Genomic DNA, 72089 nt, shown 5'->3' with positions numbered 1-72089 from the left:
GCCATAGCTGAATGACAGCTACAGCACGGTCATATACCTCTGGGAGGGCGTACTATGACGTCTTCCCTCACATGGGAGTGTGCCTGCTTGTCGGGTTCTCAGACACTGGCGCATCACGAATCGGGGTAGGGCCAATCGCAGCGGCCCTTTACCACGTGATCGCTCCATCCAATGATGGAGCTATCACTGACAACAAACCGGAGCCAAGTCCGGTTCTCGCCGCTGCACCGAGAAGAGGAGGGAGAAGCTGCAGCATGAGGCTGTGTGAGTTTTTTCTTTCCTATTCCAAGTGCCGATCTGTGCCCCAGAAGTGCACATCTGTGCCACAGCAGTACTCTACAGTACCCCATCAGTGGACATCAGTACCCAGCAGTGCCACATATGTTCCCCATCAGTGCTCTACAGTGCCCATCATGCTCTACAGTGCCATGAAAGTGCCCAGCAATGCCCCATCAGTGCACATCTGTGCCTCATCAGTGTCCAGCAATGCCCCATCAGTGCCATATCTGTGCTTTACAATGCCCAACAGTGCCATATGTGTGCTACATCAGTGCCACATCTGTGCTCTACAGTGCCCAATCAGTGTATCCTCATCAGCGCCCATCAGTGTTGTAAAAAATGCGTTTTAATTTTCTTTCCACATTTTCCCAAGAATTGTGGGATTTTTTTTTTCAAAAGACTCATACAGCCTCATAGAATATACGTTAGGGTGTTTGTTTTCCAAAATTGGGTCATTTTGTGGGCATTTTCATTGTGCTGGTGCTCAAGGGCCTTCAAAAGTGTGATATGTCGTCAGGAAAGTATATGTGTAATTTATGCTCATAGAACACCGGATGGTGCTCCCTGCATGTTGGGGTATGTGGTTAGGCTGTGTAAAAGTCTCACACATGTGGTATGGCCATACTCAGGATTAGTAGCATAATGTATTTTGGGGTGTAAATGTGAGCGAAATAACCTGCTAATATGACAATTTTGTAAAAAAAAAATCTTAATTTTGCAAAGAATTGTGGGAATAAATTACAACTTCAAAAAACTCACCATGAGTCTTACTAAATACATTGGAATGTCTACTTTCCAAAAAGGGGTAAGTTGGGGGGTGTTTGTACTTTCCTGGCTTGTTAGGGTCTTAAGAAATGAGATAGTCCGTGGTCAATTTTCAATGATTGGCACCATAGCTTGTAGACTCTCTAGCTTTCACAAAGACCAAATAATATACACTGATATAAATCGTATATAATAATAATAATTTTGGTTATTTTTACCAAAGATATGTAGCAGTATAAATATTGGCCAAAATGTACAAAGAAAAAATACTAATTTGCAAAATTTTATAAATATATTTAGAAACTAAGAAAAATTTGATTTTTTTTTTTTTACAAAATGTTTGGTCTTTTTTTATTTATGGCGCAAAAAATAAAAAACCCAGTGGTGATTAAATACCACCAAAAGAAAGCTCTATATGTCTGAAAAAAAGGACGAAAATGTCATATGAGTACAGTGTTGCATGACTGGGTAAACGCCATTCAAAGTGTGAGAGCACTGAAAGCTGAAAATTGGCCTGATTAACCGCTTAAAGCGGTTAATCAGGCCCTCAAAATGAAGTTTTCAGCATTGCTAGCTTTAACCCTATTTACAGATGATAGTGTTGAATTTTTTTTTTAAAAATGCTCCCTTACCTCTTATCTCCTCTACTTTCTGGTTTTCAGCCCAGCGGGGAGTGGGCGTGTCACTATATTCCCCGACGGCTCTTTGCATTCTGGGAGCTGACTGTGTGTTCTCCTGTGAGTGACGTGCAGGCCATGTCAAATAGCTAGGCACCGTAGTCTCACGCTAGCTAGGCTGTCATGTGACGCGGGAAGCGGGTCACATGACTCGCAAAGCGTGTCATATGATGAGGGAGGGCGGATACATCTTCCCCTATTATAATTAACACAGCGGGGCGTGTCCTTTTCAGGACGCCGCCGGCCGTTGTGATAGCAATAGCAGTGTTGATGGCGCAGCTCGCCGTCGACACTGCGCATGCGCGGGATTACGCAGTGAATGCTGAAAGAACAGCATTCGCCGCATCCCGGAAGAAGGAACAGGAAGGCTTCAGAGTGCCCACAATTAAGATGGCAATGTCCATCACTATATTTTATAAAATATTATTTTATGGGAAAAGAGGATCCTGGCGGCTGCTAAAACGGGACATGTGAGTAAAATAAATACTATAGTAAAAAGCAGCAGATTAGTGTTTAAAAAAAAAAAAACGTTTTCCCACAGAACCTCCGCTTTAAGGAGAGCCTCCTGCAGATATACGTCGGCAGAATGGCACGGCTGGGCACAAGCACGTACAGGTACGTCCTCTTTAATTGCCCAGCCGTGGGTTCAAAGCTCAGTGACCGTGACCGCGGGACCCGTGGACCTGATCGCCGCTGGAGTCCCGCGATCGGTCCCCGAAAACTGAAGAACGGGGAGAGCTGCAATTGTCATTTTCACAGTAAACAATGCATTTTAAATGCATTTTTTTGCAGTGAAAATGACAAGGGTCCCAAAAATGTGTCAAAATTGGCCGAAGTGTCCGCCATAATGTCGCAGTCACGAAAAAAAACGCTGATCGCCGCCATTAGTAGTAAAAAAAAAAAATAATAATAAAAATGCAATAAAACTATCCCCTATTTTGTAAACGCTATAAATTTTCCACAAACCAATCAATAAACGCTTATTGCGATTTTTTTTTACGAAAAATATGTAGAAGAAAACGTATCGGCCTAAACTGAGGAAAAAAATGTTTTTTTATATATTTTTGGGGGATATTTATTATAGCAAAATGTAAAAAATATTCATTTTTTTCAAAATTGTCGCTCTATTTTTGTTTATAGCGCAAAAACTAAAAACCGCAGAGGTGATCAAATACCACCAAAAGAAAGCTCTATTTGTGGGAAAAAAAGGATGCCAATTTTGTTTGGGAGCCACGTCGCACGACCGCGCAATTGTCAGTTAAAGCGACGCAGTGCCGAATCGCCGGGTCCAGGTCTTAAGTGGTTAAGAAGGGGGTTTAAGTGCCCAATTGGCAAGTGGTTAAATATGCTGGGTGATTTATCAGCTTCAATAATTTCTATGGTGGTCTTTTAGTAATGAACAGTCACAAGCTAAAGCAATTCCAATTTCTGAACTGATTATTGGCTTTTATTGACATACTCTTCTAGTGAATACCAAGCGATAGATTTTTCCCAGCTGTCCCATTCCATACCGTATAAAACACCTTGCTGTAATTGTTACCATTGAGATTATAGATTTCCTGGGCTACACTGATGTCAGTGAGAATCCAATCTCCTTTTGCCATAAAGTAGTCCTTTGTATGGTTAAAGAACTCTGTGGAATTATGTAAAGGCATCATTTGTATGTCATCAGCTAAAAAAATAAAATGAAATTGTTTATTTCATAAGGCACATAGCAAGGTATATTGATTTGTAAATGCAAAAGAAATGCAAATTACGATGTGCAATAAGTGCAGAACCATAGTAACCAATTAGAGTTTAGGTTAGGTTAACACCGGTGTCTGCAATATCCAGTGTTTTATTTTTATTTTTTGATTCATGTTTTTTCATGCATTTTTCATGAGAAATGGGACCAAAACAGTACCTGTATTATCTTGCCCAACACATGGCAGCACAGCACACTGGTGTGAACGGGCATCGTAGTAAACAATGATGATCCTTTTGTGCATTACCACGAGTTGGGCATTGTACAACAGATCTCTCAGATGTGAACAAGGCTTTATTCTTCAATAATCTAACTAGAATGTACTGTAATCTTTCTGGCTTGTATGGGTTGCTTATTTTTAGTCAATACTTTTTCTTATATAAAGGCATAATACGTAATAGTCAAAAATAAAAATATATAACCTGCACTAAGATTTAAGGGCCAGATTCACGTAGCTTGGGCGCAGCGTAACGTAACCCGTTTACGTTACACCGCTGCAAGTTTTCAGATTTAGTGCCCGATCCACAAAGCACTTACCTGGAAATTTGCGGCGGTGTATCGTAAACACGTCTGGCGCAAGGCGGCCCAATTCAAATAGGACGGGTACCATTTAAATTAGGCGCGCTCCCGCGCCGGACGTACTGCGCACGCTCCCGTCGCAAATTTCCCGACGTTCTTTGCGCGAAATTACGACGCGCCGACGTTTTAAGAATCACGACGTCATCAAAGCACTTACGCCGGGAAAAAGAAAAAATTCAAAAAAAATTCAAAATCGACGCGGGAAAGACGGGCATACTTTAACATGGTGGAGTACTTTTCCTTCATGTTAAAGGTGCACTATCTTTGCGACGGAAATCTAACACTTGCGACGACGTAACAACGGGAAAAACCTTTGTGGATCGCCGTAACTCCTAATTTGCATACCCGATGCTGGTTTACGACGCAAACTCCCCCCAGCGGCGGCCGCGGTATTGCATCCTAAGATCCGACAGTGTAAGTCCATTACACCTGCCGGATCTAAGGGATATCTATGCGTAACTGATTCTATGAATCAGTCGCATAGATACTCTGAGAGATACGACGGAGTATCTGAGATACTCCGTCGTATCTCCGCTGTGAATCTGGCCCTTAATCGGTAGCAGCACCTGGTGTATATACCTGAATACTCTGCTTGAAATAAAATATTGAAAAACAAGTGTGCTTACCCCTAAAATAAAATTATTACTTTCATATGCATAAAAAGGTCAATAATACATGTCACAAGAACAATATGATGAATAATATGCAACCCTCTCCCCAAAATAAAATAAATGAATTAAAAAATCTGTGCAACACAATCATAAAGAAACAAAGTGCAAAGAATTAGGTATACATAACTTATTTTTTAAAAATGCAAATGTAAATGATAATATACTGTATATATGCAACTAAATCCCCAATTGAAACTGAGATTGGAAAGCCTGCCTTTACACACACACATGAACTTTAATGGCATCCCAGTCTTAGTCTGTAGGGTTCAATATTGGGTTGGCCCACCAATTGCAGCTATAACAGATTCAACTCTTCTGGGAAGGCTGTCCACGAAGTTTAGGAATGTTTGACCATTCTTCCAGAAGCGCATTTGTGAGGTCAGGCACTGATGTTGGACCCAAAGGAGTTCTATCGGGTTGAGGTCAGGACTCTGTGCAGGCCAGTTAAGTTCCTCCACCCCAAACTCACTCATCCATGTCTTTATGGACACATGCAGTAAAATCAAACAACAGTTAAAGTGGAAGTAAAGCATTTTTTGGCACTTGTATCGACCTAAGGCTTACCTGTAGAGATGAGCTTGATGTTTGAGTCGAACGTAGGTTCGACTCAAACATCGGGTGTAAGCCTGTTCACCGAACAGCGAATATTATCGAGCGTTCGTGGCAAATTCAAGCGCCCATAATGCACTGCGAGATTGCAGTGCATTGATGTCTAATGATCGGCACCTGACCTGCATGCTTTGGCCAATCATAGCACATGTATGTGTGTAGTGTGTATGTGTGAGTATACGGCTGTTATATAGGCAAGGGCGGGGTCATCCGTTTACGTCACTGGGTGGCCCTGCCCTTGCCTATATAACAGCTGTCACAGCCAAGAGACACCAGTCCCATCGAGGCAGAGTATTTTTTTTCTATTTTTCTGGTCCATCTGTGCTGACCCACATAGGGGGGCTGGGATCTGGGGCCCCCTTGTTAAAGGGGGCTTCCAGATTCCGATAAGCCCCGCCCGCAGATCCCCACAACCACCGGGCAAGGGTTGTGGGGATGAGGCCCTTGTCCCTATCAACTTGGGTACAAGGTGCCTTGAGAGGGACCACAAAGCACCCTCCCCATGTTGAGGGCAAGTGGCCTGGTATGGTTCATTGAAGTCAATGCACAACTGATTATTTTCGTTTCCATTGACTTCAATGGGGAAACTCGCTTTGATATGCAAGTACTTTGGATTACGAGCATTCTCCTGGAACGGATTATGCTCGTAATCCAAGATTCCACTGTATTTGCCTTTAGCGAAACATCTCCAAGGACTCTGGCTAAGCAACTCTCTAACATTAAAGGTGCCACAGGTGAACATAGTGAGATATAAGGAGATACATAGATTTCAGCAATTGTATTACATTACAATCGGTATTCAGTACAACTAATTCAGAAGAGTAAATAAATGATAACATTAGCATACTTTACATGTTTGAAATCAGATGTATGGTGGTAGACAAGGTAGGAGTCGACCCTCACTCAAGGGAAGATGATGTAGGTGTAGATCAGCTTTAAATAGATATAGGATAATTTTAAACACATACATACCTTGATAAATATAAGAGCCAAATGAAAGGTTACAGACTTGTGTGTCGAAGGGAAAATTGAAAATATCTAATTTACAAGCAGCAACAGTCTGTAAGCTTCTAATATCAGTTATATTTCCATCATAATAGACAATGTAGAATGGATTTTTTTGAGATTTATCATCATAGGTAATCCTGTATAAATACATGTTATATTGTAAAGCCTTAGAATCATACATATCTAACTTAAACCACAATGTGTGGCCTAAAAAGTAACATTGCATGGATTTTAACTTAAAGGAACACTAAAGTAAAAAAAAATTTAGATCAGTGATACGCCGGCATAACTCACACTTTGCGCCGGCTTATCTGTTTTCTGTATGCCGAAAACAAGATAAGCCGGTTTTCAGCAAAGATCTGACAGGCGTAATTGTATTACACCGTCGGATCTTAACTGCAATTTTAAAATGGCCGCTGGGGGCGTTCTCGTTGATTTACACCGAGAATATGTAAATCAGCGAGATACGCCAATTCACGAACGTACGCGGGCCCGACGCAGTCACTTTACGCCGTTTACGTAAGGGTTTTCCTGGCGTAAAGATAAAGCTGTCCAAAGCAGGCGCATCCTATGTTAAGCATGGACGTCGTGACCGCGGGAAATTTGAAAATGTTTACGTCGTTTGCGTAACTCGTCCGTGAATGGGGATTTACGTCGATTACGTTCACGTCAAAAACACCGTCATAATTCGGAGCATGCGCACTGGGATTTTTCTAAGGCCGGCACATGCGCAGTACGTTCGGCGCGTGGACGAGCCTAATTTAAATAGGAGACGCCCCCTACCCGCCCAATTTTTAGGCCGCCCAATTTACGCTACGCTGCCGCAACTTAACGCGCAAGTGCTTTGTGAATACAGCACTTGCGTGTTAAGTTGCGGCGGCTTAACGTAAATAAGAAAAGTTACGCCGTCGCAACTTTATGAATCTGGTCCAGTGTGTTTATTCTGGTTTGAAATAGCCCATAGAAATTATTGGTTTGGCATTAACAATTTGTTAAAAATGTCATAGTTAGTCATTTTTGCTTTTCTGTCCCTTTTTGTTACATAGCATAGAATGTTGTAGATAACTAGACAAATGATCTAATTATTGAACATTATTGTGACTTAAAGTGGAGGTTCACCCGTACATAACATTTTTTAGCCTTAGATTCCTGCTTATTTTGTCTAGGGGAATCGGCTAGTTTTTTTTTAATCGAAGCAGTACTTACCGTTTACGAGATGCATCTTCTCCGCCGCTTCCGGGTATGGGCTGCGGGACTGGGCGTTCCTATTTTGATTGACAGTCTTCCGAGAGGCTTCCGACGTTCGCATCCATCGCGTCACGATTTTCCGAAAGAAGCCGAACGTCGGTGCGCAGGCGCAGTATAGAGCCGCACCGACGTTCGGCTTCTTTCGGCTACTCGTGACGCGATGGATGCGACCGTCCGAAGCCTCTCGGAAGACTGTCAATCAAGAAGGAACGCCCGCTCCCGAAGACCCATACCCGGGAAGCGACGGAGAAGATCACTCTCTACAACGGTAAGTACTGCTCGGATTTTAAAACAACTAGCTGATTCCCCAAGACAAAATGAACATCAATCTACAGGTAAAAAATATTTTTAGGGTGAACTCCCTCTTTAAGCCTCGTACACACGCTCAGTTTTCTCGGCAAGAACCAGAAAGAAAACTACTGACAAAGCTTTCTCGCCGAGTAAACAGAGCGTGTGTACGAGGCTTTCAGGTTTCTCGTCTGGAAATCTGTCCAGAATCTTGACGAGAAAAATAGAGATCCTGCTCTCTATTTTCTCATCGAGATTCTTGTCGGCCTGTTTCCCAACGAGAAACCCGAAAGTGTGTATACTTACCTGTCGCCGTGGAAACCCGCGCATGCTCGAAAATTAATTTGACGCATGTGCGGTAGCTTCCAGGGCATAGGTAGGGTGAAGCAAGATGGCGGCGACGGCATTGAATGTGACGAGCGCATGCTCATCGTACGCGATGACGTCACCGCGTTCTTGCCTTTCAAGAGAACCGCGGTTCTTTTGAAAGGTCTGTCTGTACATTCTTGCCAAGAATCTCGTCTGGAAAAATTACGTTTGACGAGATTCTTGCCCATGTGTATGAGGCTTAACTGTTAAGCACTCTTGCCTTGCAACCCTTAGATCTTGCATATTAACTTAATGGGCTTCGTATGTGCTCTACAAGTTTGGGAGAACTTACTCCCAATATCCAGCATGCTGGGGGTAGCTTAGCTTCTGTCCAAACTGAGTGCATCGACTGTGGTATAGACATTGGATTACTTTTATGTATCTTCCATACCACATTTTAAATGCTCTTCATGTCAGATCATTAAATTAAAAAAAAGTGTAGAAAGTGCTATGTAACACTTTGAGTGTTTTGTACTCACTTGCAAGGCATATTTGCCGTTTTCCATTCTGCTCCAGCAATCATCAAAGTGGGTTTTTCTAGCAGAAAGATATTTCTTTAGATGGTAAAGGGTCTAGTGACAAACATTTGGCCCTGTAGCTAGCTATTCAAATATAAAAAGGTTGCTATTGTTGAACTTCTGATAACGCTAGTGACTGATCTGACCCCTTTTGACTTCAATGTGTTCTGGGTTGCTGGTGTAGCGCCCTCCTGGATAGGTGCTAGGGATTAGGTAAATCTAGCTTTGGCTCAGAGCTGCTATTTTGATTTCAGGCAAATTTAGTGTTGAAAATTGTAATCAATTCTGTTGAAAATTCTGGCCTGTTCAGCATTTCTATTGCTGCAAGTTTGATTGCTCTCTCTGGTTTCTAGAGAACTGTGGATCTCTCTGGAACATGTGGAACAAGGCAAATAGACAGCATGAATATTTATACAGCACTAACCAATCCTGGGGAGAGTGGCCCAGATGGCTGCTGGTAGTCTGTACAAATACTTTGAGACACAGAGCTTCCAGGTTTTTTTTTTGTAGGAGAGGAACACAGCCTAAGGGAGGCTGCTTGCCCCCTTAGGTTATCTTGCCATGTGCTTGTGGAATGCTGAGGCCTCAGGTGGATGACCCATGGACCTGCTTTGCTGCAGTTACAGAGAGCTGACTGAGGGTGACTGAAGCTGTTGTGTGAAGATCTAGTCTGGTGTCACAGGAAAAAAAGTTGTCGTATGGCTGTTGAAAGGAGACAGCCAACTTTCCAAGGACATTTTGTGAGTACAGGTTGCTGTGAGAGATGTTAGAAACTGTGGGGTGCTGCCACTAGACATGTGCAATTAGTTTAGGTCTGAATACAAATACATGTGATGTCAGAAGGGGCCGGCGCCTTCGGTTGATGTAGACGGGTGGCCCCGCCCTTTGCTGATGTAAGAACTGCCAAAGCCCAGAGCGGGCAGGAGGCCTCCCAGGAGGCGAGAGTGTTTTTATTTTTTTCGGTTCTGGCGGGCGTCGTCAAAAACAGTTTCTTGTGGTTATTACCTTTTGACATGTTTTTGGTGAATGTATACCTATTCAGATAGGGGGAGCCGGGATCTGGGGGCCCCCTTGTCCCCATCAACATGGGAAAAAGGTGCTTTGGGGTGGAGGGCACAGAGCCCTCCCCTGCCCCAAAGCACCCACCCCCCATGTTGAGGACATGGGGCCTGGTATGGTTCAGGAGGGGACACTCACTCCCTCCCCTTTCCTGACTTGCCGGGCTGCATGCTCAGATAAGAGTCTGGTATGGATTTTGGGGGGGACCCTACACCTTTAAAAAAAAAAAAATTCTATTGCCAGCATTGTTTTCTTTACATTCTACTCTCAGTGGGTAAGTCTACTGACAAATGATGACTCATGACTGTTAAGGACATGGGCAGCCAGCTTCCTGGCCCATTGCTGATCAACCAGCTATTTCTTCACACAGAATTTGGATCGGTCGATCATTTTTCGACCGATCTGAATTCTAATCGTTCTGAAAAGTTGGAATTCATTAGAGAATTAATAAATGAAATACATTGTAACTAAAATTATACTAAATTTTACGAAAACAAAACAAAACTAAACTAATTCAGAAAGCAAACTAAATGCCTGCTGTTGGTGAGGCTCAACACTCATTTCCCAAAAAGGTTTAATCCCTTGGGACAGATCAAATTTCTTTGATTGATCCTCCCTGGGTATATATGTCATTCTCAGACACTGAGTCAGGCATAGGTGGCAAAGTGAAATAAAGGAAATGCTCAGAGGGTACAAGCACCTTGAAGTATGCTGGTAATGGATGAAGTCCGTTTATGGGGAAAGATTAAATATTGATCGATCGATTTGCCAAAACTTCTTGAAATAAAAGGTGTAGCTATAGGGCAACTTTTTTCCTTTTACTCTTGTGGCACAGACGTCCCCCCATTAGACCTCTTGGTGGGTCTTGGGGAGTATCCGGAATCGTGACCATTCATTGGGTGGTAATGTTTTAAAAAAAAGGTCCCACAAAAGCTCAAGGATCAGCCACATTTGTGGTGAAACATGTAGAGGCAACCATTTGTTTGTAATATGACCATTGGGCTATCTATAGCCCTAATTGTATAAGTAGTTTTATATTGTTTATGTATCAATACATTTTGTATTCTTTGTATAATAGATTTTTAGATTTTTTGCACCTTAACCTTCCTGGCGGTATGATTCTTTCAGATTTTTGATGCTGAAAGTGGTACCATTATTTTGCATGGAAATTTTGGCGTTTTATATTGTAGGCCTGTAATTCTTAGGAATAACTTACTCAAATCTGTCCAAACAAGAGTCTAGTAGACAAAATCATAAATTATAATATAATAAATAACTATAAATAATTATAACAAATAATAATGTAATTATAATAAAAAATATTCAATAATATAATCAAATCAAAAACACTGAAATTTTCTCAGTTGCAGAATTGTCGCTGTCATTGCTTTCAGTGTTTGATGACGAATTTCCCCACAAATCGCTAATACTCAATTCTGCAAGTGATTCTAATTTATTATTGCTGTTTTCTAGCTGGTCTAAAACCACTTTTGACGTAAACGGACACTTTTTGGTTGCTATGGACAATCACCAGTTTCCAGGCAGAAAGAACAGTTTTTATAATAATATATAACTGCATGCAGGACACTGGACAAACCACTAGGGACAAATGGGATATGTAATTATTTGATACAGTACTGTAATCTGTAAGATTACAGTATACTGTATCTATACTGTGTTTTTTACTTTTTAAATTTGGCACTGAACTCTGCCCCCGTGCGTCGCAACGCTCGGGAACGGAGCTCGGCACTCGGCACTGTGAATGGAGTGGCTTCCAAACACAGCGGGGAGACATCGCAGGATCCAGGGACAAGGTAAGTAACTTTCCCTGTATCCTGCAATACAATCCCGAGTCTGGCTCGGGGTTACCGCTTTTGGTATGAAAAATTCACCCTGAGCCAGACTCGGGAATACCGCCAGTCTGGCGGTATTCTCTTGGGGCATATACACTTTTCTGTTATACTCTATAGGAGGTGGTGCATTTATTGAAATCTCTGGGCTTCATGAATAATTTGATAAACTACTTGAACCCGGTCTTTCCACCCACGGGACGTGCACACCAGCTCCAGACGGTGCCTTGGGTCCTGATTGGAAAGAATGATAGCAGTGCAGCTATTGGCTCCCGCTGCTGTCAATCAAATCCAATGACGTGGGGGGCAGGGCCCTGCTGTCTGTGTCAATGGACGCAACAGCAGGACATAGGAGTGCACCCGCACGAGTACCCCGAGGGAGATCGGCTCTCCAACGGGGCATTCAAGAAGAGTAGGATCCAGCAGCACCACTGAGGGACCCCAGAAGAGGAGGATCGGGGACACTCTGTGCAATTCCAACTGCACAGAGGAGGCAAGCATAACATGTTTGTTTGTTTTTGTTTTTAAAAACGAACCTTTAGTTATCCTTCAAGATCTGAAATAGCTGTAGCTTCATTACTTCAAACTGTTTTCCTCTGCCCCTGTTACTATACAATTCCTCATTTGTTAGTGTGTCTTAATTAAAAAAATAAAATAGTTTTTTCTGATCAGAAACTCATAAAATATGGTTATATTGTTAAGCTTACATTTCATAGATATAGAGGTCTGGCTGCCAAAAATTATCACGTTTTATGTACATTTCCTTGATCCCGCAATACGAATCTGGGTTCCATGAAATGAATTCATTCTTCCACTGCTGTGGAAAGAAGTTGAGAATAATGCACTTGAAATTTGCAAATACAGAACGTGCAAAGTATGCTATATCTAATTGGCTGTAATCCTTCATGATTTCTTACATTGACATTGTTCATTGCACACTAGACACAATTTCTAGTTCAGTTTAGAAATGAAGTTCTGGTCCAGTGCTCTAGCATGGGTTCGCAGTGAATCTCCAGGATTTGTGAAGTTTGTATATCGCAAACTTTTGGCCAAAAAGGATCTCAGGTTTTCAGCTAGAAATATGAAACAACCTATAATGCAGCACATAACCTGCCAATGGCCAACCAAGTTACCAGAGCCAACAGTTTTAAAAAATGAATAACCCAGTCCCCCTTTTTTTATGGGGTTGGCTAACAGCAGCCATATTGTCAGTATATGTTGGAACTGTTTAGAAAAAATGTCAATTCTGTGTAATATGTAAATGGCATATCTGAGAGGGTGTGGGAATGTATGTAAATTGCATTTCTTTCCGCACCCGCAGCAAAAAACACACTGCTGTTTAGCAGAGGCGTTGGTGTGCCATTATTCCTAATGACACCCCCATACACATGCTGGGAACCGCACAACACTATGTGGTTTCCCTATGGCTGTGTTTTTGGGAAAAGGTGCAGGGACCCTTTCCCTTCATTTTTCATAGGTACAGCAGTCCATTTAAATTAATGGTGGCCGTGTTGCGCAAACATGGCCGCCGGGAAGGCGTGAAAAAAACAGTGTACGCCCTCCCTCCTGTCCTTGCCAGGCCCTTAGGGTCTGCTATTGATTTTAAGGCGAACTCAATGCCAAGAAAATAAAAAAATAAAAATGCTCTTGCCTCCTGGGAGGCCTTCCGTCAACTGCTGCTCTGCGCTTTTACAGTTCTTATATAGGCAAGAGGCTATAAACATGGGCATAAAGTACTTTGGGGCAGGAGGGGCAGAGCCCCTTGCTACAGAGCACCCACCCATGTTGAGGGTATGGGGTCTAGTATAGTTCAAGAGGGGGGTCGCTCACTCATCCCCCCTTTCAGGCTGCATGCTCGGATAAGAGTCTGGCATTGATCTTGGGGGGACCCCCATGCCATTTTTTTATTTTGGGGGGTGGCTTCCCCTCAAAATCCATACCAGACCTAAGGGTCTAGTATGGATTTACGGGGGGGGGGGGCGCCATTTTTGTTTTCAAATTTTCTATTGCCAGCAAATTAGGCAATATTTTTTTTTCATTAAGCTGTCAGGGGTCTTACAACTCATTGGTTGTAAGGATGCAGTGGCTGGCTTCTCGGCCCAGCACCATAACAACCTATTGACTGTGCGCTCGGCAGGCAAACATGCCACCGAGCACACAGAAAATGTGGGCGATCGGGGAACACCCAAATGGGCAATGTTCAGGCTGCACTTGCTCGGCACGTACCGCTCACACATCCCTAACTACAAAGATATCCTACGTAATAATGCCACCATCCTATCGTTATAATTACTTTGGAACATTACTTACCATAGAAAAATAACCAACGGTAGTAATTGCTTGCATGCTCATATCCTGTAAAAAAGAAAAAAGAAAAATGTAAACATTGGCTATTCTATAGGGAAATATCAAAATGTTCATTGTAAATAAGCAGTACCCTTAAAAAAAAAAAAAAAAATTTCTACATACTTACCTGTAAAATCAATTTTTTTAAGTACATCACGGGACACAGAGCAGGCTATAATCCTGACAATGTGGGTTATATGCCACCTATAGGTGAATGGACACTGGAAAATCAATCAAACAGGAAGTCCTCCCCTTTATAACCCCTCCTACACAGGAAGTACTTCAGTTTTGTAGAAAGCAATGAAATTCCAAAAAGAAGGGAGGGAGAAATCCAAGAAATTGATTTTATAGGTAAGTATGTGGAAAAAATCTAATTTTCTTTATCGTACATCGTGGGACACAGAGCAGGCTATAATCATGACTATGTGGGATATCCCAATGAAATAAACTCTGAGGGGTGGGAGACACTACAATAATCACTGCCATAAATCCAAAAAGAATCTACTCTGCCATTTGTGAGACACTGCGGCAAAAAGCAGTATCCTCTTTAGGTCTGGTAAATCCTTGTGAATGCATACACCAAAAACACTGTAGCGGCCTTGCAAATCTGAGCCGCTGATGCCTGATGGCGGATAGCCCCACAGGACCTTACCCTTTAAACCATAGGTATGAATGATTAACTGGCGGATTCAATGTGAAATAGTTGACTAGGATGCCGCCTGCCCTTCCTATACCCTACTGGCAGCAAAAAAACAGGATTCCTGATCTGTGCCGACAAACGCAAGTAAATCCTGACCACCCAAACTACATCCAGAGTATGCAGGGGTCCTTCCCCTGCTGACTGGAATAGGAAAACTGAAAGGCAAGACACTGTCCTGATTCAAGTAAAAGCTAGAAGCCACTAAAAGCAAGAAGATGGATGAGTCCGGAACATTACCTCATAATGCAAGATCAGGAACGGCTCTACCACTCCTCCTCCCGAATAGATAGTAACCAAAGAAGCCTTCTAGTCAAAGGACTAACTGAGTCTCTTGAATTAGTTGAAAATTGAGCCTCTGTCAGAACAACCATAACCAAGTTCAGGTCCCAAGAACACAAAGGTGGCCTAATAGGCGGGAGTGTCCTTGATATCAAGACACAAAATACGAATAGAGGCGTAAGAAAGAAATGGTCTCTGGAAATAGATAGAGTCGAATAAGATTCCCAGGCCCTGTGATGGAAGTTCTCTGAAGTCAGCTTCCTGGCACTCAACAGTGTGAAGATAACAGGAACCCGGACCCCACAATAGCCAGGTCTCATTTTCCCTTGCCCTGGGATTTTTTTTATATATTTTAGATATGTAACTAAAATCCATGAATAAAATAATAATAGTCTTACCAAACTGACGACTGATACCAGAGAAAAATCAACCGTTACTATAGTAGGCATGGTCCAATTTTTCACCGGGCGCACCTTTTGTTTTGGATAATTCAGTTTAATATCATTGTAAGAACAATTCTCACAGTACAGTACATCTAAAGTAGGAGAAGAAGATAAGGATAACACTTAATAAACTTTATAGTATCTATAAACTGAGTAAACAAGGTAGAAAGCACATTTACACAGCAATGATGAAAATAAAATATTTACTTAAAGGGGTTGTAAAAAATTGTATTTATTTTTTTAAATAACAAGCATGTTATACTTACCTCCACTGTGCAGCTCGTTTTGCACAGAGTGGCCCCCAACTTGGTCTTCTGGGGTCCCTCGGCAGCTGTCTCTGGTCCTCCCCACAAGAACTCCACATATTCATGCGAGCAAGCTTGCATTGTGTGGAGTCCTTGTGGGCGCGCTCCAGTGATACAGCGAGCGGCCATAGCCGCTCACTGTATCACTCGGTCCCGCCCCTCGGCGCGCCACATCATTTGATGTGATTGACTGCAGCACCAGCCAATGGTTGCGCTGCTTTTAATCCATCCGCTCTAGCCAATAAACGGCCAGGCTGAGCGGCAAAGAGGATGTCGGGGCCGAGCGCGAGACTTTCGAGGGGTCAAGTAAGTATAACGGGGGCCGATATAGTCGGCCCCATGTTGAGGGCATGTGGCCTGGTATGGTTCAGGAGGGGGGGAGGGCCTGGTAATGGACTGGGGGGGGACCTCTGCCGTTTTTTTCAATGACTTAGATCTGTATTCCCGGGACCGACAATTCATTAATAGCCGTGAGTAATTTAAATTACCTTTTTCCTTTAGAAATTACATTTTGTGCAGGGACAGTTCTAAACACGGGAAATACGTGCCACTTTACAGGCATACACACCTCCCAGGTACGAAATTTAAAGGAATATTTCACTTTAAGCATTATTAAAATCACTGCTCCTGAAAAAATGGCAGTTTTTAAAACTTTTTTTTGCATTGATACATGTTCCCTGTGGCAGGACCCGGGTCCCCAAACACTTTTTATGACAATAACTTGCATATTAACCTTTAAAATGAACACTTTTTTATTTCTCCCATAGACTTTTAAAGGGTGTTCCGCGGCTTTTCGAACAGCACCGCCCGGCCAGCCATACTGTCCTCGGGCCTTTCTGTGCATTTCCGAACAGCGCTGATTGCTGTGATCGGCGATGTTCAGCTCTATTCGGCTTCGACGCCCCCCCTCCACCTAAGGCCAAAAGCGGTACTGCACGCCTCTTTGGCCTGAATCTTGCTCGTTTTTCGAGACAACCCTCGCAAACCGAGTCACGATTTTTTAAAATACAGTGCTCGTATTGCGAAATGCTCGATAACTGTGTTACTCGCAATCCGAGGTTCCACTGTATTTTTTGGCCTAAATTGAGGAAGAAATTTGATTTTGTAAAAAATGTTATTGGATATATTTGATAGCAGAAAGTAAAAAACGCAGCGCTGTATCGCAAAAAATGGCATGGACATGAAGGGGGTAAACCTTCTGAAGCTGAAGTAGTTAATGAAGGTTTCTGCACCTTGCCTCATTTTATAGCCCCAACTTCAATATTTTCATGAAATGCAAATATGTGTTTTAGTGCCATTCAGATTTAGAACTAAAGTAGCTATGATGTGCAAAGGATTACAAACTAGCATTATACAGTTTAAAACAGTCAGAACTTGAAAATGGTTGCAGATTTGTTGCTTTGGTCTACTACAATTTGTACATTTCTATGACATTCCTTTGAATGTAATACAATGGAATCAATCGTATTATAAGTTATATAAGATTTGACTTACCGAAAAAAAGCAGAACAGTGAGATACAACCACCAGCCGTATGGAGACATGGTCCTGAACAAGAACACCTTCAATTCTCTATGACATGTTTGAAGAGATGTGGGGGAGATATTAGATTGTGGGAATGGAACTGAACCTGTTTTGTACACGCCTGTTTAATCTCATATGGACTAAAAATGTGTAACAGAAAAAATACCCAGAGCAACCTGAATTTTGTGCATTGTTTCTTAGATAAAGGATATAAGAATAGAAAATGTCACAGAAGTGAGATATTGATCTCTTATTTCCAGTATGTCCTGTTTCTCAAGTAGTCCATACAGCACAAAGGCTGCTTGCGCTGGTTCTGTTATCATCTTAATAACCCTTTATAAATTTTGTGGTGAATTTTAGATATTTCTATCAATAACAATGCACAAAATTCAGGTTGCTTTGGGTATTTTTTCTGTTACACATTTCTTTTGAAAAATGATTGTTGACTTTTTTTTTATTTTTTATCAAATAGTCATACATTACTAGGTTACATATTTTGGAGCCACATCTGATAGGGGAAGATGGGTGCAGTGGAAAGGGGGGGTGCAATGCAGAGGTCAGAGTTAAAGATGGGTGGAAGTGAAATGTGGATGGGGGACGCAGAGGTAAGCAGCTGTGGTAAAAGGCTAAACTCTGCACTCTGTGTGTAGTGCACCCCTAAACTCGGCAGTATGTATGTAGTGCGCCCCCAAACTCTGTGTGTAACCCCACACCCTTCACTCAGTATGTCATGCACTCCAGGTATTTAATGCCCCTTTAAGACCCTTCCCCTGTTAGTAAAATTTGACCACACACACTATTTGATGCGGTAATTAAAATGTTCTGAAATAGCGAAATTAGATCAATTATGTCACCCTGTCACCTGGATCCCAAGTGAGACCCAGTGGCGGCTGGTGCTCAACATTTTTGGGGGGGCGCAAACAAACGAAAAAACAAAACAAAAAACAATTGCAGCCTCACTGTGCCCATCAAACGCAGTTATTGTGCCCATCAAACGCAGCCACTGTGCCCATCAAACGCAGCCACTGTGCCCATCAAATGCAGCCACTGTGCCATCAATTGTTGCCACTGTGCCATGCCATCAATTGTCGCCACTGTGCCATCAATTGTCGCCACTGTGCCATGCCATCAATTGTCGCCACTGTGCCATCAATTGTCGCCACTGTGCCATGCCATCAAATGCAGCCACTGTCGCCCGGTCTATGGTCAGTTTTGAACTTTATTTACAACAAATGAATAATAATGTCTATGGTCTGAAGTTTTCTGCTGAATGCAGTGATGCATCTGTTAACTACTGTATTTAGATTTTACTATAACTAAAACAAATGGGTCATTTGAAACTAAAACATTTTTTAAGGCCACGAACAGAAATGGTTTTGTGCCAACTGGAAGCTGCCACCATCTACAGTGGATAGGGGCAGTCCTCAAAGGACAATACATGAGATACATGAGACTAATGCCGCGTACACACGGTCGTTTTATGTGATGGAAAAAAATGACGTTTTTAAAAACGTCACTTTAATTGACCGTGTGTGGGGGAAAACGTCGTTTTATGTCTTCTAAAAAACGACCAAAAAAAATTGAAGCATGCTTCAATTTTATGTGTCGTTTTTTCAAAACGTCAACTTTTACTTCACAGAAATTGACCGTGTGTAGCAAAAACGTCGTTTAAAACGACGTTTTTTCATCCGCGCATGCCCAGAAGCTACTTATGAAGCGAGCTTCAATGGAAAAACGTGGTGGAACGTAACCTCGCTTTGCTAGAACATTGTGAGAAAAACGATGGTGTGTAGGCAACTTCGTCTTTGAAAATTGAAGTTTCAAAAACGTCATTTTTTACTTCACAGAAAATGACGTTTTTTTTCATCACATAAAGTGATGGTGTGTATGCGGCATTAGGCCCCGTACACACGATAGAATCCATCCGCTGAAAAATCCCAGCAAATGGGTTTCAGCGGATAGATCCTATGGTGTGTACACTCCAGCGGATCTGTTTCTCCCCTGGGATGGATTCCAGCAGATCGAATATTTGCTGACATGCCAAACAAATCCATCTGCTGGAATCCATCCCAACGGATGGATCCGCTGGTCTGTATAGACTCACCGGATCCATCCGTCCGAAGGGATCCCCCGCATGTGTCGTAATGATTCGACGCATGCGTGGAATTCCTTATATGACAGTGTCGCACACGTCGCCGCATCATAATCGCGGCGACGGCGCGACACGTCATCGCCAGAGGATTTCGGCGCGGATTTCAATGCGATGGTGAGTACACTCCATCGAATTAAAATCTGCTGAAATCCTCGAGAGTATTTATCCGCGGAAACGGTCCGCTGGACCGTATCCGCGGATAAATCCTCCCGTGTGTATGGGGCCTAAGGCGTAATTGTGATAATGACAATGAGTTCCTCAATCAGGCTGAGGTGCTTACTGGAAGATTTACAGAAAAAGGCTATCCGTTGGAGACACTTACCAAAGTTTTGTCACAGGTGTCCTCAATGGATAGGCAATCCCTCTTGATTACCAAACCAAAAACAGAATACAAGGGAGAACTTGCTTTTGTGTCTGGTTTTCATAGACAATTTAGACAGGTTGAAGCCATTTTTAAAAAACATTGGCCCATTTTGCTTAAGGATAAATATCTTGGCCCAGATTCACAAAGAATTACGCCGGCGTATCTCCAGATACGCCGTCGTAAGTCCGAATGAGCGCCGTCGTATGTATGCGCCTGATTCATAGAATCAGTTACGCATACATTCTGCCAAGATACGAGCGGCGTAAGTCTCCTACGCCGTCGTATCTTGGTTGCATATTTACGCTGGCCGCTAGGTGGCGCTTCCATTGATTTCCGCGTCAAATATGCAAATGAGCTAGATACGCCGATTCACAAACGTACGTGCGCCCGTCGCATTTAGTTACGCCGTTTACTTAAGACATACGCCGGCGTAAAGATAAAGCAGGTCTCTAGGTGGTGCAGCCCATGCAAAGTATGGACATCGGAACAAGCGTATCTTTTTACGTCGTTTGCGTAAGTCGTACGCGAATAGGGCTGTGCGTAAGTTACGTTCACGTCGTAGGCAGTGTTCGACGTTTCTTAGACATTCTATCCGACGCATGCGCACTGGGATACGTCCACAGACGGCGCATGCGCCGTTTGTTCAAAACGTCAATCACGTCGGGTCACGATTCATTAGCATAAAACACGCCCACCTCTTCACAATTTGAATTAGGCGCGCTTACGCCGGCACATTTACGCTACGCCGCCGTAACTTAGGATGCAAGTGCTTTGTGAATACAGCACTTGCCTCTCTAAGTTGTGGCGGCGTAGCGTAAATACGATACGCTACGCCTGCCAACACTTACGCCGCCCTACGTGAATCTAGGCCCTTATATCCTCAATCCCATCTAAACCTAGATTTATTCATAGGAGAGCTCCGGGACTGAGGATCAAAATAGCAAAAAATGTGCCGGACCCCCTCAAAAAAACATCTACTTTTCTGGATGGCTCTGGATTCCATTTCTGAACGAGGTGCAATGCATGCAGAATTACTAGGAGATAAGGGGACTCCAAGAAAATCAGCCAGTTTCAATCCAAGGTGACACAAGAGACCTTCAAAATAAAACCATTTATAACATGTGATTCGGACCATGTGACATATGTGTTGGAGTCTCCCTGTTCCCTTTAGTACGTAGGACGGACCACGAGGAAACTGAAAATTAGGATAAACCTTAGAAATATAAGGAAAAGTTTTCCTAATCACAGCATCTTGAGTCATTTCAAACCGTACCATAATAGCGATCCCTCACTTTGCCATCTTTATGGAATTGATTGATTTTAATGTTATGCATTGGCAATGCCGATTGCCGGGACTGCGGATGCGTATGTAAATTTTTCCCATTCATTTCCTATTTAAATCTTGACCCCGAGTGACCAGGTACGCTTCCTGAGGACGTTATTATGAAACGTACGTCGAGGCGGTACCTGGTCACGCTACGTATGTCATTTCCGGCCCTGCTGTTTGTTGGTTCCTGTGAGGTGGAACACACGCCACGGACAGAGTGCGTGGGAGGCGGTGGGAGCACGGCAGATCCCCAGACTACTGATCCAGCAGCCCCAGTGTCGGGATAGGCACTTTTAAATGTGAGTAGCCATTTGGCTAAGTTTTATCTTTGCAAATTTTTTAATAAACGAAATTACGCTATGGATGTTTCCATTGTTATTTCATATCCGGCCGAGACCTTTAAGGAGGAAGTCGCCTAATATCTCCATTTCAGCCTATGTGAGCAGGCATTATCCTGCATAAGCTCTCATTGACTCTCTTTTTGAGTAAAGGAGTCAATGTGCTCTGGTAAGCAGATATCACAGCAAGCACGGAATGGACGTTTGGTGTTTAATGGACTTTGATTTATTATCATAATATTTTTTTGTGCTTAAGATTGGGACTGAATATTATTTGCACTAAATGATATTTCACAATATTTTTAAATCATATGTTGTTTGATAATGTTTTGTGCACATTTGTTTATTTGATAAGGATTAGTGACTTCAGGAGTGCAGTTCTATGATTTTCATTGTTATTTTTATTAATTATTAGCACCCCCTATCTTTTACCCATATCACTAGGAGCATTCACTCTGAGGGGAGCAGCTTATTTTATTTACTATTATATATTTATTCACTTGGTGCAGAGTTTTCACTATTTAATACATGGATTAATTCAATGCATGAATCTATATATTGTTGATCAGTGGCGGTGCAGGGGAGAGAGAGGGGGCGGCACTCATGCGCCCTCTATGGATGCACCGCCACTGGTGAGACCACTACTCATCCATCTCCTTAACCACTTGCTTACTGGGCACATATACCCCCTTCCTGCCCAGGCGAATTTTTAGCTTTCGGCACTGTCACACTTTAATTAAAAATTGTGTGGTCGTGCGACGTGGCTCCCAAACAAAATTCACCCTATCCCCACAGAGAGAGCAGAAGATGAGAGATTAGAGGGGAGGAGGGATAAATAGCCCTCTGACTCCTCCTACAAATACAGGCTAGCCTGCGGCTAGCCTTCTCACTTGCTGGCAAATTATATGAAATGATATTCACTGCCAGCTTCTTAAATAACAAAAGCTGTGCACAAACCCCTCCAGTGCCCCCCCCCCAAATACCTTGGAGGTGTCTTTGCGGGGTTCTTTTTTTGTTTTTTGGGGGGAGTAACAGAAGGTGTCAGTGATGTAATTTTCAGGAATTTTAAAAAATTTTTCCTTCAAAGACAGGAATAGGAATATAAAGAAATTGAACAATGTTTATGTTTCACTGAACAATATTGCTCCTGGCTGAATAGATTTGTATTTATTTATTTATTTTGCATTGGTACATATTTCCCAGGGCAGTATCAACCCCCGTGCTACTTTTTTTTACACCCTCTTGCCAATTAGCTCAGAAAAAAAATAATTTTTAATTTGACAGATTCAGCTTTTTGAAGTTTGCAGAACCCTACTCAAATCGAACCCAGGACAGCTTGACACATCACTAGTGATCACCCTTTCTTATTGAATGAGTATTCCTCTGTCTAGTTTACATCTTTTAGTTAGTCCCCAGCTGTTGAATTAGAACATACCCACCAACATAAGCTTCAATGGGGTAAATGGGCAGCAACATGTTTCAGGGTCCCCTCCCTCTTTGTCAAGCTGGGCAGCAACATGTTTTAGGGGCTCCTCCTCTTTATCAAGCTTGACAACTAAGGAGGGGTGTTTGAAACATGTTGCTGCCCATTTACTCATACTTAAGTGTATTTTGCTGTGGGACGAGGTGCATGTAGGAGTAGGATGGCCGTAGACGCTGACAGTACCGTTTGGTGGGTCTGGCACACCACGGAGGCTGATTGATCTTGGCCCTGATACCATCTTCAGTGTTCCCACTTGGCTTCCATCTGCACTTCTTGCCAATCACAGTCGTCTTTGATGCAAGTGTGCTATGCTTTGACGAAAAAACGAATCCTTGTGCACTGCTTCTTCTGCTTTCTGAAAATTATTTTGTAAACATTCTCTACTATAATTAGTAAATCAACCCTATTGGGTTTGTCAGTGTAAAGTTTCTGTGTAAATGAGTTGGAAAGCCACTGTATGTTAACTTTTGAGAATCTTGTATATTGACTTATGTAGCCTAGTCAACAGAAAGTTAGTTAAAGCGGATGTCCGCTGAAAAAAAAATATTAAAAGCCAGCAGCTACAAATACTGCAGCTGCTTATTTTTAATATTAGGACACTTATCTGTCCTGGAGTCCAGCGCCGTCCGCAGCAGAGGACGGGCGATCGCTCATCACTCTGCTGCCCCCCCGCCATCCTCGGTGAGGGAACCAGGAAGTGAAGCGCTCCGGCTTCACTGCCCGGTTCCCTACGGCGCATGCTTGAGTCGCGCTACACTTGCTGATTGGCTCCCGCTGTGTACTGGGAGCCGAGTGTTCCCAGAACACAACGGGGGGGGGAGAGGTGACGTCATGCCGCAGTCTACCCGAGACTGTGTGGCCGGAAGTGGGTGCAAATACCTGTCTTTAGACAGGTATCTGCACCCCCCTCCCCCCTGAAAGGTGTCAAATGTGACACCGGATCGGTTCCGATCAGCGGGAGTTCCACTTTAGGGTGGAGCTCGCTTTAATGTATAGATTTTACTCCAGGGCCAAAGTTCTACATACTGTAATGGCGCGTACACACGACCAGTTTTCCCGACGGGAAAACTGTCATTTTTTCTCTTGGTCGGGAAAACTGGCCGTGTGTATGCTCTCCAGCAGTTTCCCCGACGGGAAAACCGCCGAGAATCATGACGGGAAAATTTAGAACATGTTCTAAATTTTCCCGCTGCGTTTTTTTGCTCGCCAGTTTTCCCATAGGGAAACACTGCGGTGGAGCTTACAGACGGCCGGTTTTCTCGACCAAGAGAAAACCTGTCGGGAAAACCGGCCGTGTGTAGGGGGAACAAGATGCTGAGTAGGAGCTCGGTGTCCCACCTCGGTTTTCTCGCCAGTCTTTTGAACAACGAGAAAACGGATCGTGTGTACTCTTTTTCTAGCAGGAATAAACATTTTAGAAATCAAGGGTGAAGGCATAGAAAATGATATGTTTTAGGCAGACACTTCATCCTTTAACTGCTGCCTGTCACCCATGTTAGGACAATTAGTACTGGAAGCTATAAACACTGTTTGAAACGATCAGCTGCATGTAGTGTATATTAGGCAGTGCAATGGAGAAATTGCTGGGATGACAATGTATACCTTTTTAGGATTTTTTGGAATGAGTGAGCAGAACTGGTTGTACAATACTTTATTTCCACATGTAATTAAAGAATACAGAGGTTTTTACCATATAATTTACACAACACACTTAACATTTTGAAGGTGCAGAATATTTTTTATTGTGCCAAAAAGTTGAATAATCAAAAAAGAATATTTGTTATTTGTATAGGTGTTAACCCCAAGTCACAGAACACCTATGAATACAAACACAGTCACCAATCTTTTCCCCCATTCTCCCTACCAAAATGTAAGGTTGGATGGGAACATTTGGTGAGAAGTAGTTTACATTCTTGTCACATATTCTCAGTTGGAATACGTTCTAGGCTTTGTCCTGAGCCTTTCTAAAATATTTAGGTCATTGGTTTTGAACCCGCAATGCAGTGTAGTTTTGAAAGTTTGTTTAGAGCCCTGCTAGACATTTAGGCCCGGATTCAGAAACAATTTACGTATGCGTATCTATTGATACGCCGCGTAAATTCTAGCATGTGCCGGCGTATCTTCTTTCTGTATTCAGAAAGAAAGATACGCCAAAATTTGGCTAAGATACGACTGACGTAAGTCTCTTACGCCGTCGTATCTTAGTTGCATATTTACGCTGGCCGCTAGGTGGCGCTTCCGGAGATTTACGTGTAGAATATGCAAATTAGGTAGATACGCTGATTCAGAAACGTACGTCCGCCCGGCGCATTTTTTTACGTTGTTTACATAAGGCTTTTTCCGGCGTAAAGTTACTTCTGCTATATGAGGCGTAGCCAATGTCACTTGACATGGACGTCGGGCCAGCGTCGAATTTTGCGTCGTTTACGTCGTTTGCATAAGTCGTTCGCGAATAGGGCTTTGCGTAAGTTACGTTCACGTCGAAACCAATGAGGCTTTGCGCCGTAATTTGGAGCATGCGCACTGGGATACGTCCATGGACCGCGCATGCGCCGTTCGTGAAAAACGTCATTTACGTGGGGTCACACTGAATTACCATAAAACACGCCCACATCTTCCTATTTTGAATTAGGCGGGCTTACGCCGTCCCTCATACGCTACGCCGCCGTAACTTAGAGGCGCAGGTTCTTTCTGAATACAGAACCTGCCTCACTAGGTTACGGCGGCGTAGCGTATCTGAGATACGCTACGCACGCACAAAGTAACGCCGGGCTTTCTAAATTCCGGCCTTAGCCTCCAACCCAGTCTGGGTTTTTTACAGACTAAAAGGGTTTTAATGAGGATTAGGATGCATTTGGCATCCTTTTTACCTTCAAACCTGATCAGTTTCTCCATCTCCACCACTGAAAATAATCCTACAACAAGATGCTAACATGATGGAGATATTCTCAGGGAGATGAGAAGCATTGCCTTTATGTCAACATTGATGTGCAAAAAGTTAATGACTATATAACGTTTTTCCATGTTGCATCCCAAATGCTTTTTTTAGGCTTAAAGTCAGGTGTTCAGGTTTAAAGTAGAAGTTCAGCCTAAATCTAACTCTAAACCTACTGGCAGCCACATTCTAAGACTAATCTATCTAACCCTGTAAAGCAAAAAAAGCTATACATACCTTTTCTCTAGCTGATCTGATCTGGTCCAGTCTCCCGCAGCAGAGACAGCCGACAAAGACTGGGAAATGCCTGGGAAGTGACGCCACCCATAGAATTACTATGGGGCAGTGGCGGTGCGTCCATAAGGGCGCACGGGCGCCACTCTCTTTATGACCAATGGATAGATTTATGAATTGCATGAATCTATCCATGGCCACAGCTGCCACCTCCTAGTATTGCCAAAACACAGCCAATTCACATCAAACTCACATCAAAGTAGCACTACAGAATGGCAGTGAAAATTGCATCACAGTAGTGTGAACCGAGCCGAAGAGCCTGTTCTGGTAGCCAGTCTGTGACCACCAGAACAGGAAGTGCGGGTACATTTCCCCAGTGGGAACAAACACTGCAATATAAATGGTAAGATGTTTTAACACCTCCCCACTCCATCCAAAGCAAAAAAAAATATATTAAAGCCCTGTACACATGATCGGTTTGTCCGATGAAAACAGATCGATGAACTGTTTTCATCGGACAAACCGTTCGTGTGTGGGCCCCATCGGTTTGTTTTCCATTGGTGAAAAACAATAGAACATGTTTTACATTTTTCCTATGGATAAAAAAATGATCGTCTGTGTAGAAGTCCATCGGTCAAAAATCCACACCTGCTCAGAATCAAGTCCACGCATGCTCGGAAGCATTGAACTTAATTTTTCTCAGCACGTCATAGTGTTTTACGTCACTGCGTTTTGGCACGGTCGGATTTTTGACTGATGGTGTGTAGGTAAGACTGATGAAAGTCAGCTTCATCGGATATCCAACGAAAAAATCCATCGGATTAGATTCCATCAGATATCCGATCGTGTGTATGAGGCTTAAGTTCTGGCTATAGTTCCGATTTAATGGTATATGATGGCAATCCTATTAAATTGTGGCTCAAACAATATGGCAAGCAAGGTATAATATAATATTATTATAACATCATTTGCTTCAAAACTACATGAGCTCCATAACTACTATAATGGGTATTCCTTACGACCCCCATAGAGAGAAGACTACAATAAATGTAATGATAATAGATAGCAAATACAATATTATGAACAATCGATTCAACACCATTGCGATAATGTACCAATCTGATTCACCATCTTCTTCAGTCTTATGAGAGATCAGTTCCTGCTGGATAGTTTGGACTTCTAACAGCAACATCTCCAAAAGTTGGGTTTCAGTTATATTATTTATATCTACAGTTACAGGTGAAGCATCTTCCCTCTTATGGGCATATCTTGGATTAATAGCACCTAAAAAGTAATAACAGTGGCAAATAAACAGATTTTTAAAAAGGTAATAGAAAACCATGATAATGAGCAATACTCAATACGTGTTATGCCTTGTACACACGATCGGAATTTCCAATGGAAAAAATACAACGGAATTTTTTCATCGGATATTCCAACCATGTGTGTGCCCCATCGGACTATTTTCCGTTTGAATTTAGAAAGAGAACATGGGCCAGATTCACAGCGGAGATCTACGATACGTTACGCCGCCGCACTTCTACGTGAATCTGGCCCCATGTTCTTTTTTTTCCAATGGAAAAAAATCCTATCGGAAATTCCGTTCGTCTGTGTGGAACTCCGACTGAGAAAAAAACACGCATGCTCAGAATCAAGTCGACGCATTCTCGGAAGCATTGAACTTCATTTTTCTCGGCTCGTCGTAGTGTTGTACGTCACCACGTTCTTGACGGTCCGAATTTGGTGTGACAGTGTTTATGCAAGACAGCTTGAACGGAATTCCGTCAGAAAAATCCATCAGAGTTTATCCTGATGGAAAATCCGATTGTGTGTACAAGGCATTAGACATCAACATTTGAAAAATAATATTTGTAATTTTTTCTGGTTGTCATTTCAACATTTGAATCCTTGCAATTGTTAAAGCTGAGCTCCAGGTAAACAGCAAAGTACACAGATGAAATACATACAGTATAAGGCTGCATTCACACCTGAACGCAGAGTTTTGTCCTGCGATTTGCCGCGACAAAACGCAGCGTTTTTTAAGCCTAACATACGCCGGAGGGGTGATTAACATTGTCGGCTATGCCGAACGCCGAAAGCCGCCTGAAAAAAAGGGTCCGGGACTTGTTTTGAGCTTCAGGCGTACGGCGTTTCGGCGTTCGGCGTGGAGATGTGAACCATCTCCATAGCCGACAATGTTAAATCACCCCTCCAGCGTATTGCAGGCTGCAATAGCGTCGGGCTTCAGGCGTTAAAATGCCTAGGTGTGAATGGAGCCTAAAGGAGCTGATTCACCCACGATCTTCTCTGCTGCAGTTAAAGTCCAACTCTAGTCTTACCGTCAATCTTGCACTGTTGCACAGGTTTCTATCCAATACTGAAATTGGGTTTCTTACATTGTGCATTAGAAGCTGAAACAAATCAGATATCTCCTGCCTCATTTCCTGGCTGGAAAATGTTCAGCGTCATCTAGTCCTTTCACCCCAAGCCTTAGGCAGGCCATACATGGTTGAATTTCAAAATAATTTTATTTTGAAAATCAGAAAATTTGTGCGTTTTGTGATCCAATGGTGCCACCATTGATTTAGAAATTCGGCCAACCAAACCTTCAATTTCACCTCATGTTCCTACAGAAAATAAGTTTTGTGTCTGGGTATCTTCTTTTCTTTCCTGGAATTTTCTTTTCTTGCACATGCACATTTCTTTTTCAATTAAATTTATCGCACAATTTTCCCATCATTGATTAGAAATCGTTCGTTTTTCAAAAAATGTCCAACATGTCTGATTATTAAAATTCAATGGCCGCACGAAAATCGTCTGTTGCTGCGGGCTGCAGCAACAGACGATTTTCGTGTGGCCATTGAATTTTAATGGTGCGAAATACGAATGAAAATTCTTAGATAAGATTTTCGAAAGAAAATTCTTTCGAAATTCGACCCAGGCCTTAGGCCTTGTACACACGGTCGGTCAAAACCGATGAAAACGGACTGAAGGTCCGTTTCATCGGTCCAAACCGATGGTGTGTGGGCCCCATCGGTCCGTTATCCTTCGGTCGGAAAATGTAGAACTTGCTTTAAAATTCAACCGATGGACGCCTAACCGTTCGGTCAAAACCGACGGTTAGTATGCAAAAGCATCGGTTAAAAGCCCGCGCATGCTCAGAATCAAGTCGACGCATGCTTGGAAGCATTGAACTTCATTTTTCTCAGCACGTCGTTGTGTTTTACGTCACCGCGTTGGACTCGATCGTTTTTTTAACTGAGCTTCATTAGTGCCACCTACCAGTGCCGCATATCAGTGCAGCGTTATCAGTGCCCATCAGTGAAGGAGAAACCTTGGGCCAGATTCAGGTAGATCCACGCAATATTTGCGTGGGCAAAGGGCAACGATTTTTGCTCTGCGCCCACGCAAATATTTTGAAATGCCCGCGATTCACGGAGCAGTAGCTCCGTGAATTGCGCGGGCGATATGCTAAATAGCCCGGCGTAAGGGCGCCTAATGTAAATGATCCCGCCGGGGGCGGGAATCATTTAAATTAGGCGCGCTCCCGTGCCGAGCTAACAGCGCATGCTCCGTCGGGAAACTTTCCCGACGTGCATTGCGGCAAATGACGTCGCAAGGACGTCATTTGCTTCTAAGTGAACGTGAATGGCGTCCAGCACCATTCACGATTCACTTACGTAAACGACGTGAAATTTAAAATTCACGAGCGGGAAGGGCGGCTATACTTTAGCATTGGCTGCCCCTGCTACAGCAGGAGCAACCTTGCGCTAAAGTCGCCGTACGGAAACTCCGTACCTTGCGTGCGCAGGGCCCGCGCAACTTTTGTGAATCGGTGGTAGTATGCAATTTGCATACTATACGCCGATCACAATGGCCGCGCCCCCTAGCGGCCAACGCAAGAATGCAGCCTAAGATATGAAGGCATAAGGAGGCTTATGTCTGTCATATTCTAGGCTGCAGTCCGCGTAGCGATGTTCCTGAATCAGGGGCATTCGCTACGCGGGAGCAAAACAGCTATTGCGCCGCGCAACCTATGGTTGCGCGGGCGCAATAGCTTCCTGAATCTGGCCCCTTATTTGCAAAATTTTATAACAGGAATTTTTTTTAAAAAAATCCCTCTTTCTTTGTTTGTTTAGCAACATTTTTTAAATCCCAGTGGTTAACCACTTCAGCCTCAGACCATTTTGCTGGTCAATGACCGGGCCACTTTTTGCGATTCGGCACTGCGTCAATTTAACTGACAATTGCGCGGTCGTGCGACGTGGCTCTCAAACAAAATTGGCGTCCTTTATTTTCCCACAAATAGAGCTTTCTTTCTTTTTTTCCTCAGTTTCCTCAGTTTAGCTCCTAATGCGCTCCTGCCCATTGAAATCAATGGGCAGCGCTGCCGTACCGCTGGCAATCCGCCACTATAGCGGCACATTGCGGGCAGTATTATTCCTTTCTCGGCCGCTAGCTGGGGGTTAAAAGTGCCCCACTATTGGCCGAAATGCGCCGCAAATCCGACGGTAAAATAGCGGCGTTTTACCAATATTTTGATATTGTCATGGAGGAGTGGAAGAGGACTCCAGTGGCAACCTGTGAAGTTCTGGAGAACTCCATGAGAACTCCATGCCCAAGAGGGTTAAATCAGTGCTGGAAAATAATGGTGGCCACACAAAATATTGACACTTTTGTCCCAATGTGGACATTTTCACTTAGGGGTGTACTCACTTTTAGACATTAATGGCTGTGTATTGAGTTATTTTGAGGGGGCAGAAAATGTACACTGTTATACAAGATGTACACTCACTACTTTACATTGTAGCAAAGTGTAATTTATTCAGTGTTGTCACATGAAAAGATATAATAAAATATTTACAAAAATGTGGGGGGTGTACTCAATTTTGTGGGATACTGTGTGTGTATATATATATATATATATATATATATATATATACAGTAGGGCTGTGGAAATTAACTATTAATTCCTTGATTAATCTTAAATTTTTTTGTTTGATCAAAATTCTTTTGATTGGTACTCACCTCTCTGCCGGCTTCCGGGCCTTCAGGGAGTTCTGTCGGAGATCCAGTGACGTCACGGACACCAGCAGGGCTTGTCGTGTCCATCTGAAGGGCTCCTTTGCTGTGCCTTCATATCTGCATGCCGGTGGGACCTTCCTATCTGCCACACTTCCCTCTATCACTTCCCTCTATCACTTCCCTCTATCACTTCCCTCTATCAACCTGGGATTCTACAGCCATCCACTGGGAGTTATGATAGTTCCCTTCATGGGACATCTACATGCCGACGGACTGATGTTAACCTCTCCTCATCTGGATTCAGCAGTGGTATCCTTTTACACATTTTTATACCAGTATCATACTTAGCTACATGTTTTTATGGCTGCTTTTGCTACTGTTTGGTATTACTCGCACCATTTTTACAGTTTATGTAGCTACATTGATTTTATCTGCAGTGCAATATTTTTATTTTGTTACCTACTTGAAGACTATAAATGTTTTAATGCTATTCCCATCGAGCGCTGCCTTTGTGTGTTTTTTGTATCCTGCTATCCATTTTTCCAGTGGTTGGTAGCTGCATTGGGAATCAGCCTGCAAGGAGATCAGCTAAAAGTAGTTGGATCTGTATGTGCGTTATAATTAATCAAAATTAGTCGATGAATCAATTAAAAAAAAATCGATTAATCGAACACAAAAATTTTAATCAGTAACAGCCCTAATATATATATATATATATATATATATATATATATATATATATATATATATATATATATATATATATATATATATATACTGTATATATATATATATTTATTTACATTGGTGTCCAAGCTGGAACAATGTAACTATGCAAAAAATAACCATACCTGGAATTAATTTTTAAATAAGTATGTGATCAGTAGACATGAAGAGGTACAGTGGCAAGAAAATGTAATTACTTATTTTCATTTTTTATATTACAGCTATGGAGAGGGGTTGTGTGATCAGATATTTAATGCACACATATTGGCAAACAGTAAGCATAAACAATGATCTAATGCCTCGTTTCCACTGAGCGCAACGGTTCGGGTCGGTACAGTTTGGAATGGTTAGAATGGTCCGGTCTATTCTGGTGAGCGTTTCCACTGCAAGTCGGACCGTCAGGGGCCATACAGGGTTTCGAAAAAATGCCCAGCGTGTCCACCAATCAGTGGAATGTACTGTAGCTCCGCCCTAACCGAACCGTTCCATTTTCTATGGCCCCACATCTGAAGCAGGCCCCAGAATGGTGCGGTACGGTTCGGTTTTATGGCACACTTTCATAATGGAAACACCCAAAGTACCGAACCGTACCGAACCGGTACTGAGCGGATGCTCAGTGTAAACGAGGCATAATGGTACCACTGGTGGGAATAAAGGTAATTAATGTGAAAGTTCACTCAAACACTAACTATACTTAAATTTACTCCCAACCCCATTCTAAGCCTATTCTGTCTTCCCTGTAAAAGAAAGATCTGCATATTTACCAATGCTGAGGATGCTCCGTTCCGGTCACAAGGTTGGGTCCCAGCACCAGCTTCAGTAAAGGGAAGAGATTACAGACAACGGCTGCAGAGCCTGCATGATGACGTCGCCCATAGGCTTGCTATGGAGCATGCATTTTTGGCTGTCCCTTCTCCACACTGAAGCCGGCACTGGGACCTGATCATGTGGCCAGACCGGAGCGTCCTCGGAATAGATAAGTATATAGGGCCAAATCTTCAAAGGAGATACGCAGGCGGAACTGCTGTTCAGCCTGCGTATCCCTGTGCCTAACTTTGGAAACGATCCTCAAAAGGATTTTTCCAAAGTTAGGCAGAAGATCTGACATCTGTAAGACACTTACACTGTCAGATCTTAGGATGCAGTACCGCATCCGCCGCTGGGGGCATTTCTCATTGAAATGCCGCTTTGCGTATGCAAATGAGGACTTAAGTAATCTGCAGCTTTAATGGGTCTTTCATTTCAATAGCACTGCACAAACTCACCATTTTCTATAACACCGTGAGAATTAGAGATGTGATCTCGTTTAGAGCAATTTATGTTGAAAAAGAGAAATCGTGCCAAGCATGTTTTAATCCAGAATTTCATCCAAGGAGGAGTTTGCGTGGAAGTCTCAGACAGGTTTAACAGGTAGGAAGTTGCAATGCAACCCATAAGACTGACAACCATAAGGGCCATGCAAGTAAAGCAGAATAAACCTTAAAAAAATAAAAGTTAGTATGCTTGTTAGAGATCTCAACATAAATAATTTGTTTATAGTGGAATACTGTGCGATAAATAGTATATAAAGATGTGGAGAAATGAACAATGTAGAAATGTATGTGCATGTATTCTGCATCTGAACTGAGCTGAGAATATTCTAATATACTTCACAAAAGGTATATTATCTGCTGCATCTAACCCTTCCCACATTCCTGACCACTGCATTGTAGGGATGAGCCAAACATCCCCCCCCCCCCCCCCCCCGGTTCGCACCAGAACATGCGAACAAGCAGAAAACACAGTTAAAATCTATGGGACACGAACATGAAAAAGTGCTCATTTTAAAGGTTAATATGCAAGTTATTGTCATAAAAAGTGTTTGTGGACCTGGGTCCTGCCCCAGGAGACATGTATCAGTGATTTTAATAATGCTTTAAGTGAAACAATAAAAGTGAAATATTCCTTTAAATTTCGTACCTGGGGTGTGTGTGTATAGTATGCCTGTAAAGTAGTGCATGTTTCCCGTGTTTAGAACTGTCCCTGCACAAAATGTAATTTCTAAAGGAAAAAAAGTAATTTAAAACTACCCGTGGCTATTCATGAATTGTCGGGTCCCGGCAATACAGATCAAAGTCATTAAAAAAAAACGTCAGGGGTCCCCCCCAGTCCATTACCAGGCCCTTTGGGTCTGGTGTGAATATTAAGGGGAACCCCGAAACAAAAAAAAGTGTGAGGGTCCCCCCCAAATTCCGTATTAGGCCCTTCAGGTCTGGTATGGATATTAAGGGGAACCCTGCACCAAAATAAAAAAAATGGCATGGGGTCCCCCCCAAAATCCATACCAGACCCTTCAGGTCAGGTATGGATATTAAGGGGAACCCTGCACCAAATTTTTTTAAAAATGGCGTGGGATCCCCCAAAAAATCCATACCAGACTCTTATTCGAGCACGCAACCTGGCAGGCCGCAGGAAAAGAGCAGGCTGCAGGAAAAAAGGGGGATGGGAGAGCTGCCCCCCTCCTAAACCATACCAGGCCACATGCCCTCAACATGGGGGCTTCCAGATTCCGATAAGCCCTCCGCCCGCAGACCCCAACAACCCCAGGGCAATACTTGTGGGGATGAGGCCCTTGTCCCCATCAACATGGGGACATCCTCCCCATATTGAGGGCATGTGGCCTGGTAAGGTTCAGGAGGGGGGCACTCTCTCTTGTCCCCCCTCTTTTCCTGCAGCCTGCCAGGTTGCGTGCTTGTGTAAGGGTCTGGTATGGATTTTTGTGGGGACCCCACGCCATTTTTTTATTTTGGTGCAGGGTTCCCCTTAATATCCACACCAGACCTGAAGGGCCTGACATGAAAATTTGGGGGGGAACCACCACGCTTTTTTGTTTTGGTTCGGGGTTCCCCTTAATATTCATACCAGACCCAAAGGGCCTGTAATGGACTGCCGTTTTTTTCAATGACTTTGATCTGTATTGCCGGGACCGACAATTCATGAATAGCCAGCCGCGAGTAGTTTTAAATGACTTTTTTTCCTTTAGAAATTACATTTTGTGCAGGGACAGTTCTAAACACGGGAAATATGCGCTACTTTACAGGCATACTATACACACCCCCCAGGTACAAAATTTAAAGGAATATTTCACTTTTATTATTTCACTTTAAGCATTATTAAAATCACTGCTCCCAAAAAAAACTGACGTTTTTAAAACTTTTTTTGCATTGATACATGTACCCTGGGGCAGGACCCAGATCCCCAAACACTTTTTATGACAATAACTTGCATATTAACCTTTAAAATTAGCACTTTAGATTTCTCCCATAGACTTTTAAAGGGTGTTCCGCGGGTTTTCGAATTTCCCGCTAACACCCCAAATTATTCACTGTTAGCCGAATGGGCGAACAGCCAATGTTTAAGTCAAAGTCATGTTCAACTCGAACATAAAGCTCATCCCTACTGCATTGTGTTACTTCCCCACACATGCACTATTGTTTAGTAGACCTAGTAGATCTCCTATCATCTGGGTCTAAAGAGGGCAGCTGATAGGAGATTACATCATTGCATACATCTTCTCTTTTTTATATTAGCTTTTTAGATTTTTGGCAGTTCTTAGCAGGTAAAAGCATTGATACTTAAAAGGTTTATTCTTTTAAAACAAAATTAATTAATTAATTAATCATATACCAAAAACAGCGGTTACAGAGGGCCAGATTCAGCAAAAACTGCGGCGGCGTAACGTATCATCTTTACGTTACACCGTCGCAAGTTTTCAGCGCAAGTGCCTGATTCACCAAGCACTTGCGTGTAAACTTACGGCGGTGTATCGTAAAGATGTCCAGCGCAAGCCTGCCTAATTCAAATGGGGCGTGTACCATTTAAATTAGGCACGCTTCCGCGCCGAACGTTCTGCGCATGCTCTGTTTGGAAATTTCCCGCCGTGCTTTGCACAAAATTACGGCGCCCCGACGTGTTTGTGAATGGTGACGTGCGTAACGTACTTAAGCCGAAAAAAAAAATTATTTAAAATTCGACGCGGGAACGACGGTCATACTTTAACATGGCTGGTCTAAAGTTAAGGCATGAAAAAGCAGCCTTAACTTTGCGACAGAAAAAAACGACTTGCGACGACGTAACGCACGCGAGTACCTTCGTGGATCGCCGTAAAAGCTAATTTGCATACCCGACGCTGGAAAACGACGCAAACTCCACCCAGCGGCGGCCGAAGTATTGCAGCCTAAGATCCGAAAGCGTACGAAGCCGTAAGCCTGTCGGATCCTAGCCAAATGCCGTCATATCTTGTTTGTGAATCACAAATTAAGATACGACGCGGCAAATTTAAAAATACGCCGGAGTATCAGTAGATACTGTGAATCTTGGCCCAGAGTGTTTTACCACTACTATTGTTAAAGAATTTATACAAATTCTTAATTCTTCTACACAAATTTACATGACTGTAAACTTACGCTATAGAATTCCTGAGCGATTTGTGTCCCTCATTGTTTCTATACTGTATTATTCCTAAGCCTGGGGTAGAATTACCTGGCTGATCTCTTCCGTAATACCATATGAACTAAGACAAGCTTGTTTTACAAATCTGCTGCTGTATATTAGCAGACCTCAGGAAATATAATCTTCCTAATAAAAATAGGCTACTAAGATATGATGGATTTTCATATAGGAAGTAATCATTTTATGATGTCTACCTTTTAAAAAAAATGTTATGTAAATGCTGAAGCATTTGCACAGCTGTTGCGACTATTCCCCATAATGTGTCTAATATGTGTTTTTCCTATGATTGTCATCTCCATCCAAAGACCATGGGCCAGATTCACAAAGAGTTACGCCGGCGTATCAGTAGATACACCGACGTAACTCGCAATCTAAGCCCGTCGCATGTTTAAGTGTATGCTCAAACTGAGATAAACTTAAACCTACCTAAGGCCGGCGCGGTTGTATCTTAGGGTGGAATATTTCCGCTGGCCGCTAGGTGGCGCTTCCATTGAGTTTGGCGTAAAATGTGCAAATTAGTAGATACGTTGATTCACGAACGTACGCTTTCCCGTCGCAGTAAAGATACGCCGTTTCCGTAAGAGGTATGCCGGCGTAAAGATAAAGCTGCCCCCTAAGTGGCGTATGCTATGTTAAGTCTGGTCGTCATTCCCGCGTCGGAATTTTGAAATTTTACGTCGTTTGCCTAATTCGTCCGTGAATGGGGCTGGACACCATTTACGTCCACGTCAAAACCAATGACGTCCTTGCCACGTCATTTAGAGCAATGCACGCCAGGATTTTTTAGGGACGGCGCATGCGCAGTTCGTTCGGCGCGGGGACGCGCTTCATTTAAATGAAACACGCCCCCTACCTGCCAAATTTGAATTCCGCCGGGTGATTTACGCTACGCCGCCGCAACTTTACAGGCAAGTGCTTTGTGAATAAAGCACTTGCCTGAAAAACTTGCGGCGGCGTAACGTAAATCAAATACGTTACGCCCACCCAAAAATACGCCCATCTACGTAAATCTGGCCCCATGTTTGTTTTTTTTAAATCCACAATCAGGGAAATTTATATAAATTTAATAAAATAAAAAATCGGTGAACACTGCTCAAAATGAAATATAATATATGAAAAAAGCAAAGAAAACAAAAAAAACAACTTGGTATTGTAGACACCCTATTTATAAAAAATAACAGGATTTTTAATAACAGCTTACCTGTAAAATCCTTTTCTTGGAGTATACCAACGGGACACAGAGCCTCTATTCATTACATAGTGGGTTTTATAGTTCACTAGAGGTGATCTGACACTGACACAACCAATGAAGACAAGTTCCCCTCTATATAACCCCTCCCATAAGGGAAGTACCTCAGTTTTTGTAGCAAAGCAGTAAAGATCCCATAGAAGGGGGGGGGGGTGACCTCTGTGTCCCGTGGTGTACTCCAAGAAAATGATTTTACAGGTAAGCTGTTATTAAAAATTCTGTTTTCTTTATCGTACACCACGGGACACAGAGCCTCTATTCATTACATAGTGGGATGTCCCAGAGCAATGCTCAATATGAGGGGTGGGAGACACAGATCAATCAGGCTGCCAATGGACAAGAAGCCCTATACTGCTGCCTGCGGAACACTACGCCCGAAGGCAGAAGCCTCATGTCCTCTTACATCTATTTGATAGAATTTTGTAAATGTATGGATCGAAGACCAAGTTGCAGCTTTACAGATCTGAGCCATCGAAGCGTGGTGATGCACTGACCATGAAGCACTTATTGCCCTGGTTGAGTGCGCCTTAACCGAAAAAGGTGGAATCTTGTTCCTTAAACCATAAGCCTGAATAAGAACTTGCCGAATCCACCTTGAAATAGTTGATTTTGATGCCGCTTCTTGGGACAATCTGGCAGAATAAACAAAACATCTGTTTTAGGTATCTGAGCAGTTGCTTGCAAATAAACTTTTACTGCTCTCACTACATCTATAGAGTGTAATAACTTTTCCCCCGCTGACCGCGGTTCAGGAAAAAAGGAAGGCAAAACAATGTCTGATTTAATTGAAATGTCGACACCACCTTTGGTAGAAAGGTAGGATGGGGGCGTAGTACAGTTTTGTCTTTGTGACAAATGAAATTAGGATCTTTACAGGAAAGAGCTGCTATCTCTGATACTCTCCTAGCAGAGGAGATAGCAATCAAAAAGGAAAATTTCCTGCTCAAAAGAATCAAAGGAATATGGCGGATAGGTTCAAAAGGTTGCTTTTGTAAGACTGACAACACTAAATTCAAATTCCAGGGACACAAGGGAGACTTGACTGGCGGATTTACCCGCAGTACCCCCTGAATGAAACCCCGAACTAGGGAATGAGATGCCAGCGGTCTCTGAAGAAAAAACTATAGAGCCGATATTTGACCCTTGATGGTACTCAGGGCTAATTTCATATCCACTCCTAATTGGCAAAAGGCCAGAATCCTACTTATGTCATATTTCTGAGCAATATTTCTGAGGATTCCACCCTCTGGATTCACACCAAGAAACATACGCTTTCCAGACTCTATAGTAGATAAGTTTGGAGGCTGGCTTTCTAGAATTAATGAGCATAGAAAGAACCGGACCCAAGAGCCCTTGTTTCTTCAAAATGTAGGTCTCAGTAGCCAGACCGTCAAATTTAGCTTTTGTAAGGAAGGATGGGATACTGGACCCTGCGACAGCAGGTCCTGACGAAGCAGAAGCACCCAAGGTTTTTCTACCGCCATCTTTATGATCTTGGCGTACTAGGCCATGCTGGGCCAATTTGGGGCCACTAGGAGTACTGGTATTCCCTCCTTCTTGATCCTGCAAAGAAGTCTTTGTAGGAGGGGGATAGGAGTGAATGCATAGACCAGTGAAAATGGATCCCAGGGAATTATCAGAGCATCCGCTCCGTAAGCCAAAGGATCTCTCATCCTGGATACAAAGTTGTCCAACTTCCTGTGGAATCTGGAAGCTAGCAGGTCTACATCCGTGGTCCCCATCTCTGGCATATGGCCTGAAATATATCGGGGTGGAGAAACCACTACCCTGGCGACAGCTGCTGGCGACTCAGGTAGTCCGCTTGCCAATTCTCTACCCCTGGAATGAAGATTGCAGAAAGACAAGGAATATGATTTTCTGCCCATGCCAAAATCCATTCACCTCCTTCTGAGCATCCCGACTCTGGGTGCCTCCTTGGTGATTGATATAAGCTACTGCAGTAGCATTGTCGGATTGAATCCAAACAGGGTGACCCTGTAACCTGTGTGTCCAGGTTCTGAGGGCTAGATATACTGCCTGAATCTCCAATATGTTGATGGGCAGACTCTGTTCGATCTCGGCCCAGGTTCCCTGGGCTGAAGCTTCTTCTTAAAACAAGGGCGCTTGTTTTTCTTCTTCTCCATCAATAGAGTCATTTTACCACTTGATATCTTTTGGATATACTTTTCCAAATCATCCCCAAAGAGGCGTTCACCATGGAAGGGGAAACTGGCAAAAAGCTTTTTGCATGGGGCTTCCGCTGATCAATGCTTTAGCCAAAGAATTCTGCGCATATGCACCAGCTGGAGCGTAAGGCGAGATGCTTGCTGAATAGAATCTCTAATGGCATCCACCGTGAAACATAAGGCCCTAGGCAGATTCTCCCAGAATTTTATCTGCTCCAGGGGAAGATCTTTCAGCCCCTGTTTCACTTGTTCCTTTAGGACCTGACACATACCAACTGCCACCACAGCAGGTTGGGTCACTGCGATCTTTAAATACCTGAGCATTGTCTTAGGCCCCGTACACACGGCCGAGGAACTCGACGTGCCAAACACATCGAGTTCCTCGGCCAGTTCAGCCCTGAAGCCGCCGAGGAGCTCGGCGGGCCGAGAGCTCCCATAGAACAACGAGGAAATAGAGAACATGTTCTCTATTTCCTCGTCGAGCTCCTCGTCGGCTTCCTCGGCCGAAAGTGTACACACGACCAGTTTCCTCGGCAGAATTCAGCCAGAAACTCGGTCGGAAGCTGAATTCTGCCGAGGAAACTGGTCGTGTGTACGGGGCCTTAGGCTTTTATTTACACAAGAAATGGCAGACTCCACTTCTTGGTAAACTTCTCCTCGATAGGGTAAAGAACTTCAAATTTCCTTATCTGGATGTTTCCAGTCTGTGTAAATCAGATCCTCCGATAAAGGATAAATCGGAAAAAAGCATGCAGCCTGCGGGGATTTTAATGAACTCAGGGAGGAGACAGGTGATTCAGTTAACTCCGAAGAGGGTAACTTGAATGTAGAGCACACTGTTTCAGCATAACATTGCACCTGCAATTTTAGAACCTGAAAAGCAGAAAAAGGTTCCTCTGATATCCCTGATCCATCCGACTCCTCATCCTTATCTCCTAACGGTGCTACATCATCCTCATCCTCATCATCCTCAGACTTTTCTGAAAGGAGATCTAAAACAACAGAAGGCGCTCTGCTTCGCTTTTTGTCCTTTTGTGAGGACTTTGCGATTAGCGTAGCGATTCTCCCTTCTAAGTTGTTCAGTGCTGCTGCCAAAGTGTCCTTAGTGACATATCCAGGCACAGGCACCATAGGAGAGGCTGCTATTCCTGATGGAGGCAATGGCTCATCCTGTATAGGTGCTTCAGATATCACCGGAGAGGAACCAAGCAGGCACGGCTAGAGCCTCCTGTCTCAGGCGACAATGCTTTTTTGTATTTTTTAGTCCCTGAATTTCTCCTCTGGGAAGACATATTACTAAGCAAAAAGCCAAGGTACAATAAATACATATACTCCTGTGCTAGTTTAGCAATCTACATACAGTATGCAACTAATCGCACAGTTTCATGCTGAGTAGCTGTCTTCTTTAGAAGTGCTCAAAAACCAACCACATAGAGACCTTACGTGCCCAAATGCTGTCCTCATCAAGGGGTGAGCTCCAGGCTTGTGAGGCTTTTTAAGCACTTCCTGCCTGTCTGAGCGCCGTGGAATGGCGTGATCTTCACCCATCACAGCGGGCATGTGTGCCAACCTTCAGGGATATGGGTTCCTATTTAAATGAGACCTCTCCCCTGGGTCTTGTAAAAGACTCTGCAGGACTTTTAGCGTTAATAAAGCGAAAGTGCTGGACTCTAGAGCCCAGTCCTCCAAAGAGAGACATTACAGGCGACACCTCCGCCTCCACGAGGCTCGAGTACCATCTAATTTTGGCATAATTATTTAGGCGTCTTGGATGGATCCGAAGTGTAGCTCTTTTGCCCCAGGGGGCCTCTTTGGTAGAGCTTCCTCCAGCACATCCTAATCACGTCCAACACCTTAGACACTGGCGAAAAAACTGAGGTACGTCCCTTATGGGAGGGGTTATATAGAGGGGAACTTGTCTTCACTGGTTGTGCCAGTGTCTAATCACCTCTGGTGAACTATACAACCCACTATGTAATGAATAGAGGCTCTGTGTCCCATGGTTTACGATAAAGAAATACTATTTATATATATATATATATATACAGTATATATACACAGTTATATGGAACTTACATAACAATGGAGGACTGTCAGTGGTGGGAAGAATTTGGTTCAGGACAACAATCAGCACAAAGAATCCCAACACAACCACGACTTTAAACATAATCCTATTCCCTTCCGTGAAACTGATAAACATGCCAGCTACATCCAAAATGACCAAAAAGCAAATTGGAATGATGAATGCAATGATCTGAACTGTGGGGCTCCTTTTCAAAGAAATCTAAAAAAAAGAACAGATGTTGTTGTATACATAATACAGCAGTCTTGCCTCCTGTCACATTAATCTTGCATTACATTTATACAACTTGTACAGTATGTGTGTGTTACAAATGACTGTTCACTTTGCAAGTGAAGTTGCACTTTGCATGGCAATTATCCCCAGAGCTTAGTGAATGAAGTGGAACTCATTGACTAAGCTCTGTCTTTAGTAAATAAATCGTATTATTTCAATAACTCAGCAAGCCACCTTTGGCGCATTTGCATACACATAGAAAAGCTACATGGAAGGACTTTAAGAAAAACAGTCAAACAGAAAACATTTTCAAAATGAACAGATGTGAGACAAAGAATTGTGACAAACCCAATATGTACAGAGAGATATACAATAACAGCCATACAGATCAAACAAGTATAGGGGTGAATAATAGAAGCATGGGTGAAGAGAACCATCTTCCCAAATCCCCAGTGAATAGAACCAATCAGTGGTGGGTGGCTGCCTACCAGAAAAGATTGGCTTCCAAACCAATGGAGAGCCAAATAGCGCCTTAAAGATTATCTTCCAAAAACCATAATAATGATCCCGGAGCCCTCCACTTTGCTGTTGCACTTCCGGTATCAATAGGCATGCAAAGCACAAATGCTCATAGCGTGATACTGAGCACAATTCACTAAGCGATATGTTACCGCATTCGAGTATGCAGTAACATATTGCAAAACGTTAAAAAACAAACGGTGCAATTCACAAAGAAACACTTGTTATAAACTCGCATGCGTTATCTATTCAAAAATACCGCATCACATTGTGTTGTAAGTTATCGCAAGCATCTCATAAGTTGGGGGAGAACGTTTCGGCCTGGCGTCCTTAACAACCTATGAGTCATCGGCTGTGAATGGGTTTCCCCACTGACAGCTGAATAAAAAAAAAAGTGGTGGTAAAAAAAAAAAAAAAAACAGGCATGAGGTCCCCCCAAGTCCATACCAGGCCCTTCAGGTCTGATATGAATTTTAGGGTGAACCAAAAATTTAAAAAAAAAAAAAAACGGCGTGGGTTATCCCTCAATATCCATATCAGCCTCGAAGTCCTGGTATGGACTGGAGGGGAACTCCATGACACTTTCTTTATTTTTTCAATAGCCAGGTGCCGCGAATTGTAACCGCGAGTCATTTTAAATGTGATTTTACTTTTTTTTTTTTTTTTAATATGTCAGTATTGCTGTAGCATGTTCTATATATGCTACAGATGCACCACTTTACAGGCAGGCTAAGGGGACCCCCAGGCACTATATTTAAAGGGATTTTTCATTTTTATTGTTGCTTTAAGCATCAATAAAATCACTGAAAAAACTATTGTTCTTAAAATATTTTTTTGCATTGATACATGTCCCTGAAAGCAGTAACCAGACCCCCATACACCTTTTATGGCCAATTACTTGCATATAAGCCAAACTTTTATGGTAAGCAGCCACCCCTCACTGGTTTTATTCACAGAGGATTTGGGAAGCTGGTTCTCTTCATGCACGCTTTTTTCTTTGCACATTTGGACTTGATTTCACTTATGTATATTTTTATGTTGTGCCATCTGTATAAGGTGCTGGAGCAATTGATTGCATGTTTATGAGCATACACTAGATCATATACTGTACATTTTTTGTCACTTATATTGATAAGCACTGCACTTTTGTTTGTATATTTCTAATAGCCGAGGGGATCAAATTTGCTCATTCTATACACACACACGCTTTGCTTATTGCTTTTATCTTCCTTATTGTCATACTTCACGACAAGTCTACCAGACAGTGTCTATTTAACTTAAAATGTAGATATGCTATCTATTCTGATAACAAGACAATGCACATGGTAGCTTGTAGCCTGGTACACACTTATGCTGCGTAAAGGCATATATGCTTCAAGCATCTTACCGTATATTTGACCATGTTGTTAGCCTGCACCACTGAAATGTTTAGCAGGTTCCATTCCCCTATGCTAAAGAAAGATGATCGCGAAAGGTCATATACTTTTCTAGAATCATGCTTCCATACTATTTTAACACTCTCACCTGCAAAAGAATGAAATAGACCAAAAAATGGTTGTAAGAAATTGTGCTTTTTTAGATATTTTTATCTGTGCAGTTTGTATTTAAAGATCTTGAGATTAGTTTACTAAAGTAGTAAGGCCTTGATCACACCACGGTGCAGAGACATGAGTTTTTCTGCATGCGTTCTGCCAGGGCACAAAGAAAACAATTGTTCCCTATGTGCCCTTTTTACACCACAACACTAGTATCACGTGCAGATTTTTTTAAAGCAGGAATCTGCAGCAGGTATAAAACTCACTAAAAAGTGCATGAAAACATTATGTGAATTCATCTCGCTGCAAGTGAAATCTGCACATTTTTTCCATCAGTGTTTTTGCACGTATGGTGCGAATAGGGTGCCCACGTGTCCCGGATTGCCTGGGACTGTCCCGCAATCGACATGTCTGCATACCTCCCAACTGTCCCTGATTTCAATGGACTGTCCCTGATTTGGAGCAATATCCCTCTGTCCCTCATTCTCCTCATTTGTCCCTCATTTTGGTCTGATCTATACAGATGTATATAAAATGCACTTTTTATCTATCAAAAAGTGTTTCCCAGTGCTAAACCTTTCATCTAATTTCTAAATTGCTGCATTTGTAAATTCCAAAAGCCAATATAAAGAAATAGTAGTGGTAAAAAAAAGCACTTGTGGGTTTAACCAATCTTATTTTTTTGTACAATTCTCCTTTAAGGGGTTGTGGCAAGGGGTGTGTCCTATGCCTGCATACTTTTGCTGATAGGTGTCCCTCATTCCTATCTCAGAAAGTTGGGAGGTGTGTGTCTGTCCGGGGCACCTTCATTCCAGGACAATACAGTGTCCCGGGATGAAAAAGAGGACACAGCAACAACCCCCTACTAACTAGTAACTACATTTCCAGAACTGGTTGCTAGGGCTGGAGCTGCCTGACATCTTGCAACCAGTGACAATTTACTCTTAGACAGTGAGGCCGGGAACGAGGCCTGCGCCTAGTGCAGCACTGCTGTCCCCACATGCCTCGGCACCTCCCCCTTCTCCGGCACCCAGCGGCAAGCAGCAGGGACTGGTGTGATCTTCACTCTCCAGACAGTGACTCCACTCCTTTACTTCAATGCACATGGCTCATGCAGAGGGAGTGACAGCAGCACTGCATCTGGTGGCAGGCTATGGGTGGCAAGCGGCACTGTATCTGGTGGCAAGTGGCACATTCACCTGACAAATAACCTGCTGCCAAATTCCCCATCAACCCCGAGACTACATTTCCCCCCGCACCCCTCATCTTTTATTGGGGTGTTCCTGAATGGCAGTTTGGAAATGTGGCCACCCTAGGTGCGAACAAGGCCTAAAGATTGTTCAGTGAGGATGGGGTTCAGGTTTTTGATCGAATTAACAGGTTTGAAATTCATGATCCTAGCAAATGAATGCAGAAATTCTCCAGACTGAACTCTTTAAAAACATAACACGCTGCCTGCCCTTTGACCTTAGGTCAGCTGGTTTAGAAGGGCCAAAGTGTGACTTCGGATCAATGTCCCCTGCTTTTCAGAGCTGAAAGATGCTGTGTAAAACGTGTGTTTTAGAAAGCTGTAGAGAAGAGAGGGCTGAAGATAAGCAGCTACAACTTACTGTATGTAGGAGAATTAGTTTAATCTCTGTGTATCTGAGACTGGTCGTTCATTGTGTATATGTAAAGGTTTTCAACCACTATATTAACCCGCTTGTCAACCAGCGCACACAGATGTACGTCAGCAGAAGGGCTCGTACAGGCAAATGGGCATACCTGTATGTCCCTTTGAATTTGCCCCCGTGCGGGCGTGCACCCGCCATATACTCTGTGATCGTGCTCGTGGGTCCCGTGGACTCGATGTCCGCTGGTGTCCCGCGATCGTGGCACGGAGAGGCCGAACGGGGAGATGCCTATGTAAACAAGGCATTTCCCTGTTCTGCCTAGTGACATGACAGGGATCGACTGCTCCGTGTGATCGGGAGCAGTGATCACTGTCTTGTCAGTGGTAGCCCACCCCCCACAGTTAGAATCCCTCCCCAGGACACACTTAACCCCTTGATCGCCCCCTTGTGTTTAACCCCTTCCCTGCCAGTGTCATATACACAGTAATCAGTACATTTTTATAGCACTGATTGCTGTATAAATGTTCAATGGTCCCAAAATAGTGTCAGAAGTATCCGAAGTGTCTGCTATAATGTCACAGTCCCGATAAAAATTTGCAGATTACCGCCATTACGAGTAAAAAAATAATAATAACAAAAATGCAATAAAACTACCCCCTATTTTGTAGACGCTATAACTTTTGCACAAACCAATTAATATACGCTTATTGCGATTTTTTTTACCAAAAATATATAGAAGAATACATATCGGCCTAAACTGAGGAAAACAATTATTTTTTATATATTTTTTGGGGATATTTATTATAGCAAAAAGTAAAAAATATAGCTTTTTTTTCAAAATTGTCGCTCTTTTTTTGTTCATAGCGCAAAAAAATTCAACCGCAGAGGTGATCAAATAGTGAAAAAAAAATGTAATCTTGCGCCAAAAATATATAATATTAAGTGAAATGCAGTAGGTCCGCGCCGGACCTACTGCACATGCTCCGTTTCCTAACTCCCGCCGTGCTTTGCGCGAAGTGACGTAATTTTTTCGAACGGCGACGTACGTAGCGTACTTCCGTATTCCCGGACGTCTTACGCAAACGATGTTGATTTTTAAATTTCGACGTTGGAACGACGCCCATACTTTATACAGCAATACGATTGCTGCATAAAGTTAGGGCACCAAAAAAGACGACTAACTATGCAACGGGAAACTAGACTACTGACGACGTAGCGAACGCGAAAAACCGTCGTGGATCGCCGTAACTCCTAATTTGCATACCCGACGCTGGTTTACAACGCAAAATCCCCCCAGCGGCGGCCGCAGTACTGCATCCTAAGATCCGACAGTGTAAAACAATTACACCTGTCGGATCTTCTGGCTATCTATGCGTAACTGATTCTATGAATCAGTTGCATAGATAGAAACAGAGATACGACGGCGTATCAGGAGATATGCCGTTGTATCTCTTTGGTGAATCTGGCCCTATATTTGTATACTCTCTCTCCTTTCAGCTAGGATTTAAACATGTATGTGAATTTTCTTACCATAAAGTTGACAAGAAAAGGGGGTCACAAGACCATTTAGATTTCTTTGCGATCTGGCTGTGCAGTGCACTGGCTGGTTGGAAGGTCCTTGTGAAAGTCAGGGCACCCCAAGAAGAGTAATGATGCCACTGTTGCGAATGGTGGGTGTGGCAAAATTGCACTTAATAGTGGGAGGACTTAAAGGGGTATGGTTAAAAAACCCTAAGGCCACGTACACACGATCGGTTAAACCGATGAGAACGGTCTGATGGACAATATGAACACTTTAGCCATGGCTAAGTAGAGGGAGCAAGAGAGAAGGAGGAGAGAGGAAGAAGATGGTAAGGGGGTGTGGAGAATCAAAGAGGGTGGAGAGAGAGAGAGGGGTGGGAAAAGGAGGGTAAATGGGAAGAGGGGGAGAAAGAGTATTTAGGAAGTACAGGATCTGTTTTACAGCTCCCCAATTATGGGTTCTCAGTCACCAATGTCAGGCAGCATACAGGCAGGCAGCATCTAAGCTGACTTGATAATATAAATATTTGATGCACATCACTCTATCAATCAAAATGGTGGTGTATATATACTTAATTTAAAGTTGAGTTAAAGTTTTTTTTATGTTACGTAGTTAAAATTTGTAAAGGTATAATCAGGAATACTATTGACCGTTTTATTTATATCATCATGGGGAACTTTACAGAACTTTACAGAACTTTACAGACAATACATTCTCTAATTGAATCAGCCTTGTTAGCAACCTATGAGGTTTAGAAACTTACTAGTCTCAGAAAACGTTGTAAAGGACAGATCACAATGCTGGATGTCAAAAGGGTACATGAAAATAATAAGATTGCAGGTGCTCACAATCCGTAATGGTTTGCTATCTTTGATGGTTCCATTATAACTAATATTGTGGTACAGAATAACAGGATTCTTGTTATCTGCCTCAGTCCTGCATAATAAAACACATGTAATCAAACAAAAGTTATTTTTAAGTCAAGTTTAAATTTATCTTATCAATAAAGTTCATCCGGTCCCTGAGCAATAGAAGTGCTTTATCTTAATAATCTAGACTTTATCATGATTTAAAGTGTAAAATTGTACAACATAGCAGCAGAGTGTTGTACCATGTTAGCCATCAAAGAAAATTGCCTGAATCGGGCTTCAAAAGCTGGCATATATGAGCTTATTTTACTCACTAACATACAGTTGCAATAAAAAGTATGTGAACCCTTTTGGAATGATATGGATTTCTGCACAAATTGGTCATAAAATGTGATCTGATCTTCATCTAAGTCACAACAATAGACAATCACAGTCTGCTTAAACTAATAACACACACAGAATTAAATGTTACCATGTTTTTATTGAACACACCATGTAAACATTCAAAGTGCAGGTGGAAAAAGTATGTGAACCCCTAGACTAATGACATCTCCAAGAGCTAATTGGAGTGAGATGTCAGCCAACTGGAGTCCAATCAATGAGATGAGATTGGAGGTGTTGGTTACAGCTGCCCTGCCCTATAAAAAACACACACCAGTTCTGGGTTTGCTTTTCACAAGTAGCATTGCCTGATGTGAATGATGCCTCGCACAAAAGAGCTCTCAGAAGACCTACGGTTAAGAATTGTTGACTTGCATAAAGCTGGAAAGGGTTATGAAAGTATCTCTAAAAGCCTTGCTGTTCATCGGTCCACGTAAGACATAAATGGAGAAAGTTCAGCACTGCTGCTACTCTCCCTAGGAGTGGCCGTCCTGTAAAGATGACTGCAAGAGCACAGCGCAGACTGCTCAATGAGGTGAAGAAGAATCCTAGAGTGTCAGCTAAAGACTTACAAAAGTCTCTGGCATATGCAAAAATCCCTGTTAGAGAATCTACGATACGTAAAACACTAAACAAGAATGGCTTTCATGGGAGGATACCACAGAGGAAGCCACTGCCATTGCTGCATGTTTACAGTTTGCACAAGAGCATCTGGATGTTCCGCAGCAGTACTGAAAAAATATTCTGTGGACAGATTAAACCAGAGTTGAGTTGTTTGGAAAAAACACACAACACTATGTGCGGAGAAACAAAAGGCACAGCACACCAACATCAAAACTTAATCCCAACTGTGAAGTATGGTGGTGGGGGCATCATGGTTTGGGGCTGCTTTGCTGCATCAGGGCCTGGACGATTGCTATCATCGAAGGAAAAATTAATTCCCAAGTTTATCAAGACATTTGCTTGAGCTGAAGCTCAACAGAAGATGGGTGTTGCAACAGGACAACGACCCAAAGCATAGAAGTAAATCATCAACAGAATGGCTTAAACAGAAGAAAATACGCCTTCTAGAGTGGCCCAGTCAGAGTCCTGACCTCAACCCGATTGAGATGCTGTGGGATGACCTCAAGAAAGCGATTCACACCAGACATCCCAAGAAAATTGCTGAACTGAAACAGTTCTGTAAAGAGGAATGGTCAAGAATAACTCCTGACCGTTGTGCACGTCTGATCTGCAACTACAGGAAACGTTTGGTTGAAGTTATTGCTGCCAAAGGAGGTTAACCAGTTATTAAATCCAAGGGTTCACATACTTTTTCCACGTGCACTGTGAATGTTTACATGGTGTGTTCAATGAAAACATGGTAACATTTAATTCTTTGTGTGTTATTAGTTTAAGCAGACTGTGATTGTCTATTGTTGTGACTTACATGAAGATCAGATCACATTTTATGACCAATTTGTGCAGAAATCCATATCATTCCAAAAGGGTTCACATACTTTTTATTGCAACTGTATATTAGATGAACAAATGAAAATTGTAATATAATGCTTTAGCTTATTCTACTCACTAAGATATATTAGAGTAAATATGTAATCTTTTGTATTGTTTGAAAGTAATACTGTACACTGCAATCTGGATCTTCTCTTTAAGACGTTATGTACATTTTAGACTTACATTTCATAAATATAGATGTCTGGTTGCCAGATGTCAAATGACCCAAAAAAGCTTTGAATTCCACAATAATTTTCTGGATTCCAGGATATAAATTCATTTTCCCATTCCTGCATTATGAAATATAAGAGCTGATATCATTTTGGTGAAATAAGATACATTTGTATGTTAAGCAGTTTTTAGTCATAGTTAGGCTTATCACCTAAGATGAAGTTCAACAGTCGCTAGTTTATTATTATTATTATTCTGCAAAGGTTTGGACATTTCCACAAATGCATTTTGATGTGCTTTTAGCTCTCATTGCTCCTCTTTATTTCCAGTCTGGCACCTGTAAGTATGGATTTACACCTGGTTGTATCTGTGTGTGCTTAATGCAAAACAAAATGTGTATTGCATAATCAGGATTTCCATAAGGAACTGCTTATTAGTAGCCAGGGTTTGTTTTTAATCCAGCAATATAGCATGGGCCTTCTGTACAATCTGCTGTACGCAGATCTTCTCCTTCCCGACTTACGAGATGCTGTCACCTTGTCCATGCAAGGCTAAGCAACAGTGTCTTTGCAAGGGCGGCTCTGGCCCAGCAATACTTACCTTGCCAGCTTTCCCACACCCCATCTTCTTCCATCACATCCAGTGCAATATCCAGCACTTCTGAGGATATAGTGGAGCATATGAGTAGGGTTTCCAGCTTTGTTCTGGTAAAAAAAAGTTGGGTAGGGGCAGGGCCGGAATGGGACTAATCATGGCACAACTAGTGCACAATGCCGAATAACTGGTGAGGCCAAATTGCAGTACCAGTGGGAGGGGATTAACCTCCCTGGCGGTATGATTCTTTCAGAAAAAACATGCTGAAAGCGGTACCATTATTTGCAAGGAAATTTGGCGTTTTATATTGTAGGTCTGTCATTTTTAGAAATAACTCACTTAAATCTGACCAAACAAGCTTCTAATAGGCATCCCGTGTATGACATTTTTTTAAAAACAAAATTATAAATTATAATATAATAAATAATTATAAATAATTATAACAAATAATAATATAATTATAATAAAAAGTATTCAATAATGTAATCAAATCAAAATCACTGAAATTTGCTCAGTTGCAGAATTGTTGCTGTCATTATTTTTTACTTTTTTTTTTTATGACGAATTTCCCCACAAATCGCTATCGCACAATTCTGCAAGTGATTATAATTTATTATCGCTGTTTTTTAGCTGATCTAAAACTATTTTTGACATAAAGGGACACTTTTGGTTGCTATGGACAATCTACAGTTTGCAGGGAGAAAGAAACGTTTTTATTATATAAAATGACATGCAGGACACTGGACAGACCACTAGGGACAAGGGGGGTGTGTTTTTTTTACATACAGTACTGTAATCTATAAGATTACAGTATACTGTATGTATAGTGTTTGTTTACTTTTTTGAATTTGGCGCCGTTCTCCGTCCCCGTGCGTCGTAACGTCGCAGGGAACGGAGATCGGCGTCACACGGAGGCACTGTGTGAATCGAGCGAGGTCCCGCTCGCTCACACAGCGCGGTGGCATCGCTGGATCCAGGGACAAGGTAAGTAACTTTGCCTGTGGATCTAGCGAGGCAAGCCTGAGTCTGACTCGGGGTTACCGCTCGCAGCAGGAAAATCTAACCCCGAGTCAGACTCTGGAACACCGCCAGGCAGGTTAAAGTGGTATGGTTAAATAAAACCTAAGCCTACTCTTCTCTGGGTAAAGAGTGTGTAACACTCAGGTCAGGGGTGTGCAATGTGTATGGAGTACAGAGGTGAGGAGAAAGGTATGCACATAGTGAAGAGGTCAGAAGTAACACACAGGATGCAGTGGTTAGGAGTAAGTTACATACAGAGTGCAGGGATCAGGAGTACGTAATGGATTGAATGCAGAGGTCAAGAGTAAGTAATTGGATGCAGTAATAAAAAAATCCCCAGCATTAGTGTGTCGCTACGGATTTCCATACCCCTGTATATTGTGTTTGCTATGAAACCTACTACCAAGTTTTTTTTAAGCAAACTATGCTCTCAAAAGAAACCACGTACTGTGGAAGGGAATTCTGCAATCTTACTGCTCTGACAGTAAAAACCCTTTATTCAATTTAAGATTAAAGGGGTTGTAAAGGATTTTTTTTTCTTCCCTAAATAGCTTCCTATACCTTAGTGCAGTTCTCTTTCACTTACCTCATCCTTCCATTTTGCTTTTAAATGTCCTTATTTCTTCTGAGAAACCCTCACTTCCTGTTCTTCTGTCTGTAACTACACACAGTAATGCAAGGCTTTCTCTCTGGTGTGGAGAAACCCTCTTGAGGGGGAAGGGGTCAAGCAGGAGAGTCAGAACACTCACTAACACACAGCTCCTTTCTCTATCTGCAAAGTAGAGAGTGTCCTGACCCTCCTGCTCGCCCCCTCCCCCCTCAAGAGGCTTTAGGAGAGTGCTTTTTTGTTTTGCTCTTTTTTTCGCCATCCTTGGCACATGTATTGTTTTGGTGGCATTGTTTTTGTATTTTGTAAATTTGTTGCTTTTATATGCACCTATGTGCGCATTGTGTGCTTTTATCAAGTGCCAATATGTATGTCTTGTCTCATTAAAGATCAGGGGCCAGATCCACGTACCTCCGCGCTTCTTTACGTCCGGCGTAGTGTATCTCAGATACACTGCGCCGCTGTAACTTACAGCGTATTTTAAGTATCCTGAAAGAATTTGCGCCGTAAGTTACGGCGGCGTAGTGTAACTGTGTTGGTGTAAGGGCGCGCAATTCAAATGGATGAGATGGGGGCGTGGTTTATGTTAATACGTCTTTACGCTGGAAAAAGCCTTACGGAAACAACGTAAAAAAATGTGCCGGCCGGACGTACGTTTGTGGATTCGCGTATCTAGCTAATTTGCATACTCAACGCGGAAATCGACGGAAGCGCCACCTAGCGGCCAGCGTAAATATGCACCTTAGATCCGACGGCGTACTAAGACGTTCGCCAGTCGGATCTAGCCCAGCTTCAGGCGTATCTTGTTTTGAGGATACAAAACAAAGATACGCCGGAGCAACCTAGCAGTTACGCGGCGTATCAATAGATACGCCAGCGTAACTGCTTCGTGGATCTGGCCCCATATTTTTTAACAACACTGGGTTTGGCTTGTAAAGTCCCACCAGGGGGAATATTCTCTTTTGTCATATGTTGCCCAGGGATGTGGCCAATACTACAGTCATTGGATCCATGAGTACCTCTTCCTCTACCTAGAAAAAAAAAGAGGCCCATCTAATATCAGTTGATTAAGTAGATAGAAGCAAGGGAAAAAAAGGAAAGTAAAAGGAGGGAAAAAGAAGACAGGGGAGAAAGAGGAGAGGAGTAGGAATCCTAAGAGAAGGGAGGGAACCATAGTGTGCCACAGTAAAATTCTAGGGAGGTGATTTTTCAACAAACTGAAGCATGTCATGAACAGAGGGGTTAATTTGCTTTAAATATTAAAAAGAATTACATAGCATTTTCAATTTATAGTGCTTGGATACAGTTTGGTTTCACTTTAAATACATTCCCTTAAATTCATATAGGCCCAAAAGGTGTTTTGAAAGATACCTTGTTACTTTTTACAAATGACAAGATTATTATCTTATGTAATGTTAAGGCCTCATTCACACGAGGCGTACTCTGTTGCTACGCCTGCTCCCGCCAGCTCAGCGGGTGATCAGTCCGCAGATTTCCGCTGAGCCGACGGATGACAAGCTCCTCTCTGCTCACTGAGCGGGGAGGCGCTTGTCTCTTATGAAGCGATCTGATGAAAACGGACAGCATGTCCGTTTTCATCAGATCTTACCTGGTCCGATCCGCCATGGATGGATGGGGACATGTCCCCATACGTCTGTTTTTAGCGGATCGAATAGGGTCGGATGTCAGCGGACATGTCTCCGCTGACATCCGACGCTCCATAGGGATGCATGGAGCGGCCGTTCAGGTCCGCCGTCAAAACTGACAGTGAGATGAAAGAAAAATCCTGGATCGCCGCACTCCTCAAAAAACAATGTCTTTATTCAAAACATGAAAAAACAACAAAAATTCTAATGGAAAAAAACAGCCAAAATTCATGCAGTCAACCAAGAAGTGGATTAGGAAAAAAGAGCTGACATGTTTCGCATCCTGTCAAAACTGACAGGCGGACCCGAATGGTCCGTCCGTGTGAATGAGGCCAGTAGTATCACAGAACATATTTGTAGTATACAGCATTTAGGCAGAGAAAAAAAAAACTTATTAATGGTTCTCTTACCAATGTAAACCATAAAAATGTTGTCAGAGTCTGTGTGGCTGTATCCTAAAAAGACACAATAAAACTGTTCAGTTTGGAACACCACATATAAACATTTGCTATTTGTACATGTGACTTCTCTCAGTTGCCCACATATTGGTGTCAAAAAGGGTGCTTGATTTATTCCCCTATTGCAGAGAGCAGGAAAAGTGTATTTCAGATGATACTTCCAAACAGGTGACAAAGCACAGGTATCATGCTGCACCGCACTACATGAAGATATCCACATCTGCAATAAAAAATCCCCATGCTATGCTAAAAGAGATTAAACAGACCCTGTAAAATAAGAGATTTACTACCCATCTTTTTGGCAACTCAAAACTTGAAGAGCTACTTGAAGAGCCACTGGTATCCTACACTTCTGGTTGTGTTGGAGACCTAGTCCTCCTGCCGGGTACTGTGTTTTAGACATGTGCGTTCCCGTTCGTAATGAATGGATTTTCGTACAAATTTCTTAGTATTCGTACATTCGGATCAATTCGAACATCCAAATAGCTGAAAGTACTAAAATACGAAAATGACGGAATTACGAATAAGCAAAATAACGAACAAGCGAAAATACGATTACTAAAATACGAAACACCGAAACAGCAAAAGACATCTATAACGATTTGCATTCCGTATTTTAAATCCTTTGTCTGTTCGTAATTTCGTATATATTCGTATTTTGATTCGTATGTTCGTATTTTCATTTGTGTGTTTTGTAAATCCGTTTCTTTGTCTGCTCATAAATTTGTGTACTCATATCGTTCTTTCGAATGGGCACTGGGCAGTGCGTGATGTATCTTACTTAATATCTTAGCCAATCAGCTTACAGTATCTCTTTTGTGCTGAGTCACATTGGACAGTGTAAAGGCTCGTACACACGATTGGACTTCAAACAAACTTTTCCGTAGATTTTTGTCCAAAGGGAGTTGGCCGGACTTTTAAAACCGAAAAAGTTTGTCCGATGGATCGTACACGTGGTCGGATTTTTTGGAAAATGCTAATTTTGAAGTTTGTTGGCAAAAAGTCCGACCGTGTGTACAGGGCTTAAGAGAAAGTCTATCTTAATATGGATTAGCAGCGTGTTGAAAATGAAACTAAAATACAAGATTGCGAATGACCGCGCCGCAATGAATTTACGAAAGTACAAAATTACGAATCCATTAAACGAAAATTATTATCTAACAAAATAACGAATTTCAAATCAACGAAAATAAATTAGACAGAATTACGAATCATTCAGTATAAACAAAAATAAAACTGTTACGAAAATACGAACGGGTCCGAATAGAAAACCTTGCGTCTTACGAAATTACGAATCTTTTTACGAATCTACGGAACGAGACGAAACAAAAAAAGCGTTTTTTTTTGTTGTGCACATGTCTACTGTGTTTCCCCCACCAGGTGTTACAATACTGGAGGGAGGAACCACGAGAACCAACAGGGGCCAGGAACCTAAAACACCAAGTGTTGAATGTCAGCAGCATCCATAGCTCTTTAGGAAAGTGAAGATTTGATTCACACCCTGCCAGAAAGCAAATAAATCTCTTCTTTATAGGGTCACTCAGTTTAATGTTTTTTTTTACCGTAGTGACAATGATGCTGTTCAGTTTCTAAAGCTCTAGTGGAGTTTTAGAAGGTGGAGTCAGTACAGAAATCCCTGCTTGAAGGCAGCAAGGTATCTTGGGATATGTAGTCCTTAGATAGTAGTCAGCAGAGGCAAAGCTGCAAAGCATGCAGGGAATCCAGGAGGTTGCGGAAAGAGGTGAACAGCAGGGAAGCAGCACTTACAATAGTTGTGGGTGCCACTGTCAGAATACATATCCCAGCAGGGGGTATAACGCCTTCAACCTAATTTTTGTGAATGGAGGATCCGTTGGCTGAATGAACACAAAATGAACATGCAAGGCCATCTTGACACATAGAGTTTGGACTGTGTACTCTACAGAGTCAGGCTGCAAATTTGAGTTATGTAGAAAGCACTCTAAATGTTCCACAGGATCTCACCAGCTTTACAACGGTGTACAGAATTATGTTAACTTGCACAGTCGTATTTTTTTTCCAGTCTTTTACTGGACGCACAGTCATATTTTCAGAAGACATGTTCAAAGCATCTGATAGTTGCATGTAATTGCAGGCAGAGCATGGGCAAAAACCTAAGAAGAAACAAGAGGAAATGGAACAAATTGTAATCTGTATGCTAACTGATCAACAAAAATGTTTTTATTTATTTTTCTTATACAATGTTAACAATTTACATATATGCAAAGTATAATGTGCTTTTTACGGTATACTTAGCCTAATTATCTGTGCTATGTGTATATACATTAAAGCGGTAGTTCACCCTCACTGACTTGATTTTACCATCGAGACAGGCATTGTAGCGCGAGCTACAGTATGCCTGTCCCGATTTTTTTAACCCCGGACTCACCTTGTAATCGTACATTGTAGATTTCGGCTCCCGCGGGGAATGGGCGTGCCTGTGGAGAGGGAGGATGATTGACGGCCGGCCCTGGCACGTCACTCTCCCCGAAGACAGCCGGAGTAGGTCTCGGCTCTTCACGGCGCCTGCGCACAGGCTATGCGCAGGCGCCGTGAAGAGCCAAGCCTATTTCGGCTATTTCCGGAGAAGCGTGACGCGCCAGAGCCGGCCGTCAATCATCCTCCGTTTCCATAGGCACGCCCATTCCCCGGTATCTTCGATGTACGAGTACAAGGTGAGTACGGAGGTAAAAAAATCGGGACAGGCATACTGTAGCTCGCGCTACAATGCCTGATTTTATGGTAAAAGAAAAAAATATATATTTTTTTGCGTTGATAGGGTGAACCCCCGCTTTAAGCAAAATAACCATTACACATTCATAAATGTGATGGGTTAAAAAGTGGTCAGTCCATATTGTAACAGAACAACTGTGATAAAACGTCTTTGTGATCAATTAACCACTTAACCACTTAAGCCCCGGACCATTTTGCAGCTAAATGCCCAGGCCAGGTTTCGCGATTCGGCACTGCGTCGCTTTAACAGACAATTGCACGGTCGTGCGACGTGACTCCCAAACAAAATTGGCGTCCTTTTTTCCCCACAAATAGAGCTTTCTTTTGGTGGTATTTGATCACCTCTGCGTTTTTTATTTTTTGCGCTATAAACAAAAAGAGAGCGACAATTTTGAAAAAAATTCAATATTTTTTATTTTTTGCTATAATAAATATCCCCCAAAAACATATATAAAATTTTGTTTTTCCTCAGTTTAGGCCGATACGTATTCTTCTACCTATTTTTGGTAAAAAAAATCGCAATAAGCGTTTATCGATTGGTTTGCGCAAAATTTATAGCGTTTACAAAATAGGGGATAGTTTTATTGCATTTTTATTAATTATTTTTTTTTTACTACTATTGGCGGCGATCAGCGATTTTTTTCGTGACTGCGACATTATGGCGGACACTTCGGACAATTTTGACACATTTTTGGGACCATTGTCATTTTCACAGCAAAAAATGCATTTAAATTGCATTGTTTATTGTGAAAATGACAGTTGCAGTTTGGGAGTTAACCACAGGGGGCGCTGTAGGGGTTAGTGTTCACTTAGTGTGTGTTTACAACTGTAGGGGGGTGTGGCTGTAGGACTGACGTCATCGATCGAGTCTCCCTTATAAAAGGGATCACTCGATCGATACGCTGCCACAGTGAAGCACGGGGAAGCCGTGTTTACATACGGCTCTCCCCGTGCTTCAGCCTCGGGGAGCGATCGCGACGGAGCGGCTATAAACGAATAGCCGGGCCGTCGTCCCGGATCGCTCCCCGAGGGAACCAGGGGGGGGGGGGGGGTCCCGATCGGACCCCCCACCCGCTAGAAGGCAAGGACGTATATATACGTCCTTCTGCCTGTCCGTGCCATTCTGTGGACGTAAATAGTCGTGCGGCGGGCGTTAAGGGGTTAAGGACCCATTCATGCTGATATATGTTGGCAGAATGGCACGGCTGGGCACAATCACGTACTTGTACGTGTCTCTTTAAGCCCAGCTGTGGGGTCGCGAGTGCGCCGCCGTCTCTTCCCTGATATAGGGAAAGATGATCACTGACGTCACATGTCCAGCCCCACCCCCCTACAGTTAGAAACACATATGAGGTCACACTTAACCACTAGGGGGCAATGTAGGGGTTAACTCCTAAACTGCAATTGTAATTTTCACAGTAAACAGTGCATTTTTATAGCACTTTTTGCTGTGAAAATGACAATGGTTCCAAAAATGTGTCAAAATTGTCCAATGTGTCCAACATAATGTCGCAGTCACGAAAAAAAATCGCTGATCGCCGCCATTAGTAGTAAAAAAAAAAATATTAATAAAAATGCAATAAAACTATCCCTTATTTTGTAAACGCTATAAATTTTGCGCAAACCAATTGCGATTTTTTTTTTTACCTAAAATAGGTAGAAAAATACGTATCGGCCTAAACTGAGGGAAAAAAAAGTTTTTTTATATCTTTTTTGGGGATATTTATTATAGAAAAATGTAAAAAATATAGAATTTTTTTCAATATTGTCACTCTATTTTTGTTTATAGCGCAAAAAATAAAAACCGCAGAGGTGATCGAATACCACCAAAAGAAAGCTCTATTTGTAGGAAAAAAAGGACGCCAATTTTGTTTGGAAGTCACGTCGCACGACCGCGCAATTGTCAGTTAAAGCGACGCAGTGCCGAATCGCAAAAAGGGACAAGGTCCTTAACCTGCATAATGGTCCAGGTCTTAAGTGGTTAAGGTAGATCTTCTCACAGAGATTCCACCAAAAAAATAACCACGTGAAGAGACTAGGAAGTTCACCTTACATGTGTGCCCACCACCACCATAAAGCCTCCTACCATATGGATGTGGTGCCCAATTACATTATTGTAAAGGGCAATGCTACAGACCCTGGGATGTAAATGGGAACCCTGATACAAAGGGGAACGCTGTGGACTCCAAAGTAAGGGGGGCTCTGGTGAACAGAGACCACCTTTACACCAAAGTCTGCAGCATTCTCCCTTACATCATAATCCACAGCATTCCCCTTTACATCAGCGTTCCCCTTACGCTGTAAGGCCTCGTACACACGACCGAGAAACTCGACGGGCGAAACACATCGTTTTCCTCGTCGAGTTCCTTGTTAGGCTGTCGAGAAACTCGACAAGCCAATTTTCTCCATTCCCGTCAAGGAAATAGAGAACATGCTCTCTTTTTGGCTCGTCGAGTTTCTCGACAGTTTCCTCAACGAAAATGTACACACGACCGGTTTCCTCGGCAAAAATATATCTCCCAGCAAGTTTCTTGCTGGTTTTTGCTGAGAAACTCGGTCGTGTGTACGAGGCCTCAGGAGGAATCCTGCAGACTCTGATGAAAGGGGGAACTCTGTGCAAGCTTACATTAACCTGACCTTCATGTAAATGGAAAAATATGTTTTTTTTTACTTTTCTTATCACTTAAACATGCTAATAGCAATAGGTATGTGTTTAGAGCTTAAATATTGATATTTGCACCATTTTTATGTACTTTTTTGAAGTGTCAGTAAAAAATTTGACTGTCAGTAAATCTCATGATTTTTGCCTGTAAAAAGAATGGTGCTGTTTGTAAATTTTGGACATCCTGTCAGTAAACTTCACTTCAGGGGGTTGAAAACACTGGTCAGAGGTAGCTCCCACAGGTTACAAAGGAAGTTAACTGGAGAGGCAATGCAATGGGGTTGATTTACCAAATCCAAATAGACTGTTCACTTTGCAAAGGAAATTGCCCCAGAGCTTAGTAAATGTGGGGAAGCTTGGCTGAATTCAATCATCCAATCATGCATCTTGTGTGTTCCTTGTGTCTGAAATTCCAGGCAGCCAACTGAGACAGATTTGCATGGGTCTATAATAGGTTTAGCAGTGAAGGCGAGACAGAATTTCACTCCAAACAGACGCACATTTGTCTGAATATATGAAGGAAGCTGAACTCCTATAGTAAATCTGTGGGTCTATTTATTGTTTTGGTTGTATTTGATCACCTCTGCATTTTTTATTTTTTGCGCTATAAACAAAAAAAAAGAAACAATTTTGAAAAAGGCAATATTTTTTACTTTTTGCTATAATAAATATCCTCAAAAATATATATAAAATAATTCATTTCTTCCACGGTTAGACCCCTTTCACACTGGGGCGTTTTTCGGGCGTTTTTTAGGCTCTTTGGCGTTTAAAAAAAGCCTGTAAAGCGCCTGAAAGAAGCCTCATCTGCAATCCCAATGTGAAAGCCCAAGTGCTTTCAGAGGCCTTTCACACTGCCAGCGCCCGAAAAACGCTGGTAAAGCGCTGCTAAGACCCCTTTCACACTGAGACGCTTTTCAGGCGCTTTGGCGTTAAAAAAAGCTTCCTCAATGGGAAGGGGGCTTTAGGAGCGGTGTATTAACCGCTCCTAAAGCGCTGCAAAGAAGCTGCATGCAGGACTTTTTTTGACGCCCTGCCAGCTCAGCGCCTCAGTGTGAAAGCACTCAGGCTTTCACATTGGGATTGCAGATGCAGCTTCTTTCAGGCGTTTTACAGGCGCTTTTTTTAACGCTAAAGCGCTTGAAAAATGCCCCAGTGTGAAAGGGCCCTTAAGGCCAATGTGTATTCTTCTACATATTTTTGGTAAAAGAAAACACAATGGCCGCGATTCAGATACATTGTCGTATCTTTGAGCGGGCGTAACGCATCTCCTATGCGCTACGCCAACGTAACATTGAGAGGCAAGTACTGTATTCAGAAAGCATTTTCTCCCAAAGTTACATTGGCGTATCGTAAATGGGCCGGCGTAAGCCCGCCTAATTCAAATTATCAAGGCAGTGGGCGTGTTGTATTACAATGAGCCGTGACCCCATGTAAATGAGTGGCCGATCGAAAGGGCGCATGCTCAGAGTCATGTCGCAAATACTCCCTAAGATACGTCGCCTCAATGCTTTGTCGACGTGAACGTAACATACGTCCAGCCCCATTCACGTACGACTTACGCAAACAACGTAAAATACGACGCTGTTCCGACGTTTCCGACGTCCATACCTTAACATGACTTACCCCTGCTTTATGAGGGGTAAACTTACGCCGGACCGACACCTTACGTAAACGGCGTAGTTAAATCCGACAGGCGCAAGTACGTTTCTGAATTGGCGTATCTAGGTCATTCGCATATTCGACGCGTAAATCTACGCAAGCGCCCCTAGCGGCCAGCGTAAATATGCACCCAAGATACGACGACGTAGGAGACTTACGTCAGTCGTATCTTGGCCAAATTCAGGCGTAACTGCCTTTATGAATCAGCGCATAGATACGATGGCGCTCATTTGGACTTACGACGGCGTAGCTGGAGATACGCCGTCGTAAGTCCTTTCTGAATCCGGGCCATCAAGTGTATATTGATTGGTTTGCAAAAAAGACATAGCGGCTACAAAATAGGGGATAGATTTATGGCATTTTTTTACTAGTAATGGCGGCGATCGGCGATTTTTATCGGAAATGCAACATTATGGCGGACACATCGGACACTTTAGTCACTATTTTGGGATCATTGTCATTTATACAGCGATCAGAGTTACAAATACCCACTAATTACTGTATAAATGACACTGGCAGGGAAGGGGTTACACAATAGGGGACGATCGAGGGGTTAAGTGTGTCCTAGGGAGTGATTCTAACTGTGGGGGGGCTGGGCTCACTACAACATTACAGAGATCACTGCTCCCGATGTCAGGGAGCAGTAGATCCTTGTCCTGTTGATAGGCAGAACAGGGAAATGCCTTGTTTACATAGGCATCCCCCCGTTCTGCCTCTCCTTGCCGCAATCCCGGGCCGCTGGCAAACACTGAGTTTGTGGGACCCGCGTGCACGCTCCCGCTGCGCACGATAGGCGGTAAATTCAAAGGGACGTACAGGTACGCCCATTTGCCTGTACAAGCCATTCTGCCAATGTAAATGTGTGTGCGGCGGTCAGCCAGTGGTTAAAAACAGAGTAAAATATAGTACAAAAAAAAACGCGCTAGCCAAACAGACTAATAACAAGTAGGCAATGATAAACCAGAAGGCTGCAATTAGGTGGTATAAACACAAATAATATAAATAGAAAAAAACTGTGCCAGCAAATATTTACTAACAACCGGAGGCTAAATAAATAAAAATTGTATAAAAATATATAGCTAAAACTTCAAAAACACATGAATGAATTGAAATAAATAATGTCCTAAAATGTGCTGATTAAATCTCATTGGTGTCCGCAATCAAGACAAAACACCAAAGTGAGCTTGAATTCCGTGAGAAACCACCACCACATGGAAGGCCGCTTACCAAAAAGGCAGGTTCAAACAGCATTGAGAAATGTAGTCTCCGTCCACAGGTTCAGACACTGGATAACAGGAGCCCCAACAATGCTTCTTCCAATCATGAGGATACTACACTCTTTCATACATGCAGTCCGTGGATTATAAATCTTTATTTTATTCGGACTTCACTTTCCTGCCATCCTCCACAGTCAATATAATCATTTCAATTTGCCATATAAACTCAGATTGAGTGAGAGAAGCTGTGAGGGAGTCCTGACCTTCCCGCCAATTTTTCCTGACAGATGTGAGGGGGGGACACCCTGAGTTTCTGTCAGTGCCAGGCTGTAGATATCAGAGGGCAGAGCTCATGTCAGTGCCAGGCTGTGGGTTGTAATGGCTGATCACAGGGAATCACACAGTAAAATGCTCTCACAAAATAAGTGCACTAATATCCAGTAGTGCATTTTTGGTTGTAAGTTTAATACTGCTTTAATATAAAGATTCTTATAAGCGGGGTCATGAGAGTACAAGTACAACAATTGTTAGTGAGACATTGTTTTTTAAGCAGCTTAATATTTTTACATAGTTGTACTTTTATAAGTAATAAAGGTTGGACAATCTATTGGTAGATTTGATTTTATTGCTGCATTTAGGATATAGAGAAACCTAAGGTCATTTTAAGGTGGTACAAATCAGTAAAGGTGAATTGGCCTTGTATGAAATTTATATAGCCTCTAATATTTTTCAATGACCAAGTAAAATATTCTCACAAGTGCATATGTTTCCATTTTTAAGATATAATTACATTGGAGTGGTGACCTGTACTAAGGTTATGTATGTATGTATGTATTGGCACTTTGTGCACAGATTTTAATATTTTTTTTTTACATAAACTGCAACTTTGGCTTTAAATTGTATCTAAAGACATTTTTTATTTCGGTTTCAGAAAGAGTGGGAATTGTTATAGGCTCTGCCATTTTTTATTTATTTTTCGTTTTCTGTGTCTGGGGAGATACACCCTCTCTATTTGTTCCGGTAATCATTGTCGCCAAAACAAAAGTGGAGGGGAAATCTTCCAATTGGAAAACCTGTTTTGGTGGCAACTGTCTAAGCGGGGAATTCCCCTCACTTTGGAGGGATCTCCCATTACGTTCTGTTATCCCTGGGACAGGAAGTAAAAACAATAGCCCCTCCACAATGGGACACAAACAGAAAAGCAGAACCTGACTGGGGTTTTAACTCTTCCCTAAACTATTAAAAAAAAAAAGAAAATAGGAAAACAGATATATTAAAAATTGCAAAAATGTATGTTAATTATTTATGGTCAAGTCTAGTACTACACTTTCCTTTCCTCAACAGGCATCTGTTCAAATGTAGATGTTCAATTGTGTTAGAAACTATACTATCCTTATTTCACATTTTATGGCGTTGTAAATATCTGACCAGTTTCTGGAACTCAATATCCACCTTTATTGCCTCTCTCACTTTTTAAAACTATAACCTGCTATGGCCCTTTTAGGTATCAACCTTGACACTTTCCCATTTTAATACAGAATATTAGTGGCGAATATTCTTATAGCGGCTACACTTAGAGCCGGTTCACACAGGGGCAACCCAACATACAGGGCGATTTTGCAAGGCAACTTCAGCGCGACTTGGAGCAACTTACAACGCAACTTAAAGTTGCCTCCAGGACAGGCAAATTTGGCTGTGGCCAATCACAGAATAATCAGCTCTGTGGGAGGGAGGGGTTTCCCTGAGTAAACTATTTTCTCTTCCTGTAAAGTTGATTCACTTAAGACAGTGATCTGACTTTGGAGGCAACTTCCATTGAAATCTATGGGTACAAGTTGCCTACAAGTCGCCTTGTACAGGAACCTTTTCTGAAGTCAGAGCGACTTCAGTAGTGTACATTAAGGCCTCGTACACACGATAGGTTAACCTTCGGTTAAAAAAAGCCAACTCGCTTTAAAATTTAACCGATGGATTGGTAACCGATAGGTCAAAACCGATCGTTAGTACGCACAACCATCGGTCAAAAATCCACGCATGCTCAGAATCAAGTCGACGCATGCTTGGAAGCATTGAACTTCGTTTTTTTCAGCACGTTGTTGTGTTTTACGTCACCGCGTTCTGACACGATCGTTTTTTTAACTGATGGTGTGTAGGCACGATGGACCATCAGTCAGCTTCATAGGTTAACCTATGACAACGTTCCTTCAGACCGTTGTCCTCTGGTTAACCTACCGTGTGTACAAGGCTTAAGATGGCTCTCATTCACTTCAATTGAATTTCTCATTTCACGCGACTTTGGGTGACACAAGTCGGATCCCAAGTCGCAGGAATGTGTGAACTGGCACTAACCATAACAAAAATGTGGAAATCAATTGAGGCCCCTCAATTGACCTGTGTGATGTCATTCTTAGAGTCAACACCCAGGCATACTACGAATTACTGTTAGCACTTAAAAATGATAACGTAATTCACTTTAAGAAGCACTGGCATGTATGGATCATGCATCCTAAAGCATCTACAGCACTAAAACACTTGTACGCTCACTCTTAAAGCGGGAGTTCACCCTAAAAAAAAATTTTAACATTAGATTCATGCTCATTTTGTCAAGGGGAATCGGGTAGTTTTTTTAAAAACGAAGCAGTACTTACCGTTTTAGAGAGCGATCTTCTTCGCCGCTTCCGGGTATGGTCTTTGGGACTGGGCGTTCCTATTTGATTGATGGTCGCATACATCGCGTCACGAGTAGCCGAAAGAAGCTGAACGTCAGTGCGGCTCTATACGGCGCCTGCGCACCGACATTCGGCTACTTTCGGAAAATCGTGACGCGATGTATGCGACCATCGGAAGCCTGTCGGAAGACTGTCAATCAAATAGGAACACCCAGTCCTGCAGCCCATACCCGGAAGCGGCGGAGAAGATCGCTCTCTAAAACGGTAAGTACTGCTTCGTTTTTAAAAAAAACTACCCGATTCCCCTTGACAAAATGAGCATGAATCTAATGTTAAAAATTAACATTTCCGGGTGAACATCCACTTTAACTACCACTAGGTAGCCTGTTGGTATCACTTATTCCTTGCAGAGACTTATGCTGATTTCATTTCCTGATTGATTTGGTTTGACTCGCTAAAATACATTGATTTACGTGACAACATCTTGTTCTCTCTTTTTTTTTATTCATGTTAGAATAGACCTGTTCGCAGTTTGCTCCCCTAGGGGTGAATAGGTTTATTTTTGGAGGTTTACTAGCTGGAAACTGAATTTAAAGAAATTAATTTGAAGGATTATTCACGATTATTATACTGACTTAATGTATTTATCAAAAATGCAACCATAATGGTCAGAATCCTGTTATACTTTTATTAATGTCTGTATTTGTTTTTTTATGTTCTAATAACTAAATAAAAAATTGAATGTTTAAAAAAAAAAGAAGGAAGTATACTAATATTTTTTTCCGTTATTCAACACTTTTGAATAACAGAATCAGCATAAATGTTAGGCCCTGTACACATGATAGGTTAAACAGAGGACAACGGTCTGATGGACCGTTTTCATAGGTCAAATCGTGTGTGGGCCCCATAGGTTATTTAACCATCGGTTAAAAAAAAGCCAACTTGCTTTAAATCTAACCGATGGATTCCTAACCGATGGGAAAAAAACGATCGTTAGTAGGCACAACCATCGGTTAAAAATCCACGCATGCTCAGAATCAAGTGGACACATGCTTGGAAGCATTGAACTTCGTTTTTTTCAGCACGTCGTTGTGTTTTACTTCACCACGTTCTGATACGATCGTTTTTTCTAACCGATGGTGTGTAGGCACGACGGATCATCAGTCAGCTTCATCGGTTAACCGATGAAAGCGGTCCATCGGTCCGTTCTCATCGGATGGACTGCTCGTGTGTACGCGGCATAATCTTTTCTTACATACAGTTAAAATAAAATGTTCCTTATCTACCAATATGGTGTCTCAATACAAAGAGAAAACAAATCAGTGCAATAAATAAATACAACAAATAATAACCCTATGTAAAGGGACTGAACACCAGGGTCAATAATCATAAAATCCCTGTAGGTCAAAATAAAAGCAAATGGTGCAGCGCTGCACCATCTGCTTTTATTATGGTGTCTCAATATCCTTGGGTGTTAAATTATGACAAATTGTAAATTTAGTATTTAATACCATATTTATGACTTAACATGATAGACCATCATTAATCATAATACGCAAATTAAGGCATAATTAGCACTTCAATCCATGAGTATCTCAAAATGAAGGTGCAGTGCTTGAGATGCTGTTTATAAATGTCATGCATGGTAGTTTTAAATGACCAGTGTGACTTTGAACATTAAAAGTAAGCAATTATTTCCTTAAAAGTTAAAAATTATGCCAAGTGGAATTACTTACCTGCTAAAGAAGCCATGAGTAGCACAAACACTCCGTTCAGAGACATTGTAACAAGAAGACAGAAATGGGGCTAAACTGACAAACTGTATTGAAAACTCTATCAGTATTGATAACATTATCCGTAGAGTGGATAAACTTGTTTAAAAAAAAAAGAAAATGTTGAAACCTGAAACTAGTGGACGCATACAGTATATGCAAATGTGGTTTACATTTCAGTCACTCTTGATATGATCAGCTCTCTTTATTTCCTTTAACCTTGAAAATGATTACTCTTAAAATGAATATGCTAAATCTAACACTGACGACGATAATGAGTTTACTGTTTTCTTCTAAAATCTTTTTTTTTGTCTCTCTTTTAACAGGCCCAGGTCTGGGTACAACACTTCAAAGTGAGGCTTATGCCCTGTACACGTGATCGGAATTTCCGTCGGGATAAACTCTGACCGATTTTTCTGATGGAATTTTGTTCAAGCTGTCTAGCATACACACTGTCACACCAAATTCCAACCGTCCAAAACGCGATGACGTACAACACTACGACGAGCCGAGAAAAATTAAGTTCAATGCTTCCGTGCATGCATCGACTTGATTCTGAGAATGCGTGTTTTTTTTCTCCGTCGGAGTTCCATACAGACGAATGGAATTTCTAATTGAAATTTTTTGTGCAGGTGACGTCACCGCGACACCAGCTGAACCCGGAAGACACGGGCAGGCACATCGAGGAGCTGGCCGGCTCGATATTTTATTCCATGCTCCAAACAATTGACTAATTGTAAGTGCGCATTTTTTATCTATCATTAAAAGTTATCTTGGATTTTATACTATGCTAGTTTTCCTTTTCATGGTACATCTTCACATGTGAAAGTCTACAATAAGGAGTCCCCTGGTGGAGAGCTGTTGGGAAGTTATCTGTCTCAGGCCTCGTACACACGACCGAGTTTCTCGGCAAAAACCAGCAAGAAACTTGCTGGGAGATATATTTTTTTGCCGAGGAAACCGGTCGTGTGTACATTTTCGTCGAGGAAACTGTCGAGAAACTCGACGAGCCAAAAAGAGAGCATGTTCTCTATTTCCTTGACGGGAATGGAGAAAATTGGCTTGTCGAGTTCCTCGACAGCCTCACAAGGAACTCGACGAGGAAAACGATGTGTTTCGCCCGTCGAGTTCCTCGGTCGTGTGTACAAGGCTTCATGCGTTTGCGATCTCCTAATCAGAGATCAATTCCAGCTGGTAAGAGGCAGTAATATCTATGGTGGAGGCTTTTCTTTCTTCACGTTCTGGATGTTGGGAGTTTTTCTACACTGATTAACTCAGTTCTGAGATTCCACTCTCACTTTGTGGATTGTTCAATTTTTGGACTTTGTGAACACATTTGTCACCGGGCTGTTGTGTTTTCATATTCATTGATTCATAGGTTGTGGAACTTTATTTTGCACTTTATCAATAAGTTTGAATCCATTCATTGGGTTTCCACTTATCTGGGTTGCCAATATCTGGACCTTTTAGTATTTACACCCATCACCGGGCTATTTTTTAGCTCTTACTCTTATATAAAAAAAATTTACTTGTTATAGCGCAGCTTTTTTTGCATCCATTTCTGTTTCTAGTGCAATATAACACTGAGGCCGAGTACTCACGATCAAACATGTCCGATGAAACCGGTCCGCGGACCGTTTTCATCGGACATGTCTGCCCAGGGACTGCCCGGGGACTTCTGTTCGATGGCCGTACACACCATCGAACAGAGGTCCGCGCGTAAACAATACGCGGGGCGTGTCCGCGGTGTCGCCGCGTCGCCACGACAATGACGCGGCGACGTGGGCGGCCTGCCTTTAAAAGGCTTCCACGCATGCGTCGAAGTCATTCGACGCATGCGAGGGATGGCGGGCGGCAGGACATGTACGGTAGGTCTGTACAGGCGACCGTACATGTCCGGGCGGACAGGTTTCCAGCGGACTGTTTTAAAGCAAGTCCAGGAAACAGTTGTCCACTGGAAACCTGTCCGATCCGCCCAAAAATGGTCCGATCGGGCTTACACACGGCCAAACATGTTTGCTGAAACTGGTCCGCGGACCAGTTTCAGCAGACATGTTTGGTCGTGAGTACGGGGCCTTATAGTTGCCCGCTGATTAATTAAAATTTTGTTGGATGAGCACAGTATTTTTTTCTACTACATTTCAGGGACAACCCTGATGAGGCCCCCTAGTGGCATGGGGCCCTCGGGCAGTGCCCGAATGCTCAGTCCGCCCCTGGATGACGTATGACCACTAGAGAGCGGACCAAAATGCAGTAAACAATGTATTCTTCATCAGCAGTGGGGGGGGGGCAATTATAATTATTTTATAAAAAAGAAAAAGTGCAGCGCTAAATAATATATGGTGTGAAAACATATATGTACAATGTTATAATATAGCAAAAGTGCTCACAATCAAGTGAGAATGATAGAATCAAAGTGGGTGATTGTATCTAAATATCTAGAGATATATAATACCAATGAGTGCCACAAGGGTGCTCCCAATCTAATGAGTCAAAATCATTAAAGAAAAAGGCCTATAGGTGAGCATCCCTAAAGGTAAATGACAAGAAAATAAATAAAATAAATATGCAATGTCAAAGAAATACCACGAAGGAAGTGTAACAACGGAAGTCCAATGTTAATACAAGAAATCAGTCCTGTTACAGTGAATCCAAAGTAAAAAACAAAGGACCCAAAGTGAGGTAGACTGAACTACAACAGAGGAAGAAAGTCTTCTCAGAGTGGAAAACAGATGTATGATCCGTTGCGTGCTCCGCTTGTAGGTTTAAGCAGAAAAATGATGACTGTGCCAAGATATCACTCCCAGGATCAATTAAAACATCCAACTGGCAAATAAAACAAAATGGATACCCTTACCGGATGAAGTGGACACCCTCGTCAGCGACGGGGTGTCGATCGGCCATGCACAAACTCCTTGAGGCGATGATGATGTTGGGACAGCTGATGGAACCGCAAACAATCACCGTCAGAAGCCGGATATATCCAATACGAGATCAATCAATAAAGGAATCCTCATAGATGGTAGCAGGTGAGCATGTTTGATCATAGAAGCATGAAAATGAAGAAAAAACAGCTCCACATGGTGTAGTTAATCCCAATAAAAAGAGCCTTTATTAGGCATGGATAAAAACAGTAAAAACAACCAAAAACAAAATAGATAAAAGGTATGAGTCCTTGAAAAGACCAATACAGGTGATCACAAATAAAATAAATATTGCAGCGTGGTAGGCAGGTAGCGTATAGGCTATGTACTCCAGGCAACAATTATTTTATTGCTGCCTGGAGTTAGGGTACAGTTTTCACTGTTGAGAAAAGTTGGCGTCTCATAGCCATGATTGTATTAAAGAATATGCCAAGTATAATGTAATTGTATGAAAAAGTATCCCATTCTCTTCGTTGCTTCCTTTGTGTAAAACCCTACCAGTCCCCCTGCTTTCTTATTAAAACCTGACCACACTAAGCAGGAAAACACACCATGGTGAGTTTGTTTAACTGTGCTAAAAACTCAGCCTGCTCTCCTCTAATAATCAGACGTGTCTTGACATGCCCCCCCCCCCTCCACATAGCAATACACTGAGATGACCAGTGCGCTGTTGCTTCTCCGCCCCCAGCTCTCTGATGCAGCTGAGAGCGGAGGGTATGTGATCACTTATATAAAAGGAAAAACTAGTACAGTGGATCCTTGGATTACGAGCATAATCTATTCAGGAGAATGCTCGTAATCCAAAGTACTCACATATCAAAGCGAGTTTCCCCATTCAAGTCAATGGAAACTAAAATAATTTGTTCCACATTGACTTTAATGGCATGCAATACCGCATGTGGCCAGAGGTGGGGGCGCAACAGAGCCTCAGAAACACCTCGGCTGAACTCGGAAAACCTTGAAAAAGCACAGGAAATTAGTATTTCTGAGATTTTGCAAGCATTTCCGAATACCCCACCACCTCAGGCCAAATGCGGTATTGCACGCCGCTTTGGCTTGAATCCTGACGTTTTGCGAGACAACACTCGCAAACAGAGTCATGATTTTTTAAAATACAGTGCTCATATTGCGAAACGCTCGTTACCCGCTTTCCTCGCAATCCGAGGTTCCACTGTATTTATAAAAAAAAAATGTGTCTTCCATACCCAATTTTTTTGCTTTTCATTGCTATTTTAAACTGAATGGGTTGTTTTACAAGGTGAGGGTTTACATATACTTTAAGGTTCATATACACATAGACATCACACTTAAGAAAGTTCAATGCAGGACCTTACTGTGTTTGGTCTGCATCAGGGTTGCTTTTGTATTTACAATAACTTGTATGGGAGAAAGCAATAGGGATAAGGTCTACGCTCTTACAAACTTAAAGGGGCTGTAAAGGTTTGTTTTTTATTTTCTAAATAGGTTCCTTTAAGCTAGTGCATTGTTTGTTCACTTACCTTTCCCTTCAATTTCCCTTCTAAATTTTTTTTTCTTTGTCTGAATTTCTCACTTCTCCTCAGTAAACTTTCCCCCATCATCTGAGCCGTTCTGGCTGGGGGTTAGTCAGCGTGCTCGCCCCCTCCCTTGGGACTACATCCCTGCGGGGAGACGTTGTGAACACAACATTTCAAATATTTTGCTCATGCTCACACTCTTGTTCTGTTATCACCACCTAGTGGTGATTCTTCATGTCACGCCCCTTTTTTTGTCAGTGCATTAATTCACAAACTCACAATCTCAAATTCCATCAATTTCACAATTTCTCTGAATTATCTTTCACTTGAAATAGTTATATAACCATCAAAAGCCTTTAATTGTATTGAATCTGTATTTTATCTCACTAATGGCTCAGTTTATGAAGATTTAGCACAAGAACCCCTATCCTGGTGTGTTAGATT

General features: G+C 42.4%; 2 protein-coding genes across 2 annotated transcripts in view; both read right to left on the bottom strand.

Moving 5' to 3' along the window:
- Window positions 1-17401, bottom strand: part of LOC120917666 (5-hydroxytryptamine receptor 3A-like) — a 21986-nt gene extending 4585 nt beyond the window's left edge. Inside the window, exons 1-6 of the mRNA XM_040329121.1 lie at window positions 17232-17401; window positions 15388-15524; window positions 13975-14019; window positions 12372-12481; window positions 6297-6469; window positions 3233-3393 (exon numbers count right to left, since the gene is read on the bottom strand). Coding sequence (XP_040185055.1) covers window positions 3233-3393; window positions 6297-6469; window positions 12372-12481; window positions 13975-14019; window positions 15388-15524; window positions 17232-17280 — 675 coding nt within the window. The 5' untranslated portion in view covers window positions 17281-17401. The remainder of the gene's footprint in view (window positions 1-3232; window positions 3394-6296; window positions 6470-12371; window positions 12482-13974; window positions 14020-15387; window positions 15525-17231) is intronic.
- A 9510-nt stretch (window positions 17402-26911) lies between these two features.
- Window positions 26912-67334, bottom strand: LOC120917665 (5-hydroxytryptamine receptor 3A-like). The gene is made up of 9 exons (XM_040329120.1): window positions 67190-67334; window positions 56479-56627; window positions 54448-54492; window positions 50183-50289; window positions 48019-48191; window positions 43973-44109; window positions 41847-42054; window positions 33110-33322; window positions 26912-27377 (listed from the first exon to the last, which is right to left on the bottom strand). Exons 1-9 carry the CDS (start codon window positions 67233-67235, stop codon window positions 27109-27111), a joined length of 1347 nt encoding a protein of 448 aa, XP_040185054.1. The 5' UTR covers window positions 67236-67334; the 3' UTR covers window positions 26912-27108.
- Window positions 67335-72089: the final 4755 nt, after the last annotated feature.

Source organism: Rana temporaria, chromosome 11 (assembly GCF_905171775.1).
Source record: "Rana temporaria chromosome 11, aRanTem1.1, whole genome shotgun sequence".
NCBI lineage: Eukaryota > Metazoa > Chordata > Amphibia > Anura > Ranidae > Rana > Rana temporaria.
The sequence above is the reverse complement of the archived record's forward strand: the minus strand, read 5'-3'. Positions and strand labels throughout refer to the sequence as shown.

Excerpts from the sequence above, each read along its gene's own strand:
- LOC120917665 (XM_040329120.1), bottom strand. The coding sequence starts at position 67,235 with ATGTCTCTGAACGGAGTGTTTGTGCTACTCATGGCTTCTTTAGCAG. Across the intron at positions 48,192-50,182 it reads GACATCTATATTTATGAAAT|GACTGAGGCAGATAACAAGA; the intron begins GTAAGTCTAAAA and ends TTTATTATGCAG. Across the intron at positions 44,110-48,018 it reads TACAACGTTTTCTGAGACTA|GTGAGAGTGTTAAAATAGTA; the intron begins GTAAGTTTCTAA and ends ATTCTTTTGCAG.